General features: G+C 43.8%; 1 protein-coding gene across 1 annotated transcript; it reads left to right on the top strand.

Moving 5' to 3' along the window:
* The first annotated feature begins 10,619 nt into the window (after positions 1–10,619).
* LOC123406314 (glyceraldehyde-3-phosphate dehydrogenase 2, cytosolic) lies at positions 10,620–13,495 on the top strand. The gene is made up of 12 exons (XM_045099798.1): positions 10,620–10,760; positions 10,877–10,900; positions 10,997–11,097; positions 11,637–11,752; positions 11,834–11,933; positions 12,023–12,169; positions 12,243–12,303; positions 12,388–12,485; positions 12,593–12,735; positions 12,841–12,924; positions 13,043–13,132; positions 13,219–13,495. Exons 1-12 carry the CDS (start codon positions 10,757–10,759, stop codon positions 13,262–13,264), a joined length of 1,014 nt encoding a protein of 337 aa, XP_044955733.1. The 5' UTR covers positions 10,620–10,756; the 3' UTR covers positions 13,265–13,495.
* The last annotated feature ends 58,594 nt before the right edge of the window (positions 13,496–72,089 follow it).

Consider the following 72,089-nt stretch of genomic DNA (forward strand, 5'->3'; position numbering starts at 1 on the left):
ATGGTCCTGGTGCGGCTCCAATCCACATAGATCTGACTAGGTTACTCTTCTAGCCCGCGAATGCTCCGGTTCCTCGATGACGGACGGCGGATCCTTATGTGAACCTGACCATGTTAAAAGCCGTTGAGTACTTTTGAATGTACTCGCAAGCAAACCAAACTAACATATACACTAAGCAAAGCAATCTATGGCATTCAAGCATGCATTTGTTATTAGAGCAATATTAATTATCATGGCATAGCTTACCTATGTAGCAGGATCATGATATAATATGATTATCCAGCAAGATAACTACTAAAGTTAATACGTTAAGGTAAAGCATATTAACTAAATAAATTATACTCCGTATATACTCATGATCCAATCTGAATCTGATCCAAATCCAATCCAAATCATGTGGTCATCCTTCCACTCATCTCATAGCCGTCCCATGACTAACATATCACATTCCTTACATCATCAGATGTCTACAAAAGACGAGTTCTTCCATCATTATTATCGCTGATACGGTTGACCACCTACTGACGTCTCGACAGGCTATCCAATACCGTGGACGAGGCTATTCGAATAGATTTTACACTCTGCAGAGGTTGCGCACTTTACCCACATCATGGAGCACTGACCTCCTGATCCCATTCGGGTGGACCAGTGTTGCTCCAACAAAACCTGCCTAACCCGTGACTCTCCCATCATACCACCGGCATTCATCCTCCCCCGGAGTCCTGCCCTGGGTGGCCCTGTGTCCTCATCACACCTGCCACCATCGTGGCCAAACTAAACTGTCCCAAACGGGGACGCCGGCACAAAACAATCAACTAGCTCACAAGGTTATCGCCGCCTACCGGGCCAAGGTAGCGCGCATGCATAACCTTCCCTGTCTGGTGGTACCGGTGGAAGAGCACGCGAACAGACCAAGTCAAGGCCGTCCCATACCGGCAAATATGGTTGCACAAATAAGCCCGGACAGGTGACTCTGGATCAACACACTAGGTTTGGTTTTAACAACATATTTATCAAGCATGGTTGTTCATCAACAATAACTTATCATGATGATAACTATGTATAAGATAACAACGGTAGAAACACAACAACTTATCTCCATATCACCATGAGTCATTAATAAGATAGGATGTAAATGGCAACTTATTACTTTACAAGTTCTAGCTGTAAGTTACGACCCTCGGAACCCTTGTATAGAACTGGCAAATAAACCGGTAGCCACCAGAACGGTCTTTACAACACAGACCTGGGACATTATCGGAATAACTCAACCCCGGCTCAAGACGGCTGGAAAGCAGCACAGAGCATGAGACGGTGTTGATAAGAAGAATGTAGCAGTTCCCTAAGACGACCGAGGAACAGCTCAGAGCATAGGGTCACTGCTACGAAAAGAAATTCAACAGCTGCCCGCGACGGTCGAAAAGCAGCTCAGAACACGGGCCATCTGCTCACAAGAGAAATAGAAAGTCGGCATCCACCCTGGACGGCCGAAAGCAGCTCAGACTCAGGCGTGGTGCCGTCATTAAAGAAGATGCGAGCAAGGGTTCGTCAGCATCTCGTACAACACACTACTATGCACACGGGCATAAGCATTTTAATTTAAATATGCAAGAACAACATAGAGCAAAGCTTGAGGGCATATATCAGATGGTCGGCTTGCCTGGGGTCGAAGAATACTCCCAGAAAAAGGGCGACGAAGCCGCGGAATGATACGCCGGAACGATTCTCTCTCGGAGAGGGATGATTGAAGGGCAAGGGCAACATGGTCATTTTCACAATGTGAACACATCGTGGAAATGATCCCAGAAGAACGGGCTCGACGAGACGAAGATGTGGGTGTTGGTTTCACCGGAATCGGAGTCATGAGCAAAAAGATATAAGTGTTTTTCTGCCAGGGACCTTTTTGTAAAAGAAATATTGACAACCATGTCCCTGACAGCGCGACTGGTCGTGCTTTCGGGGAGAATACGCCTTCCAGAGACAAAAGCGTATTCTTTAATTTTACGCTTCCACTTGTCCACGCTGGTGGGTGCCTCTCTCACCGATAGGTGGGGTCGGGGCCCACGTGTCGGGTCCCCCCTCTCTCTCTCTCTCCTCTAGCCTCCTTCTTCCACCTCCTTCCTCCTCTTCGCAGAACAGAGGGCTGGGTAGGGGCTCGACGCCGGCGACGGCCGCTGGTGGCCCCGACCACCTTTCGTCGCGTCCGACCACCGGCGAGCTCGTGGGACCGAGCCGCATCCATCCCCGTAGGTGGCGGAGCCTGGGGAGGACTAGAGCATGGGCACCTCCGGCCATGGCGGATGGCGACTCGGGTGCCGAAGGGTGCGACAGCTACCGGCCACCGGAGGGCGAGGCGAGGGACTGCGAAGGCCTGCGGTGGAGAGGGAAGAGAGATGGCGAGGCCAGGTGGGAGAGAGGGGCTCGCACTAGGCGAATTTAACAGAGGGGGACGGCGACCATGGAGGCCATGGGAGGGAACCGGAGCTCCTTGAGCTTGATTAAGAGGCTGGGGAGGATTCATGGAATAAGTAAGAGTTGCCGGTGGTGGTGAGGTGCTCGGGGAGGGGCTCGGCCATGGCTTTTATAGCCGGCCGAGGCGAGGCGATAACCACGTCTGCCGTGGCGTCCTTAGCCGGATACTGGAGCTTGCAGTGAGCTGGTCGTGGACGTTAACGGCGCCAACCTGACGAAGGGCAGCTTGATGCGACACTACGGCGAAGAAGCAGCCAAGACACGGAGAACACGACGGAGGTCACGGGCGGAACAGTACCGCGGTGGCACCTGCCGTGGCGTGAGGAGAACGATGGAGGAAGGGAGAAGAGTCTGAAGAGGAGCGCGTGCAAGGGACCGTAGGACACGCTCAGACGCGCCAAAGTTGGCCGGAGCAGGGCTGCCGATGAGCATAGTACACAGACCACCGTTTTGGTCGGCTCTATTCGTGGTCACCACGTACATGGCGTGCTCCCGAAGGCTTCTGCCTATCTAAGCTTGTCTAACAGTTCCCTTGTTGCTCAGATAGATACAAGAGGTGTCTAGAAGCAGCTGGATGGCTCTAGGGTGAGGGATATTTGCAGAAAAATATTCTGAAAGCAAGGTGTTTGTAAGTTTATGGAAAATATTGGCTTGACGAAAGAGGTTGAATTTTGGCATACAGTGGCGATACACTCGGGTGAATGACCTAGAAAAGTTTTAGATCAAATGGATCAATATAGATGGCACATCCTTTGCAATTTGGTAAACTGGCCAGAAATGCAAAAGAGAGTGCTGGGGAAAATTGGCTAGATCAAAACAGCTGGAATTTGGTGGAGGGAAGTTATTTGAATATATGAAGCTACTGTAAAAGTTTCATACCATTTGGGGACACCAAAATGGTACTTCCTTCACACAACTTTCCAATGGACATAAACTTGGGAAAAATACTGAGGGAAAATGGATAAATGGATTGAGCTTCTTTTGGTATTCATGAGTGATTTATCAATGTCAACCACCATGAAAAGTTTAAGCTCAAATAGATAAATTAATAGAGCACTTCCTTTGCAATTTGCAAAATTGGACAGAATTTGCAATTTGATGCTGTGCTCAAAACTTGAACTATGGAACTTGGGTTCTTGATGGAAATGGGGAATATAGGGATATGAGAAGCTCCACAATTTTTTTGGGATTTTTCGTGGCTACCAAAATGGTAGTTCCTTTAGAAAGTGCCCAAAATGCAATATTGTCATTAAATAGGAAAAGGCAACTTTCCCCATTTAATAATGGCCAATATTTTATGGGAGCTCAATATGATCACAAGGAATATCTCCACAAGTTTTCATGAACTTTGGAGATGGATAGATATTTTCTTGGATTTAATTCCTTTAACTATTAGAAAAGGAATTAATTATAAATGAACAATACTGCAAATGACTTGGCAATATTTTTGCATATCCAGGGTTTATGGATGAAGGATGATCAGTGGGGAAAGTTTGGGAGTCAAAAGGTCAAAGGAAGTTGGGGTTCCTTTGAAACTGAAAGGATTAGGGTTTCCCTTCCGGCAATTCGGAAGGTAGGGTTTTGACGGCAAAACCCTGAGAAAAGATCTTGGGTGGCCAGGTTGGACTGAGGAGAATCTTTGGTTGGATGGGCAAGGCAATGATAGATGACCATCTTCATATACCTAGGAGTGAAAGAAATCCGATAACACCGAGAAAAAAGACGGGAGTCAAGTCCCACAAATGAAAAAAAACGGGGAGAGAAAACCAGGGTGTCACACTGATCTCATTCAATTCATCAATGATTTTATGGTAGGCATTCTTGGTTGTGGCATTAGCATTATCGACAAGTACCTCTGGAAGTGGATCCTCTAGAACATGTTCCTTTTTATCGTGCTTGAGAACAATTCTCATATTTCCATGTCAGGTGGTAAAGTTTGTTCCATTTTGTTTATCCTTTTCTAGAATTGATTTCAATGCAAACTTTTGAGGAGGTGGTGCCATTGATATACAACAGATAATATGGAATCACTAAGCAATGTGTTTATTTAGAGTAATTCAAGCCTTAAATATAACTACTCCCACTGAAGTCGGCATCCCTGCGCAAACTCTCAGTGATTCAGGATCCGTCTAGCGCGAGCGACTAGCGAGCTTTAGCATCACTGCTAGCCAACTTGCCTATTTAGTAAACAACACCTTGCTAATTGTATCTCTATACGACTCGTGTTGTTTGGGTAGGTATCTCATACCCCGTCTCCCAACCTTCTTTGCCACAAGGCCCAAAACCGTTTTGATAGCCTTGTCAAGTTAACCTGATGCAGTGCATGTCCCTGTCCGATACGAACCCTCTAGTTCAAGGACACCTGGTAGCACCTCAATTTTATGAGCCCACCACTAGACGTATTTGACGTGTGAAGGTGCAACATCCGGAATGGCAATGTGCTTGATATTAACGAGGGATATTTCTACACTATAACATGCATAAAAAAGAAGCAATATCAATCACATATAAACATAAACATGTGAAATAGTATGGCTCCTTCATGGACGTCCCTCGAGGCCGACTCCAACTCCCATGGCCAGGTCCGATACGAACCCTCTAGTTCAAGGACACCTGGTAGCACCTCAATTTTATGAGCCCACCACTAGACGTATTTGACGTGTGAAGGTGCAACATCCGGAATGGCAATGTGCTTGATATTAACGAGGGATATTTCTACACTACAACATGCATAAAAAAGAAGCAATATCAATCACATATAAACATAAACATGTGAAATAGTATGGCTCCTTCATGGACGTCCCTCGAGGCCGACTCCAACTCCCATGGCCAGGGTGGAAATCCATCCTCTTTGTCACGCCCTGACGCCAAAACCTCGAGCTTGATCTCTGTCCTCCAACTACTTCAACCAGTAATGAATTCACACATAATCACAAGTTGACACGCATGTCGTTATACAATATAATGATAGGACTTTGGCTCCTGGCGGCTCACAATCATGACATGCAGGTCATGTTAAATTACACATATGCATCACATACATATAAGCCATACTATTCACATCAAACCTGCAAAACAAACTTATGCATAGAATCACATTCTACCGGTTTGGGATAGTGTACGAAATATTCGGCGCTACACAGACGTTTTCGGAAATCACACATCAAATTTGGACTCCGATCACGCCGGATTTTTTGATCTGACGGATCTCATCAATCGTCGCGAACCCGATTTGGATTTATGTTTCACTATTAACCCCGATGGTGGAAACCGACCCGTAGGGGTAGGTTGTGTCACGACCTCATCGATTCTGATGAACAAAAAAACATAGCCACAACGATCCCGGTGTGCAGTTGATCTCATCAACCGTGCACTTAGCCGATCCCAAGAACGACGACGGATCTCATATGTCGCCTCCACACATCAAATATGCATCCGATCTGAATTCCAAATCCTATAACAGAGGTTGTGTTACCACTGTTGGGTTCTAACATAGGCGCATCACATGCAAATTAAAATTTTCCTACGTGAAGAACAACCAAGAACATGCTACGGAGATGGATCATAGATCGTTACCACTAGATGCGAAGTGTCGTGCAATGGAAGTAGATGTGGCAGCATGTCTGCATGGTCCGTGTCCTCCTCGTTCGATCTCCCTCGAATAGTCGGTCGTCAGATCCCTCTCCCACGAACAGTCGGTCGCAGGATCCCACATATTGGTTCGCTGGAGCAGCGCATGTGCACCACCTCTAACGGTATCCGCGCGTGCACGAGGAACACCGTGCGGTGGACTGCTAGGTCCGGATCACACAGTTGGCGGCGACAAGTGGAGGTGGCTAGGTGCAACATATGCACAACCCTAATGATAACGTTGAAGTGATCACCTGATTAAGTGTGTCGCACCTCCACTATGTATAGGCGTCCGGTGCAGGCTCAACTCTTGGGCCTCGCACGGACCTTAAAGCCCACGTGTTCCTTCCCTTAAATGCGCAACCCTTTAGGTTCTCGTTCACTTGTTCGCGAGTCCGACCACGTCTGATTCGGCTAGTCGGTAGCAGCCTCTAGCAAGACGTGCTGACTGCAAGTTTCCGATGAAGCTCTTTAGGCCAACCTATACTTCATACTTCTATTCCCTTTGCCACACTATATATGACATCGTGCTCAAGGCGACATGGTCATCCTTGTTGCCACACAACCTATTTCTTGTTCCGGTGAATCTGACCAACATTCAGATTATCTCATAATCCTCATCGCATGGCCATGCTTATCCACGTCAGATCACTCGAGGGGCCCACAATATCTCTCTCCTGATCGGAGGGGCAAATCCCATCTTGCTTGACCACGTCTCGCAACATGGGTCTGGACAAGCCCGAAACCTACCTTTGTAACTACCCAATCACGGAGTAGCGTTTGGTCGGCCCAAAGCAAGTCGATCACCATCCTGAGTACATGTGCCACCGCACGGCCTAGGAAATAGAACATATGTTGTACTAGAGACTCACAGATGACCTATCGTTGCATCTCATAATTTGGGCTATCCAACTCACACCTTATCTCGACTCGGATCCGACGTCTTTCTTAGTCCATTATCCGGCTAGCATCCAATGCTACATGGTCAGTGAGAGCGGACCATCCACCGTATCATATGCTAGTCTAGTTGGTTGCACGTCCACACAACTCTTTTGACTAGGGACCATTTAGGATAGCCATCGGATAATGTATAGTCTCACAAGCAAGTCACATACTTGTTAATACACATCACTGATAATGTCCAAGGACTATCTTTATTCATAAACACATAGGAAATATGATCATACATGATTGCCTCTAGGGCATATCTCCAACAATATGTCCACTGAGCTTCCCTAATTTTTCTCAAATATTTTTGAAGCAATAAACTAATTTTCCTTCATAAAAGACCATTAGTGGCCTCAGAAATAGGTATTTAATTAAAATGGGAAAATAACTTTTAAAATAATAATTTTATGGTTTTGGAAAGCCTTTTTGATAATAAGATCCAAATAAAATCTTTGGGGCAAACCATCTATCCTAATTGGAGGACTTGTAGTACAAACCTCTATTTAGGGGTTTTTAAAGCTTAAAATAAATAAATGCCCTTTGGATCAAAATGATATTTAGTAAGAATAACTTTAGGTCCCGTACACAAGGCATGGTCATTGTGCAAGGACTTGGAGCAAGAAGATAAGTTTTGAGAGAAGGGATTTTTTTGAGTAAAACCCAAATAAGCAAACAAGCATATAACAACCAATTCAATCATCACAAGCACGCAAAAAGTTTAAACGATTCCAAATTTTATAAAAGCATTCAGTGGAAAAGTGGTACAAACACAGGGTGTGACACCGCAACAATGCGTGTTCATCATCTAGTTTTTAAAAGGATGACACTCTAAACAATTCCTAAAATGTCTCTCTTCCTCTCATCATTCTTACAGTTCAGCCCAATCCCTCGATAGATACGGTGACCCAATCACAAATTAGCACGATTAACATTGATCAAGACAAGTGCATCATACTTTGAAAAATCCCTAGATAGTCCATCATACACTTACAAGCAGAACATGACAAGCATAACCGAAGATGAACTGGCAAGCATAACTGAAGATGGACTGAAGACAAGTAGAGCTCATCATACACCGAGACACGCTCCTTGTCTACTAGCAGCTCCAACTCCTTGTCGGCTGTCAGCTCCATCTCCTAGTTGCCCAACAGAGTTGCACCCGCATCTGTAAGAACTCCTTGTCATGTAGATCCGACGTGAAACACAAATGCTCCCTTGGAGGGTTTGATAATTAATGACAACATACATTATCTCTTGGATTAATGGTTCTACCTAGTGTTTCAGATTTAGTCCAAAAGATTGTTGTGGCTCGAAGTTGTGAGGAGGATCCCCAAGAAGGGAAGGATAGAATTGTCAAAGCTTCAAGCTTCAAGACTCTATATTTTATATTTATGTGAGAAATCACATTTGAGTCCATAGGAAAGCAAATACTATTAAAAGGGGATGAGGTATCTATGACGATTTGGTTGCTCAAGTGCTTAGAGATTAGCCACCAAAACCCTCAAGAATTCCCCCACAATATATTCTGTCAAAACCCTAATAGTCAAATTTGGTACCACCGATATTTCTAAATCGGCCATACGAAGTTTCCCTTAGACAGATTCTAGAGCCAAACCCTAGCATCTCGGTGCCACCGAGATCACATTCGACACAACCAAAAAGTAGGTGCCAACTTTGTGTTGCCAAAGTGTTAAATTTTGGAATTCCCGAGTTTTTCATTTCTGTCCCACCGAGAGTTGAATCTGCCCAAGGTTACCCGAATCAGTTTCACCGAGTTGTGTATATCGGTCTCGCCGAAAATCCGAAAGTTGCCACCTTTTGCACTAGTCGGTGTAACCGAGTTTCTACTTCAGTTCCACTTAGTTGGGCAATAATGTTGTAACCGTTGGATTTTTGGAGATGGCTATATATAGCCATCCACCTCCCTCTCATTCGTAGAGAGATCACCCAGAACAAACCGACACTTGCCCCATCTATTTTTAGAGATAAAACTACCTACTTATGTGTTGAGATCAAGATCTTCCACTCCAACCACATGAATCTTGATTTCAAGCCTCTCTAAGTTGTTTTCCATCCAATCAATGTCCTATACCAAGCCAAATCTGTGAGAGAGTGATTGAGTGTCGATGAGACTATCTTTTGAAGCAGTTCATCATCCATACCACATCTATTATCTTTTAGAGAGTGATGTCTCCTAGATTGGTTAGGTGTCGCTTAGGAGCCTTCAATTCATTGTGGAGTTGAACTGAGAAGTTTGTAAGGGCAAGGAGATCGTCTACTTCGTGAAGATATACCCCAAGTGAGGCTAGTCCTTCATGGACATAAGCCATGACGGAATAGACAAGGTTGCTTCTTCGTGGACCCCTTCTCGATGGAGCTCTCCTGGACTCACGCATCCGTTATCCTCCATGGGTTGAAGTCTCCATGAACATGGATGTACGATAGCACCACCTATCGGAACCACGTCAAAAATTTGTGTTTCATCTTTGCGTTTGATCTTCCTATCTCTACTCCTTACTTACATGTGCATGTCTTTACTTTCCGCTGCTATACTCGTTGACTTGCATGTGTAGGGTGCTCTAGACTTGATAGAATTGCTAAAACTTGCCAACCATTAAAATTAGGAAAACGTTAGGTTTTATTTTGCCAAGTAGTCTATTCACCCCCTCTAGATATCCCTTCTTGATTCCTCATGACAGTAGGAGGTGCATCTGTTGTACCGACTCTTCTCCTTATACGTTGAGGGATACGGGGAGCATCGTCGTTCATCGCCTCCGTCGTCGAGCAGGAGAAGGCTACCACCGTCCTCTAGCAGGCCAAGGTTGTCTGGCCCGTGCTCCTCCCACTCTTTCTCGACCACGATAACAAATCCAATTTTGGCTCGGACGAGAAGGTGGCGCAGGTTATGCCGACAAAAAGGAAGAGCGACACGGGTGAGTTAGGGATTTCACACCGAGTGAGGGGAATCACGAGAGAGTGAGGTGGTGGGGAGGGGGGGGGATTGGGAAATGACAACCTTTCGTAGCGTTACAAAATTTGAACTACACTTTTTAAACGCTATTATAAATGTTTACCGGGAAAGTGATTATTATTTTGAAGAAGAAGGCATTTATAATTATATATAGGGAATTTTTGAAATTCCGCCTATGTGGCATCCGGCTCATGGGCGCTGAAACCACACAAGCCTTACACGCCGCGGGTTGTTTGATCTTCTTGGACAAGAAGTTAGGCACTCGGGTTTTCAATCAAAGAAAAGAGAGAAAAAGGAAAAATAAAGAAGCACGGCGCCGGTCGTTTCACCTTCTTGGACGAGAAGTAAGCAGGCATGGCCCACCACCGCTCCCTCCTCTCGTGATTATCGTAGCCAAACCCAGCAGCGGTCCTGGGTTTCCATGGGCTCCAACGTTCGCCCCGTCCCACCCACCCACCCACCCACAGGAACCTTCTCGAAACCATCGCCCCGCTCCTCGCTCGACCCCACCCGTCAGCCAGCCAGCCAGCCAGCCACCCATTCCATTCCCGGTAGCGGAGAAACAGAAGGCGATCCGCGGCCCGCGCCGCTCTGCGGGCCCCTCCACCCAATGAACCCCCCGTTATATAAATCCTCCCCCCCGGTCTCGCTAATCGCATCGCAATCTCGAATAGCTGTCCCAATCCTCGATCTGTTCTCGACCCTCCTCCGTCCACCGCAGCTTCAGATTTCCCCATGGGTAACCCCGTCACCTCGAGCGCTTATTATCTCTTGTACTACTTTTCGATTCCTGGTGGTGCTTTGGCTGATTACTGTTCGTTCCTTTTGCTGGATGCATTTCCGTGCCCTGCGCAGCTCCCATCAAGATCGGCATCAACGGTGAGCTCGATCCCCCGATCTGATCTGGTTTGCTTGTCCGTTGGCTGTTTCCGTGTGTTCATTTTCTCATGAATGGATTTTTGCTTTCCCCTGCAGGTTTCGGCCGGATCGGCAGGCTTGTGGCCAGGGTTGCGCTCCAGTGCCCCGATGTCGAGCTCGTCGCCGTCAACGACCCGTTCATCACCACCGACTACATGGTATCGTTCTCGATTCCACTCGCTCATGAGATCTGTAGGTGTTTATGGTAGGTTCGTTGTGTATTCGTGCTTGTGACACCCGTTTACGGGCTGGCGACTGTCACCTTAGATCTGTTCTCGAATAGTTTGGATTTGTTATTTTCGTCACGCGCTCATGCTCAGCTCCACAACACCAAGCACGGTTAACTCGTTATGCATTGGAATCTAGGTTCTAGTGAATGTTGCTACATCTGAATATAAATCATCAGTTTTGTGATGGTACTGTTAGATCTGCTTTGCAAGTGCTTTTTTGTGTACGTTAATTATATTCCTCACATCCCGTGGAGAATATTTTTACAGTTCTGGATTCGAGGAATCTATTTGTTCCACGCAGTGACTATTGTTCTATTGTGGTACTATTTAAAATAGATGTAATCTCTGGTGGTTTATATACATGCAGTCTTCAGTGCCAGTTGCCAATAATTAACTAAAGTGTAACGCTAGTTCCACTTGTCTCTCGTTCATATTATGGTTCTGAATTACGTGCTTGCAACTTGCAGACCTACATGTTCAAGTATGACACTGTCCACGGACAGTGGAAGCACCATGAAGTTAAGGTGAAGGACTCCAAGACCCTTCTCTTCGGTGAGAAGGAGGTTGCTGTGTTTGGTTGCAGGTTTGTTACCATTTATTTTGGTTCCCATGCAGTTAATTTCCATGGTAAGCTGTACAGGCTGATCAACAAGCCCTTATGTAGAAACCCCGAGGAGATTCCATGGGCCGCTGCTGGTGCTGAGTACGTTGTGGAGTCCACCGGTGTTTTCACTGACAAGGACAAGGCTGCAGCTCACATTAAGGTAAATTCTTTCACAGTCTCCATTTCATGGTAACTGAACCTTTCTTGTGTATATTTGTGCTAAATAGTTTCCTGTGTTACCACTTACAGGGTGGTGCCAAGAAGGTCATCATTTCTGCTCCCAGCAAGGACGCTCCCATGTTTGTCTGTGGTGTCAACGAGAAGGAATACAAGTCAGACATCGACATTGTCTCCAATGCTAGCTGCACCACCAACTGCCTTGCTCCTCTTGCTAAGGTGTGGACCGTACCATTTTGTGCTGCTAAAACCAATTTGGGCAATGGTATGCTGATAGTTTCTTTTTTTTCAGGTTATCAATGACAGGTTTGGCATTGTTGAGGGTTTGATGACCACTGTCCATGCCATGACTGGTAATGCATTGCACTGGTTATGTTTCTTCCTGATAGCATTTGATATTTATCTTTTGACTAATGTGGCTGAAATTGGAATTTCAGCAACCCAGAAGACTGTTGATGGTCCTTCAAGCAAGGACTGGAGAGGTGGAAGGGCTGCTAGCTTCAACATCATTCCAAGCAGCACTGGTGCTGCAAAGGTACACTTCCGTTTCCCATCTATTATATCATAAGTTGTCTGAACGACCATTAGTCTTCATTTCTTATAATAATCTATTCAATGGATCACCATTTCGATTTCCTGCAGGCCGTTGGCAAGGTGCTCCCAGAACTTAACGGAAAGTTGACTGGAATGGCCTTCCGTGTTCCCACTGTTGATGTTTCTGTTGTTGATCTGACTGTTAGACTTGCCAAGCCAGCCACCTATGAGCAGATTAAGGCTGCTATCAAGTGAGTACTGCTAACCAGGAACAATGTACTTAGTTCCGTCCGTGTATGTGTATATTGTTTCTTATTTTAGTATTTGTATTGATGTGTACTTATTTGCTTTTACAGGGAGGAGTCTGAGGGAAACCTCAAGGGCATTTTGGGTTATGTCGATGAGGACCTTGTTTCCACTGACTTCCAGGGTGACAGCAGGTGTTTACCATTTCACTTTGACAACTATGTTACTTTATTTTGGTGCATTTTGATTGCCTATATCTTCATAGTGGCTACTCATCCGACTTGGCTAATGATTCCACTTTACTCATAACAGGTCCAGCATCTTTGATGCCAAGGCCGGGATTGCTCTGAACGACAACTTTGTCAAGCTTGTCTCATGGTACGACAACGAGTGGGGATACAGGTTAGTGGCACCTCTTATATCCCTCCTGCAGTCATCTCATCAATGCAGAAATCATCTTGCTGAATCGTGAATTTCTACCTTTGCAGCACCCGTGTGGTCGACCTCATCCGCCACATGCACAGCACCAAGTAAATGAGCCAAAGCATGAAGATACAGGGGAGTGTGGTTTGCCCCAGAGAAGAGAAGAGTGTACAACCTCTTCCGAGAATAAATTTTTGTATGGAATTATGGCAACTAAAAAAAACCTTTTATTGGATGTATCCTGATGGTTGGTTGAGCTTAGCGGCTCACATTTTGGTGGTATTATGTACTTGCTTGAACTAAATCATGAGTTATTTTCACTCATCGTCATGGGTTATCTCACCTGGCTTGTGTCTTTCGGTTGTCATTTCGTTCACTTCGCAAAGTGTCTTTATGGTTTTTTTTTGGTGCGGAGTGTTCTTACGGTTACGCTCTGTCTTCACGCTCGCTGCATGAATGAAATTGTCGTGGTCATGTATGCTCCATGTATGTTAGCGAAGCAGCAGGGCAATTCTGAATTAACTAAAGAAATAATCGGGGCCAGACCATTTCAGCTCCATATGGACGAGAGCAGTAAGAGTTTTATAGAAAGGTCGTGGGCAGTCGTGTGTAATCGTTATCCACCATCTTGCATAAAAGATCCGTGAACAATGGATTTCATCATCCTATCCTTTAAATCAAAAGGATCAAATGAGTACGAAGTATTGATCTGTGAATAGGGATGGCTACAAGCGGGAATACTGGGGGCAATGAAGCCCTTCTTCTCCTTCTATACTAAATAAACAATCTAATTCTAGGAAGAGTTTACTTAAACTTAAAAGGAAGGGCGGTTAGAACAAAGCAAGGGATGACCACTTTCAATGCGCGAAATCCGAGTTAGAGTGCGAAACTTCTTGTTGCAGCCGTTTTATTCGCTGCTTGTTACTTTCGAAAATGGAAGATATGCTTGTTACTTTCGAAAATGGAAGATAAGAATAAAGAAGTCTTGCACGAGGGCGGCCTCTTTCCATGCCTTCAAATCCTTTTGCCACACTTTCAGATCTCGAATATACAATGATGAATTCTGACAATCTACGATCATAGAACGCAATAATATGAATGTCTCTCACGAGCCCCAAAGAGTCAATCAAGTATGACTGCTTTGTTGGCACACGGAAAGGTAGAACCACCTTCCGCCATGTCAACCGCTCACTAGGCTTCTTGCTGCGGTGAAGTTGCTTCATCATCCGGCTCAACATCAGCCTCATCCCCTCCATTTTAAGCTTTGGTTATAGGTAAAACTCTATTAGGATAAGGGTATGGACAACATGTAGAGGTATGACATCATATTAACCCATACTCATACCCGTATAAAATCTTTGTAAACTTAATATTATCCATACAATCTACACTATATCAATAGTTTGTGAAGTGAAAATGTATGACTATATGTTGTTGTTTATGATTATATGATGTTGTTTATAAGTATGTTATTGTAATCTATTTTTATAAATTATGATTATATGTTGTTGTCTATGAAGTTGTTCCAACGGTTGATTTACAATGTCGGGTAACGGGTATACCAATTTGTAATGTATAAGATGCGGCTCGGTAAACATTGCAACACATACAAGAGGGATGGGTATAAGATTTGGCTGACACCCGCCACAAATTAAGTTACAAGATCCACACACCATTTTTTTAAATCATTCAGAAGGCACGGTCCGACTACGGACAAGATAAACGAAAAAAGCAATGTTCCCACCTCACCTAGTCATCGGGATACGTCACGTATAGCCGACCACTGTCCTCGTCAAACTCTCAAAAATTGTACCCGTTGAGAGGTATGGGTAAGGATGATGGCTAAGCTCACGGGTAAGGGTATGGGTTGGCTCCACCCATACCCTGCGGGTGCCATCCCTATCCATGAATAGTCGTGTCTCATTTGCATGGGCAACGATCAAATTTTACCTTTTCTATTTCCATGGTCGAATTCCACACATTTCACAAAAATTGCAGCAGTTCTGTTCCGCTAGATCTCCCCTTACATGCAATGATCATATCCATCGAGTCCCGACGCCATTATGGTGCCACGTCGCGCGACGCTGGGACACTTCACGTCATGTCGATGATGTCATCCTCCCATGTCAATTTGTCACGAGCCATTAGAATAACTCCAACCGGCCGATCCAAACAGATGATTGTTTTATATGTTTTTTGTCCGTTTGGGTCGGCTGCGAGCTCGACATTCGTTCAGTTTTCGTTTTGGGTCGGTCATGCGTTTAATGCATGAGACCCATTTTATGTTCGTGTGCAAATTTAAAAGTTAATCACACAACCTTCTTGATGCGTTTGCTAGCGGTCGGTACACATGCGTGTACTTAAAAAAGTTTTTAGTTCGATCACGCCGTCCTGCCCGGTGGTCATGCGAGCACGCTTGCTGGCATACAAAAAGATGGCATGTGCGGCCATTGATGAGTGCTCGTCGAACTTGAGCATGTTGGCCTGCATCTTCTCGAACCATGGCCTCTTCCTCCGTGATATGGTGTTGAGGTCCACCTTCATGATCACCACCCCCATCATCATGCTAGCGAGGGCAACTTCTTTTGCCTTGCTCTTGGCATTGGCGGCCTCGATATCGAGCATCCTCGTTTGCTTCTCCGCCTCTATCTCGAACATTTTCGCTTGCTTCTCCGCCTCCATATCGAGTCTCCTCCTTTGAATCTCCATGAAGGTGTTCACATGATCTTCCTTGTCTTTCCGGCGCTTCTCCTTCTTTGAGTCTTTCTTGGTCATCATGCCCTCCATGGTAGCAACGAAGGCGTTGCACGCCGTGTCCCGCCTGTCCTCCTTCTTGGAGTTGGTCTTCCCCTGCGGCCGTGTCTTCTCGCCATCCACAACCTCTTCCTCGTCTTTCTTCCCATCATTCGCCATTATGGTGGCATATTGCGCCTTGAACTTCTCTTCGTTGATGACCCTCCAACAATGCGAGAGGTTGGATGAGTTGACTTCATGTTGGACCCTGAAAGCCTCCAAAGCTTGGAAGGCCTACAAATGGATATCATGCAAGCATATGGGCAAATATGTATGAAAATGGACACGCAAAACAGAATGAAAACGAAGCGGTCCGCATGCATACCATGTCTTGTATGCCGGTGTCGCTCACGGGGCGAGCCTTGATGCTCTCAATACTGACACAAAACTTATTGCACTCTTGTTGCATTTGGTAGAGCGGAAACTTCTTGCGCTCATGGAACTCACGGTGGACACGAAGCCAAAAGGTCCATGCCTTTTGTTCAACGCCGACCTTGGGGTCTTGTCCAATGTCCTTCCAACAGTCACAAAGGAGCTTGTCCTCCGCCGCCGTGTATGCCTTCGTGCGCTTGCTCTTGTGCTTCGGCTTTGACCAGACGACTTGGTTGGCGAGCTCCTCCTCGAACAAAGGCTCCCCGTCAATGTCAAAATCGTCCTATTCCTTGAGGACGTAGTCCTCCGGGAACTCGTGATCGAGCGGGAAGCCGTCCACCTCCACGACAACCTCATCATGCATGAAGGCGTCATGTTCATAGGTGTCCGGCCCTCGGCCGTCCTGGCTTTGGGTCTCAACGGGATCGTAGCCAGCCGTGTTTGGCACAACCGCAACCGACGCACCACCCTCGAAGATGATGCTCTTCATGAAATGATTGACTGTCTCGTCGTCGGCGACCGCAATCATTGTGTCAAATAGGTTGCGGGCGCCGGGTAGCACGTCGGCTGGCATATCCCGCGTGCGTTTCCTTGTCCCTCCATACGATGAGGCACCGGCCACCGGCATGGCGTTGAGGTCGATGGGCGCAGGCGCAGGGGTGGAAGTAGGCACCACGCTCACCGCCGGCGAGCATTCCCTGTAGAGTTGGGAGGCTTGCGGGTAGACGTGGAAGTCGGGACCGGGTGCATTGCCGACCAGTGCGGCGACTCCGGAGCCGGTGCTGGCCGCATCCACGGTGGAGGCGACGAGCCCGTGATGGCCAGGGTTTAACCCTAGGTACAAAAGGGCCTCCCTCATTGTTGTATCGACGCGGGTGTTGGTGGCCTCCTGCTGCGCGGCAGCGATGGCGACCGTAGGTTCTTCCCTTGCGCCCGCCGCATGCCTCAGACCCTTCCTGCGGCGTCAGCTTCTTCTTGGGCGGCGCTGCACGGCTCGCTCCTATGGCGTCAACTTCTTCTTGGGCGGTGTTGTGGTCTTGCGATGGGAACGAGGCATGCCTTTGTCGGAGGGGGAGGAGGGGGCGAGGGAGCCGAGGCCGGAGACGACATCGACATTGTCGTCTATGGCGCGCACGGGCGGCACGTTTTTGGAAATTGGAGGGAAATGGTGCGTGCGGGGGGGCGAGGGGGACTTATTATCGCAGGCCGCTCGCGTCCACGCCGACGCAAATGGGCCCAAATTTGGGCCACAGATGGATCGGCAGGCGGACGAAAAGATGACTCGTGTCCGTTTGGGTTGGCGCGTTGGGCCAACTTTTCTATCCGTGCATGGACATAATGGGTCGGCGCATTCGAGTTGCTCTTACAAGCCCACTTTTGATAATGCACAAAAGACACCATGACCAACGTGCACTCCAGAATTAGCCAAAAACATTTACTTTCTCTTAAAAGACTTCCTGTCGTTATCTCATCAAACAATTGTTTCCTTACAAAATTATGAGTGAAAAAATGGGCTAAAACCTATTTTGGGAACGATCTGTTTTGACTCCAAAAGCAGCGATCGGCCGCCTCGTCCATCGACACGTGCCCCTACCACATAGCAACAATGACACATGTTTTTCCTTGTCCTTTCATCTCATCATCACATGTTTAACTCTACCCCAAATCAGCGCAATGAACCTCTCATTTTCTCTCCTCTCCCAAATTCTCTTTCCTCACCATCTCCTTCCTCCAACCATGGTATTATGCCTCTCTGCCGCAAGGTCCACCGTAGTCATCCTCGTTGTTGCAAGCGGGCGTGGGCTGTTGCATGATGCCCGTCTATGTTGTGACCGTCGATGGCGGATACTCCAAGCTGGTTAGGTAGTGCCGCCGTGAGCCAATAAATGCTACAAGGGCTACATTGGCGGATGTTGAAAAGCAAGAAGTGGTGGTTCTTGATGACCCGCAAGTATAAGGAATCAATCGTAGTCCTTTTGATAAGTAAGAGTGTCGATCCCAACGAAGAGCGGAAGGAAATGACAAGCGGTTTTCAGCAAGGTAATTTCTACAAGTGCTGAAATAGTAGCAACAATATGTTTGATAGCAAGATAATTGTAACAAGTGACCAGTAGCAATAGTAACAATAGGTGCAACAAGGTAGCCCAATCCTTTTGTGGCAAAGGACAGTACGAAATGGTTTCTCATAATAGGCAAAGCATTCTTTAGGGCACACGCGAATTTCATCTATTCACTTTCGTCATGTCGGGTTAATTCGCGTTTGGTACTTTGATAATTTGATATGTGGGTGGACCCGTGCTTGGGTGCTATTATTACTTGGACAAGCTTCCCACTTATGATAAACCCTCCTGCAAGCATATGCAACCACGAGAAAAGTATTAAGAATAAATTCTAACCATAACATTAAACACAGGGATCCAAATCAGCCCCTTACGGAGTAGCACAAAAACTGAGGTATAAGTTTGTGTCACTCTCGCAACCCACCATGTAATTACTACTCCACAATGCATCCCCTTAGGACCAAAGATGGTGAAGTGTTATGTAGTCGACGTTCACACAACACCACTAAGGGAATCACAACATTCACATCATCAAAATATCGAACGAATATCAACTTCACATGACTACTTGCGACATGACTTCTCCCATGGCCCCAAGAACAAAAGTAACTACTCACAATTGATAAACATGCTCATGATCAGATGGGATTAAATAGCATATTGGATCTGAACATAGGATCTTCCACCAAATAAACCATAAAGCATCAACTACAAGATGTAATCAACACTACTAGTCACACCCGAGGTACCAATCTGAGGTTGCGGTACAAGATTGAGCACAAGAGATGAACTAGTGTTTTGATAGTAGATGGTGCTGATGAACATGTTGATGAGGATTGGCCTCCCCAATATGAGAGGGTTGTTGGTGATGACGATGGCCTCGATTTCCCCCTCCGGGAGGGAAGTTCCTTCGGCGGAATCGCTCCGTCGGAGGGAAAAAGTGCTCTTGCCCAGTGTGACAGCCCGATGCCGACGTTCCAGAAGATTCCCCTTTTCTTTCCGTTTTCATCATGTGTCTATTTTCTTTTGTCGCATCATCATCGCATCATGCGCATCATCAGCATTACATCGGCGTTCCTTTGCCGCCAGTTTTCAAAACATGCATCCGTTGTAGTTGCCGGTTCTCGTCGTTGTCCCTTCTAAGCCCGACCGCATTCGCACGCGCGCGTGGCATCGTCAAAACCTGTTTTTAAAAGCGCATGTTAAAAAATTCTTTGATTGAGTTGAAACTAGGCGTGCGGTCTTACTTTTTATGTAGGAAGACCGCGTGTCAAATTTCATCGCAATCGGAGTTCATCTGGTACCCGAACGGTCGTCCGTAGCGGCATCGTATTCGGACTACCGTCGGAAGGTTGTCGGTGTTTTAAAAATCGTTGCCGGGCCGCCCGTTTTCCCTCTCATCCCCGCCTAGCCCCTCTGCACAGTGCACCGACCTGCCCGCAACCTAGATCGAAACTTAACCCGGACCCGAACCGGACGGTCGTGACGTTGGGTCCGAATCAACCCCGCTTTACCGCATTCGTCTTTTGTTTTTCAATAGGACCCCTAGTCTATTTTTTTACGCAACCGTTCGATTTAGATTAGAGTCCGATTAGACCATATTGGTAATAGTTTTTTTTAAATGCAATCCGGATCAAGCCACCCTTATCCTAGCCCAGCCGGCCCAAGGCCCACCTACCCCCTAGCCCTAAGCAGACAACCCTCCTTGTTTTCCTCCCCGCGCCGCCAACCGTGTCTCCAATTCCGTGCCCGACCAATTCCCCTCCACCTCTGGAACCCTCCCGATCCAAATCCATCCAACAGGAGCTCCCAAGGCCGACCACCGCAGCTCGACACGCCATCTTGCTCCGCCGCCTCCCTGCATCCGTCGGCCTGCTCCCACCTCCCGCTTGTCCCGTGTGCCCAGCCGCCGGCTCACGTTGACCAGGCGGTTACCCCACGCGTGGGCAGCGCAGAGCACCGAGGCGTCTACCTCGACCGGCCTCAGCGCGCCAAGCCCGCTGCAGCAGGTTTCCATTGCCCTCCTCCTCCTCCTCTCCCGTTCCCCTCTCCTTCCTGCCTCCCTTCCCTCTCCTTTCTCTGCTCCTCCTTCCTCTCTTCCTCTCACCATCTCTCTGTCTCTCGTTGTGTCACAGGAGATCAGCCATGGCTGTGTGAGGAGCAAGCTCCGCCGCTGCGTGCTCCATGTCCGGCCGGGAATCGGACGAGGCCGAGCTCCGCCGCCGGATCCCGTTGCCTGCTCCCCGTCCCGACCTTCCCAGCGCAGCCCCATCCCGCCGGCGATGACCCCACCTGCATCTGCACCTTCAGCCACGACAACATAGTTGTGTGTGTTCAGTTTCGTCAGAATTCGCGACTGGGTAAGTTCTTCAGCAGAAACGTCCATAGTTTTGCTCAGTTTACTCGTAGCCCAACTGGCCAGCCGTTCTAGCATACGAAGAGGTCTGGGGTTCGAATCCCACTCACCCCGATTTTCCCTTTTGATATATTTATGATTTAGGTTCGCCCAAGATTCAGTTTTAACTAGCCCAGTGCTCATATGTTGGACATAATCACAGCGCTAGCATACTCGCTTGAGCCTTCTACTCAGACCCACGGGTTATGGGTTCAAATCCCAGCTGCCCCATTTTATTTTATTTTTCCCTTGTATTTTATTTATATTTGTTGTCACAAGTTTGGGCCTGATCTGTCGCTAGGTTGCACTGTGTCTTCAAATTCGGCCCATAGCTATTTTTTTCGCTGTCTACGTTTTTGCTATTAACTAGCGAATTTGCTAGATTGCAGAAATAGCATGTTTTCAATCGTCCGTATCTTTTAACCGTCTAAAGGACCGGAACAAGTTATATATGTAGAACGTGTAGAATTTTACGTAGATTAAAACTTTCCAACTATCATCATAATTAGAACTGTTCAGTGTGCTGTTTGCATCGGTTTGTGTGTCGACGTGTCGGAAACGGGTTAGGTCGTAACTATTTGTCCGTAGTTCCGTTGGAGATGTGCCATATATGTAAATGGATCAGAACGACGAATAGAACCACGTGAACCACTTTGTTTTGCCGTTTAACAAACCTAAAATGTGATTAGGACAAATCTGGACAGAATTAAGTTTTAACACGTGGGGTCATTTCGGAGATGCTATATGTCGTTTCCGGTCTCATTTAAAATGCCTAGCTAGGTAGATTAATTTGTGCTTCACCCTCGGGCCATGTTTAACAACATTTAACATAGCCGTGTACCTGAACGGGAGTGAACTAAATAAATAAACGTGAAGTTTCGTCAATATGCAACTCGTTGCATATTGAACTTCACTTAACGTGTAGTGTTTGATTGTGTGAATTTTCATGCCGTGACTTGCATGTATTCAACTGCTCATGCATCATATGCGTTGTGCATCGTGTGGTGAATTACGTGTGTTGATTTGTGTTTCTGGTTTGCTTCGTCTCGATAGAGTTCCGCAAGCGTGTCGGATTGTGAGGACCCGTTCGACTACGTCGGTTCGCCTGCTTCACGGAGGCATTCTTGTGCCAAGCGGGATCTCAGGCAAGATGACCATTTCCCTAGATACCATTACTATCATTGCCATGCTAGCTATTTCGATGCTATCGATTATGTCTCGTTGCCTACCACATGTTAAATATCAGCCTCTCAACAATGCCATGATTACCTTCAACCTGTTCAACCTAGCAAACCACTGATTGGCTATGTTACTGCTTGCTTAACCCTGTGTTAGCGTTGCTAGTTGCAGGTGCAGTTGCTTCCATGTGAAAACATGGGTTCCTTGTTATATCACCATATTTAAATGCTATTTAATTTAATGCACCTATATACTTGGTAAAAGGTGGAAGGCTCGGCCTTTCTAGCCTGGTGTTTTGTTCCACCTTTGCCCCCTTAGTTTTCGGCTACCGGTGTTATGTTCCATAAATGAGCGCTCATAACACGATCGGGGTTGTTATGGGGACCCCCTTGATAATTCGTTTTAGATTAAGACTGGTCTGGCAAGGCCCAACTTTGGTACTACATTTTCCTAATCACCTAATAAAATTGCATAGGGACCCGCCGGCACCCGCGGACTAATTTAATCAACCCCCGGGCCAGTGCTTCTCATGAGTGTTGGTCCAAACTGGACAGACTGCGGGGCCACCACGGGGCAACTCGAGGTTTGACACCTGTAGGCTTTTCCATCCGCCATGTCCTGAGAACGAGATACGTGGCTCCTATCGGGTTCGTCGACACGTCGGGCGGCCTTGCAGTATTAGTTTTACCTTTGACGAAATATCTTGTGCATCAGGATTCCGGTGATGCTTTGGGTAATCTCAGAGTTGAGGTTTTCCACTAGGGAATCCGACGAGATCGCGAGCTTCGTGATTGAGGATTTCTATGCGGCTTGTGGTAATTTGTGATGGACTAGTTGGAGCACCCCTGCAGGGTTAAATCTTTCGGAAAGCCGTGCCCGCGGTTATGTGGCAATGTGGAAACTTTGTTTAACACTGGTTCTAGATAACTTGAAGTTAACTTAATTAAAACATGCCAACTGTGTGCGTAACCGTGACTGTCTCGTTCGTGAGTTCTTTCTCCGATCGAGGACACGGTGGGGTTATGCCTGACGTAGGTAGGTGTTCAGGATCATTCATTTGATCATCAGTAACTCACGTCCGTTATGCGTAGATCTTCCCCCTCTTATTTTCTTGTACTCATAAGTTTAGCCACCAAATATATGCTTAGCCGCTGCTGCAACCTCACCACTTAACCAAGCCTCACCCATTAAGCTTTGCTAGTCTTGATACCTTTGGAAATGAGATTGCTGAGTCCCCTGTGGCTCACAGATTACTACAACTCCAGTTGCAGGTACATGTAAAGGTTACTTGACGCGAGCGCGTTGATTGTTCATTTGGAGTTGCTTCTTCTTCTTCTTCATCATCGATCTAGGATGGGTTCCAGGCCGGCAGCGTGGGATAGCAAGGATGGACGTCGTTCTTATTTTTCTCGTTTGTTTTCGTCCGTAGTCGGACCCTGCTCTTACTCTTGATGTTTATGTAATGTACTGATGTGACTCTGATGTAGCTTGTGGCGAGTGTAAGCCAATTCTTTATATCTCTTCTTTTCAGTACATTTACTTGTAACGATATCCATTCTTGCGACACGACGAGATGCGCTTCTATCCCTAACGAGGCCCTCGTGCCAAATTGAGGATAGGGTCGCATCTTGGGCATGACAAGTTGGTATCAGAGCATTACCGACCTAGGAGCCCCCTTGATTGATCGAACTTGGCCGAGTCGAGTCTAGTGAAAAAAATACTTTGAGTCTAGTTATATATCGGAGAGTAGGATTCTTTTTTCTCCTCTTCTATGCTCTGGTGAGGAATCTTGACGTAATATTTTAATTCTACTCCTCTTCTCACTCAAATATTTTTTAGGATCACGCGGATATTTTTGGAATCTATATGATGCCGATGTGACGGAGTTCTGTCTTGGTGCCTCCTATCTGCTCTAAGTCTCAGGGGAGTTGAGCTCCAGGGGATTCTTGAGCACATCATTATCATTCAGATTTCTTAGTATCTCAGAGCGAAGGATGTTCGTAATTGCTTCAATACTAGTAGTGGCGAGATAACCCCGATGTCCCCAGTACTGGTGCAGATTGTTCGGGAGTACTACCATACTTTGTATCGTTGTGATCACGAGGGTCTGTTGTAGACGAAGGTCCGAAATTCTGGTTGTGTGTTGACAGATGTGATACAGGTGACGGGTTATTATAGGAGTTGTGTGATATTACTCCTTGTATCCGTGTACCAGATTGCATGACCAGATATTTCGGAAATTCATAGGTGGGAATTCAACTAGTTACTTATAGGATAATCTTCCAACAAATGCTTGATGTTAGGTTGGGGTTCGACATCTAGTGGATTCCTGTCCATGAAAATATGGGACGAAATCTCTCTCATGAGTTTGTTCTGGCTTGTTTCATAAGCCGCACCCTTTGTTTTGTTGAATATGGTAATTCGTGTTGCTTCGATGTCAAATGGTGATTTTAGATCTTTTCTAAGAGGTGTTCTCATATTTTTATGTGAGAGTGCTAATCCTTTTGCTCAATCAATTGTCTCATCAATTTTGTCAACCGGAGTCATCATGTCAATTCTTTTTCAACCGGTGTGCTTCTCTTCAAGTGTAGTCTATCCTCTCTAATTTTGCAAGATCGTTCTCTCATTTCATCCGGAGTTCGTCTCATCTGTCCCAAGTCGTCTTTGTTTTTCCCCGCCCTTTTTCTTCGGTGATTGGATTTCATCCAAGCGCATTCATTTCATTGTGCTTCCGCTATCTCTTCTTCCTTTCGTAGCCGGTGATTCATTGTGAAGATTCTCAAGAGATTCGTGTCATATTTGTTCATTCTTGTCATCTTTTCCGGTGAATTTAATTTAATTATCCGTGTTCATCGTATCCTATTCATCCTTGTAATTTTTCCCATGTGGGAAATTCTCATCAGTCTTCTTATTGTCATTTCTCTCTATTCCACCCGGAGTGCTGAAGTTTTCTCAGAGGTTCTTATTTCCAATCCTTTTAATTATTTTGAGGTGCTATCCTCATCTAGTTTTATTTATACCGGTGCAATCTCTCTTTCTAATCTATTGTTTTAACGCTGGTTTCTTTGAGTGGGCCCATAACCCACAGGTTTTCGCAGGATCTTTCCTGGCTCTTTTAATCTTTTTCCGGAGATCATTAATCTTTTCAACTATGACGTAAGTATGATTTTCATCAGTCATATCCCTTCTTCAAGATCTATTTCAATTAATTCATTCTTTGGCTCAACCTTTCATTCTTCATTGTTCCGGGGTGTCTCAGTATTCTTGGTGATGTTCTTCTCGTCATTCTCTCCATTGAAGATTCGAAGGAGTGTTTCTCTCAAATCTTGGTCCATTTTCTAGAAGATTCATCATTTCAGCCTTGTCCCGTCATTTTAATTGTTGTCAATCATGAGTATCCCTTTCTTGCTATCCGGTGCATTTCTGAATTGTTTTCATTCTCGATCCTCCGAAGGCCATCATTTCAGAAGATTCTTCGTTCTCAGCTTTCAGCTTTCATCCTCAATTCTTCTCCATTGTTGTCTCTTCGTTCGTCTCTCGTTTATCCGGTGTCTTGTTTAAGTTTTATCTCAGGTGGATCATGATCTCTTCATTCTCATGTATCTCCATTCATTCATGGTTGCCTCATTATTTCAATTCTCACCGGTATCTCCTTCAAGACTTCTTCTAGTTTGTGCTCATATCTCTCCTCAATCTTTTCAAGAACAATAAGTTGTATGCTAGATCCGTTGCTTGTCATCAATTAAACCTGATGAAGGACAAGCATAACATAATTCTTATTCTTGTTCATAGTAATCTAAATTCTTCTTCTGGAGCGGCTCATTATGTCAATTCCTTTTTCTCAAGTGTTCTTATCTTTTCTTTTCCGGAGTTCCAAGTTTTATCAAGTATCTCTTTGTGAAGCTTCATCTAAATCTTGGTAAGGTCATAATCTTATTCTTTCTACCTTCATGTCTTTGCATCATTCATTCGTATACAGAGGTCCTTCATGGCGGTTCATCATCATATCAATTCATTCTCAAGTGTTCTTCAAGATTCTTATTGGAGAACCTCAAATTTTCTTCACTTGCATTTCCAAGTGCATTTGTTATTCCTTTATCCTTTGAGGTGGTATTATAGCCTTCTTGTTAGTGTAGGAGCCTCGAAGAGTTTTCCTTTCAAGAATGAGATAATTAAATCCATCAATTCTGTGATCATGAGATATTTTCAACCCATGATTTCTTCATTGAGCTATCTTGGTTTGGATTTCACCTAAAGCTTTTCCTATGGATTACGCTATCATGGTGCTTGTTATTAATCCAAGTTCTCAATGTATCCTCTTGGTGTAAGAAATTGTTCATATCTTGTTTCTCCCAATCTATCCTTGTTTCTTTTAGCGGCTGGTTGTCACCTCATATTTGTTGAGATGATTTTCATAAGACCACTAGTATCTTGTTTTTGTTGTTGGGTTTCCAACCACTACGTCAATTCTTTGTCCGGAGGCTCTTCAATCCTATTGTGATGATACTTGTCATACTTTCTTCATTCTCTTCTTCCGTATGAGCTAGTTCATATTCTCTTGTTCCGGAGGCTTTGTGATGTTGCTCTTTTGGGTCTATTATGTTGTTCTACCAAGATCATGGTGTTCCCTTGCTCTACTTAGTTGTTTGTTGTGCATATTGTCTATTTCTTCTACCTTCTCGATTTTTTTGTCCCTTTTTCCTACCGAAGTGCTGCCGAAATTTTCCGTGAATTCTTGCTTCTTCTCATATCTTTCCTCATCGCTTTGCTACCTTCAAGGTTTGTTGGTGTCACTCGTTTGTCAAAGAAGCGACTAAGTTTTTACCACTTGTTTTTTCTCATCCTGTCCCCCTTTCATTCTTGGATCTCGGGGCGAGATCCTCTTGTAGTGTAGGAGAGTTGTGACAGCCTGATGCCGGCGTTCGAGAAGATTCCCTTTTTCTTTCCATTTTCGTCGTGTGTCTATTTTCTTTTATCGCATCATCATCGCATCATGCGCATCATCAGCATTGCATCGGCGTTTCGTTGCCGCCAGTTTTCAAAACATGCATCCGTTGTAGTTGCCGGTTCTCGTCGTTGTCCGTTCTGAGCCCGACCGCATTCGCACGCGCCCGTGGCATCGTCAAAACCTGTTTTCAAAAGTGCGTGTTAAAAAAAATTCTTTGATTGAGTTGAAACTAGGCGTGCGGTCTTATTTTTTATGTAGGAAGACCGCCTGTCAAATTTCATCGCAATCGGAGTTCGTCTGGTACCCGAACGGTCGACCGTAGCGGCACCGTATTCGGACTACCGTCGGAAGGTTGTCGGTGTTTTAAAAATCGTTGCCGGGCCGCCCGTTTTCCCTCTCATCCCCGCCTAGCCCCTCTGCACAGTGTACCAACCTGCCCTCAACCTAGATCGAAACTTTCCCCGGACCCGAACCGGACGGTCGTGACGTTGGGTCCGAATCAACCCCGCTTTACCGCATTCGTCTTTTGTTTTTCAATAGGACCCCCTAGTCTATTTTTTTACGCAACCGTTCGATTTAGATTAGAGTCCGATTAGACCATATTGGTAATAGGTTTTTTTTAAATGCAATCCGGATAAAGCCACCCATATCCTAGCCCAGCCGGCCCAAGGCCCGCCTACCCCCTAGCCCTAAGCAGACAACCCTCCTTGTTTTCCTCCCCGCGCCGCCAACCATGTCTCCAATTCCGTGCCCGACCAATTCCCCTCCACCTCTGGAACCCTCCCGATCCAAATCCATCCAACAGGAGCTCCCAAGGCCGACCACCGCAGCTCGGCACGGCATCTTGCTCCGCCGCCTCCCTGCATCCGTCGGCCTGCTCCCACCTCCCGCTCGTCCCGTGTGCCCAGCCGCCGGCTCGCGTTGACCAGGCGGTTACCCCGCGCGTGGGTAGCGCAGAGCACCGAGGCGTCTACCTCGACCGGCCTCAGCGCGCCAAGCCCGTTGCAGCAGGTTTCCATTGCCCTCCTCCTCCTCCTCTCCCGTTCCCCTCTCCTTCCTGCCTCCCTTCCCTCTCCTTTCTCTGCTCCTCCTTCCTCTCTTCCTCTCACCATCTCTCTGTCTCTCGTTGTGTCAAAAGAGATCAGCCATGGCTGTGTGAGGAGCAAGCTCTGCCGCTGCGTGCTCCATGTCCGGCCGGGAATCGGACGAGGCCGAGCTCCGCCGCCAGATCCCGTTGCCTTCTCCCCGTCCCGACCTTCCCAGCGCAGCCCCATCCCACCGGCGACGACCCCACGTGCATCTGCACCTTCAGCCACGACAACATAGTTGTCTGTGTTCAGTTTCGTCAGAATTCGCGACTGGGTAAGTTCTTCAGCAGAAACGTCCATAGTTTTGCACAGTTAACTCGTAGCCCAACTGGTCAGCCGTTCTAGCATACAAAGAGGTCTGGGGTTCGAATCCCACTCACCCCGATTTTCCCTTTTGATATATTTATGATTTAGGTTCGCCCACGATTCAGTTTTAACTAGTCTAGTGCTCATAGGTTGGACATAATCACAGCGCTAGCATACTGGCTTGAGCCTTCTACTCAGACCCAGGGGTCCTGGGTTCAAATCCCAGCTGCCCCATTTTATTTTATTTTTCCCTTGTATTTTTTATATTTGTTGTCACACGTTTGGGCCTGATCTGTCACTGGGTTGCACTGTGTCTTCAAATTCGGCCCATAGCTATTTTTTTTTCGCTGTCTACGTTTTTGCTATTAACTAGCGAATTTGCTAGATTGCAGAAATAGCATGTTTTCAACCGTCCGTATCTTTTAACCGTGTAAAGGACCGGAACGAGTTATATATGCAGAACATGTATAATTTTACGTAGATTAAAACTTTCCAACTATGATGCATAATTAGAACTGTTTAGTGTGCTGTTTGCATCGGTTTGTGTGTCGACGTGTTGGAAACGGGTTAGGTCGTAACTATTTGTCCGTAGCTCCGTTGGAGATGTTCCATATATGTAAATGGAGCAGAACGACGAGTAGAACTACGTGAACCACTTTGTTTTGCCGTTTAACAAACCTAAAATGTGATTAGGACAAATCTAGACAGAATTAAGTTTTAACACGTGGGGTCATTTAGGAGATGCTATATGTCATTTCCGGTCTCATTTAAAATGCCTAGCTAGGTAGATGAATTTGTGCTTCACCCTCGGGCCATGTTTAACAACATTTAACATAGCCGTGTACCTGAACGGGAGTGAACTAAATAAATAAACGTGGAGTTTCGTCAATATGCAACTCGTTGCATATTGAACTTTACTTAACGTGTAGTGTTTGATTGTGTGAATTGTCATGCCGTGACTTGCATGTATTCAACTGCTTATGCATCATATGCGTTGTGCATCGTGCGGTGAATTTCGTGTGTTGATTTGTGTTTCCGGTTTGCTTTGTCTCGATAGAGTTCCGCAAGCGTGTCGGATTGTGAGGACCCGTTCGACTACGTCGGTTCGTCTGCTTCACGGAGGCATTCTTCAGCCAAGCGGGATCTCAGGCAAGATGACCATTTCCCTAGATACCATTACTATCATTGCCATGCTAGCTATTTCGATGCTATCGATTATGTCTCGTTGCCTACCACATGTTAAATATCAGCCTCTCAACAATGCCATGATTACCTTCAACCTGTTCAACTTAGCAAACCACTGATTGGCTATGTTACTGCTTGCTTAACCCTGTGTTAGCGTTGCTAGTTGCAGGTGCATTTGCTTCCATGTGAAAACATGGGTTCCTTGTTATATCACCATATTTAAATGCTATTTAATTTAATGCACCTATATACTTGGTAAAAGGCGGAAGGCTCGACCTTTCTAGCCTGGTGTTTTGTTCCACCTTTGCCCCCTTAGTTTTCGGCTACCGGTGTTATGTTTCATAAATGAGCGCTCCTAACACGATCGGGGTTGTTATGGGGACCCCCTTGATAATTCGTTTTAGATTAAGACTGGTCTGGCAAGGCCCAACTTTGGTACTACATTTGCCTAATCACCTAAGAAAATTGCATAGGGACCCGCCGGCACCCGCGGACTAATTTAATCAACCCCCGGGCCAGTGCTTCTCATGAGCGTTGGTCCAAACTGGACAGACCACGGGGCCACCAGGGGGCAATTCGAGGTTTGGCACGTGTAGGCTTTTCCATCCGTCGTGTCCTGAGAACGTGATACGCGGCTCCTATCGGGTTCGTCGACACGTCGGGCGGCCTTGCTGTATTAGTTTTACCTTTGACGAAATATCTTGTGCATCGGGATTCCGGTGATGCTTTGGGTAATCTCAGAGTTGAGGTTTTCCACTAGGGAATCCGATGAGATCGCGAGCTTCGTGATTGAGGATTTCTATGCGGCTTGTGGTAATTTGTGATGGACTAGTTGGAGCACCCCTGCAGGGTTAAATCTTTCGGAAAGCCGTGCCCGCGGTTATGTAGCAACGTGGAAACTTTGTTTAACACTGGTTCTATAAAACTTGAAGTTAACTTAACTAAAACATGCCAACTGTGTGCGTAGCCGTGACTGTCTCTTTCATGAGTTCTTTCTCCGATCGAGGACACGGCGGGGTTATGCCTGACGTAGGTAGGTGTTCAGGATCATTCATTTGATCATCAGTAACTCACGTCCGTTATGCGTAGATCTTCCGCCTCTTATTTTCTTGTACTCGTAAGTTTAGCCACCAAATATATGCTTAGCCGCTGCTGCAACCTCACCACTTAACCAAGCCTCACCAATTAAGCTTTGCTAGTCTTGATACCTTTGGAAATGAGATTGCTGAGTCCCCTGTGGCTCACAGATTACTACAACACTAGTTGCAGGTACAGGTAAAGGTTACTTGACGCGAGCGCGTTGATTGTTCATTTGGAGTTGCTTCTTCTTATTCTTCATCATCGATCTAGGATGGGTTCCAGGCCGGCAGCCTGGGATAGCAAGGATGGACGTCGTTCTTATTTTTCTCGTTTGTTTTCGTCCGTAGTCGGACCCTGCTCTTACTCTTGATGTTTATGTAATGTACTGATGTGACTCTGATGTAGCTTGTGGCGAGTGTAAGCCAATTCTTTATATCTCTTCTTTTCAGTACATTTACTTGTAACGACATCCATTCTTGCGACACGACGAGATGCGCTTCTATCCCTGACGAGGCCCTCGTGCCAAATTGAGGATAGGGTCGCATCTTGGGCGTGACACCCAGGTTCCGCCCTGAGATGGCGGCGCTTCATCCCAAAAGTTCTCTCCTGATTCTTTTCACGTTAAAAGAGAATTTATACCACAAGATGGTCACTAGAGTTGGGCTAGGGGGCCCACTTATAAGTGCATCTAGTGCCCCTTAGTGATTTTGGTGGTTTTGAAGACTTTTAGGTTATGTATCTAATGTGTTCATGAGTGTACACAGGATCTATAAGTCGCTGAGGAGTTTGAAATATTCGATGAATATCGACCCCTAAAAATGTATATCTTCGGCTGAAGAAATTGGTCTGAAGCTGAAGAATTGAATCGCGAAGAAATTGCGATGAAATTGATATTACTCATGAAGAAATTGAAGATGAGGAATTCGGTGTGTCTTGAAGAAAATCAATCTGAAGATTTTGAAGCATGAAGATTTATTCTGTCTGTTTTATTTTCTTCACCTTTGAGTCATAGGAACACCGTACTGTTAAAGGGGGTCAAAGTAACACGTTGGAATGAATTTCCTCATGATGCTCAACCCAAGCCTAATCCTACCAAAAGCCTCAAGTGAGGAATATGAGAGATATGAGGACTCTCACAGTTGAGGGTCCCGACCGTTACCGATAGTCACGCCACATCCTTTGTCTTATCCACACCAAGCAAAGAATATCATCTGTGGCCATGTGAGCAAGGACCAGTATGGCAGAGTAAGTGCTTTGGGCTCAGCAAAACTTATCTGGGAAAGGCTGTCCAAAGTTAATGAAGGAGTATCAACCCAGCGTGATTCTCGTGTTGATGTTCTTCGCAATCTCTTCAATCGCTTCAAGAGGCTTGACAATAAAAGCTGTTGTAAGTGCATCTAGTGCCCCTTAGTGATTTTGGTGGTTTGAAGACTTATAGGTTAAGTATCTAATGTGTTTATAAGTGTACACAGGATCTATAAGTCATTGAGGAGTTTGAGATATTTGAAGAATATCGACCCCTAAAAATATATGTCTTCAGTTGAAGAAATTGGTCTGAAGCTGAAGAAATGAATCGCGAGGAATCTGTGATGAAATTGATATTCCTGATGAAGATACTGATATTGAGAAGATCGGTGGTTCCTGAAGAAAATCGTTCTGAAGAAATTGAAGCGTGAAGATTTACGTTTTCTGTTTTACTTTCTTCGCATTTGATGAATAGGAACACCGTACTGTTAAAGGGGGTCAAAGTAACACTATGGAATGAATTTCCTCATGATGCTCAACCCAAGCCAAATCCTACCAAAAGCCTCAAGTGAGGAATATGTGTGACATGAGGACTCTCACAGTTGAGGGTCCCGACCGTTTCGATAACCACGCCAAGTCACTGGTCTTATCCACTCCAACGGTCATATTATTTAAGGGCATTAGTGTCAAATCATGTCGGGATGCTCCCAGGCTATAAATAGCCGCCCCCACAACCACTAGCTGGTTGGCTGCTCCGTTAGAAACCGACACTTGTCATAAGAGCAACCCAAATTCCTCAGAGCCTTCGAGAGTAAATCATCAGTGAGGAAATACACCACCCACCGAAACCACAAACCAAACCTAGTGATTGAGCATCACTGAAGAAGTTGTTCCTGTGTGGGACTGAAGCCTTTTACCTTTGAGGACTGTGCATCCTCCAGACGGTTAGGCGTCCTGGTCTAGAGCAATCCAGCACTCAATTGTGGATCGCCGGGTGACCGAGTTTGTGAGGGTTTGGAAGTCTGCCCTGAAGACTTACCACGAGTGTTGGGCGAGGACTGTGTGTCCTTAGCTCAAGGAGAATACGGTAGGGACTGTGTGTCCCGGGACTGGGTGTCCTTTGGTTTCAATACCAAGCCGCTCCAAACCAGATGTACAACTGTCACATCAGTTGGAACTGGGTCATCAACAATAGTCTTCACCAAGAATCGGGTTCTAATTCCTCAACTCTTTACTTTCTCTGTATTATGTGTTGATGACTTTCACTGTGACTGTTTGAAGAATTTGCTGAAGACTTTCTCTGAATTTTCTCAACCCCAAATTCTTCACAATAGTTAATCATCATCTGTATTCTGCGTGCCTGCTTACTGTGCAATCTGTTTTCACAATCTTCACTCTGTAATACTGCTGGTGTGAACGTTTGCACGTCTGATCCTTAACTGTTTCCGCTGTAAGTTAGTCATCAGTGAGGAATTTCGTCAAAAGGAATTTCCTCAGTGATGAAATTCTAAAAATCTCCTATTCACCCCCCTCTAGTCGATATAACGCACTTTCAATTGGTATCAGAGCAAGGTACTCCCTTGTTCTGTGTGATTTTGGTTTAACCACCTGGAGTTTTAGTTATGTCGACTGCAGGCATGTTTAAAGTGACAACAACATGTCCTACCTATGAAGGAAAGAACTTTCCCTTCTGGAAGAACAAAATGCAAATGCATTTACAAGCTATTGATAATGATCTCTGGTATATTGTGGAAAATGGAGTCCCCATCATCTCTGCCAGTGTCACTGCAGCTGATGTGAATAAATTCAAGCAACTTGATTCTCAAGCGAAGAACATCATCTGTGGTCATCTGAGCCCTGGCCAGTTTGGAAGAGTAAGTGCCTTGGGCTCTGCAACACTGATTTGGGAGAGACTGTGCAAGGTAAATGAAGGAGTATCAACCCAACGTGACTCTCGTGTTGATATTCTTTGCAATCTCTTCAATCGCTTCAAGAGACATGACAATGAAAGCTGCCAAGACACCTTTGATCGCCTCACTGATATATCAAATGAAGTGCAAGCACTGGGAGCTCGAGACATCACTGATCACGAAGTTGTGAAGAAGCTGCTGAGATCCTTAGATTCTTCATTTGACACTCTATATCTGATGATTCAAGAAAGACCAGACTACAAGATGCTAGATCCAGCTGATATCCTTGAAAGGATAAATACTCATGAATTCCACCTAGAAGAAAAGAGAGATCTATATGGACAAAGCTATTCCAGACCACGTGCACTGAAGGCTAGAGCAATTTCCTCATCTGAAGAAGAAGACACAGATGACAGCAGTTGTGACCCTGAAGAATTTGGTCAGGAGCTTGCAATGCTTGTGAGGAAATTCCAGAGATTTACACAACGAGGCCAGTTCGGTAAATCATCAAGAAGAGACATGAGGAAATCAGAATCTGCATATGAGGACTACAAGAAACAGACCTGTCACAAGTGCAAGAAATCAGGTCATTACATTGCTGATTGTCCCCGCTGGGGAAAGGAATCAAAGAAGAAGAAATACAAGGATGACAGTTCTGATGACTCGAAGAAGAAGAAGAAATCTTCAAAATCCTCATCTTCAAAGTCCTCTTCACACAAGAAGACTAGCTTCAGAAAGGCTCGGGCACTTATTGGCAAGGAAATGGATTCCGAGGCAGAATCAGAGGAATGTGATGAAGAAGAAGGCTCTGGAGAAGACTCAGAATCTGGACAGGCTAGTCTTGCACTAGCTACCACTTTCGTCAGCAAGTCAATCTTCAATCTTGAAGAAAATGAGTACACCATCCATACTGATGACTATGCTGATGACATCGCTCCAACCTATTGCTTCATGGCAAAAGGTTCAAAGGTATCAAATAATGCCTCCACCTCTGATTCAAGTGACTGTGAACATAATGATTATAAGAAACCCAGTTACAGTAAACTTGCTATAATTGCCACTAAACAACAAACTGCTCTGGAAAAGCTTCAAAAACTACTAGACAAAAGTGATGATCTGTTGAATGATGAAATGAATCTTAATCAAATCCTTGCTGATGACATGAAAAATCTTCAGTCTAGATTTGATAATCTTCAGGATCGTCATGATACACTCCTCACTGATCATGAGAAGCTTTCCTACGAATTTCTTCAAAGGAAGCTTGATCTTGAGAAGCTGAGGATGTCTCATGATGATCTTCGTATGGAAAATAATTCATTACTAGCTCAACAGATTAGCGCTAGTCAAGTTGAATTTATTCCTCCATGTCTTAAATGCATTGAACGTGAAACTGCTAATTCCTCACCAGAATCATCAATTGCTACAAATTCTTCAACTGCACCTGTTGTGTCTATTTCCTCACTTGAGGAAAACACAAATGTTACTGATGAAAATGCAGGGTTGAAGGAATTGTATGTGACTGGCATGTACAAAAGCCTCAAAGGACATCAAACCCTTTGTGATGTGCTCAAAAAGCAGATTTTGAACAGGAACCCGAGGAAAGAAGGAATTGCCTTTGAGAGGAAATTAAATGCTGATGGATCTTATTGGAAACCCGAGCAGTATCCCAAAACATCATGGGTTGCTGCTACTGGGCGTCCTTTCGATTCATCTAATCTAACTGGCTTCTCATGTGAATTATCCTATTCCTGGGATGAGTCATTTGATTCCAACTATAAACTGTTCAAAAATCAATCTGGTGAAGTATTTGCTCGATATGTTGGAACTAACTGCAGGAATGGCCCTCCTCTAAGGAAAATATGGGTTCCCAAAAGTTGTCTTGAAAATCGTCAGGTGAATGTCCTCATGACACCACCACTGAAGAATCTGAACCCCAGATCAAATTCATCATGAGGACCAAAGTCTTCAAGAGGATCAAAATCCTCAACTCATAAGAGTACTTTAATCCCCCTACTGTTAAGAGAAGTGCATTAGCTTCAATGCCACCTTTCTCATATGGTGCTCGCAGGATGATGAACGCTTTACCACCCCTTCAGATGTGGGTGGTGAAGAAATCAAACTAATCATCTCTGCAGGCCAGGTCTCCAGATGAAAATCATCATCCGAAGAATTTGCTGGAGACCTGAGAAACGCTTGATAGGACGCAAGCTAATGATTGATGAAATAGAAATATTTCACACGTCCTTACATTTCTGTTATGATGAAATCACTGAACTGATGAAATTAGTACCATATTTTTCAAATCTGAAGCATATGAGATGGTAAGCTGTACTAATTCATCTGCAGGATGACCAACCCAAAAATACTGAGTGGGTTCTCGACAGTGGCTGCACACATCACATGACTGGTGATAAAAGCCTACTGATGAATATGCCACTAACTCCATCACCTCTGAAGCAAATCACATATGCAGACAAAGGTAAAAGCAAGGTATTGGGACTTGGCAAAGTAGCTATTTCCAAGGATAGGCATATGGACAAAGTGATGCTTGTTGAATCCCTTGGTTTTAACCTCATGTCAGTCTTGATGCTTTGTGATCTTGATATGATTGTTATCTTTGGTAGATATAGATGTGTAGTCATCATGGAATCTGACAGATCCAAAGTCTTCGAAGGTGTAAGAAGAGGGGATTTGTACATTGTTGATTTCTCTACAGGTCCTCAACCAGCCACTTGCTTACTAGCAAAAACCTTAGAAGGATGGCTGTGGCACCGAAGACTAGGTCATGCAGGCATGAGGAATTTGCACACGCTTGCAAAGAAGAAGCATGTCATTGGCATCGAATCAGTCAAATTCCTCAAGGATCATCTCTGCGGTGCTTGTGAATCTGGGAAAATGACCAGATCCAAGCATCCCTCCAAAACCATAATGACCACTACACGTCCATTTGAATTGCTTCATATGGATTTATTTGGACCTACTCACTATGCCACACTAACCAATGCAGCATCCCTATATGGCTTTGTCATAGTTGATGATTATTCCAGATACACTTGGGTGCATATTATAGTGTATAAAACTGAAGTGCAGGAAATCTTCAAACGATTTTCTTCAAGGGCCTCGACGAACTTCGACATCAAGATCAAACATATCAGGAGTGATAATGGAACCGAGTTCAAAAACTCTGGTCTTGATGATTATCTTGATGAACTTGGTATTACTCACGAATTGTCTGCTCCTTATACTCCTCAGCAGAATGGTGTCGTCGAAAGAAAGAACAGGACTCTGGTTGAAATGGCAAGAACTATGCTTGAAGAATATCAGACTCCTCGTTGCTTCTAGCCTGAAGCAATCAACACTGCATGCCATATCATCAACAGGGTATATCTTCACAAATTCCTCAAGAAAACCTCATATGAACTCCTCACTGACAAGAAACCCAATGTAAGTTATTTCAAAGTCTTCGGTGCAAAATGCTGGATTAGAGATCCTCACCATAGCTCAAAATTTGCACCTAAGGCTCATGAAGGTTTTATGCTCGGTTATGGAAAGGACTCGCACACCTACAGAGTCTTCAAGAACTATCACAACAAAGTTGTTGAAACTGTAGATGTGCGGTTCGATGAAACTAATGGCTCGCAAAGAGAGCAATTGCCTTCTCATCCAGATAAGCTGTCTCCTGAGGAAGCAATAAAGCTTAAGCCTAGTGAAGACATTGTCCCCACTGAGGAAATTGGTGAAGAAACGATCCCCATCGCTGATAAAAACCAAGAAGATGCTCCTGAGGAAATTGCAACAACACCACTTCCTCAGCCCAGACAAAATCCTCAACCAGCTCATCCGAGGATTGCAAACGAAGTTGAACTTGACAAAATCCTCAACGACATCAACACGCCAGGTCCTCTCACTCGCTCAAAAGCTTCACACTTAGTTAACTTTTGTGGGCATTTTTCCTTTGTGTCCATCACAGAACCCTCAAAAGTAGTTGAGGCTTTTCTGGAACCGGAGTGGATCCAAGCCATGCAAGACGAACTTCTTCAATTCAAGCTGAATGACGTATGGGAGCTCGTCAAGTGACCAGATCCTCGCAAGCATAACATTATCGGCACCAAGTGGATTTTCCGAAACAAGCAAGATGAGGACGGTCAGGTGGTGAGGAACAAGGCACGACTAGTAGCCCAAGGCTACACCCAGGTTGAAGGAATAGATTTCGATGAAACTTTTGCACCTGTTGCTAGACTTGAAGCTATTCGAATACTACTTGCTTATGCTAATCATCATAACATCACCTTATATCAAATGGATGTGAAAAGTGCATTCCTCAATGGTAAGCTTGAGGAAGAAGTATATGTTGCTCAACCCCCAGGTTTTGAGGATCCAAAGAATCCAGACAAAGTCTTCAGACTCAAAAAGGCTCTGTATGGCCTCAAGCAAGCCCCTCGGGCGTGGTATGACACATTGAAGGAATTCCTCATGAAGAAAGGCTTCAAACCTGGTTCACTCGATCCAACTCTTTTCACAAAATCTTATGATAATGAGCTATTTGTATGTCAAATATATGTTGATGATATCATATTTGGCTGTACTGACAAAAGATACACTGATGAATTTGCCTACATGATGAGTGAAGAATATCAGATGTCCATGATGGGGGAGCTGAAATTCTTCTTAGGTCTTCAAATTCGTCAACAAAGCAATGGAATCTTCATATCACAGGAGAAATACCTCAAGGATGTTCTGAGGAAATTCGACATGCACGAATGCAAAGGTGCCAAGACTCCGATGCCTACCAACGGCCACCTCGGCATTGATGAAAATGGTAAAGATTTCGATCAGCAGGTATACCGTTCTATGATTGGCTCTTTATTGTATCTATGTGCATCTAGGCCAGATATAATGCTTAGTGTTTGCATGTGTGCACGTTTTCAAGCAAAACCGAAGGAATCACACCATAAGGCTGTGAAACATATTCTTCGATACTTAGCTCACACACCAACACTAGGATTATGGTATCCCAAGGGCTCCAATCTTCATCTGGTAGGGTATTCTGATTCAGACTATGCTGGTGACCGTGTGGATCGCAAGTCAACATCTGGCACATGCCATTTCCTCGGAAGATCACTAGTTTGCTCGTCCTCAAAGAAGCAGAACTACGTATCACTCTCCACTGCCGAAGCTGAGTACATTGCTGCTGGTTCTTGCTGTGCTCAATTGCTATGGATGAAGCAAACCCTCAAGGACTACGGCATCAACATGAAGAATGTGCCGCTCTACTGTGACAATGAGAGTGCTATCAAGATTGCATACAAACCAGTATAGCACTCGAAGACCAAGCACATCCAGATTCGTCATCATTTTCTTCGGGACCATGTCCTCAAGGGAAATATCCTCATCGACCATGTGAAGACTGATGATCAACTGGCAGATATCTTCACTAAGCCCTTGGATGAGAAAAGGTTTTGCAAATTGCGGTGTGAGCTAAATATCTTAGAGTCTTCAAATGTTTTGTAAGAACATGCACACATCCTAACACTTATGCAAAGTTGATGACTTAGATGTGCAACACATGATGAAACGATTTTCTTCAACTGATGAAGAAAGTCACTCTGAATGTGAAGAAATTAACGAAGAAATTGATTCTCAGGGCCCTACGACAATTGTACGCGGCGTCTGTAATCAACATTCTCATATGGTGGGCAACGCCACCGCCCAATGTGAAATTCCTCAAGTTGATTTTCTTCAAATGATCAATTTCCTCACAATGCATTTTTCTTCAAAACAGCTGTTCTTCATTGTGATGATCTATTACGAAATCTTCAAAAACACTTGATGACTTTCATTTGCCTAGGTAGACTGTGATTTCTAGTCCTCAACAGCATTCACTTATTGCTATTTCTTCAAGTTGATGTTTCTGCTAAGTGAATGTGATCGGACCCTACTTTCCCTCTATGCTATACTTATCTAGTCTATTCAATTCTTCATATGCGTTCTATTTGAAACTTTGTTCAAAATCCTCACTGCATCCTTGTCAGTTGATGATTTTGTAACAAAAATCCTCAAATCTTCAAAAATTGTTTTCTTTAAAGGCACAGTAACCGAACCCCCACTTCCCACGATTGGATAACCACGATCTCCACTATCTCCACCGCATCGTACGGGAGCTACATGTGTCCTGCAGAGACGTAGAGGCAGGGGCTATTTGGTCCGAAACTTTCGCGCCAAACAGTAACTTTCGGGCTATAAATAGGTCCTTATCCCCCTCGGTATCCTCTTCTTCGCCTCATCACTCTCCTACCATCGCACTCTCCATCTAACCCTAGCGCCACCGCTGGTTGTCTTGTCGCCGGTAAGGAAGAGCTTCACTGCCTCGACCTTTTCGCCGCCAGGATCACGCCGGAGTCGGAACATCTATGTCCACCGCCGCCGTAGACGTCCACTGCCACCAAGTTAGGGTACATTGGACACTCGACCGAAGATCCTCTCCAACACTACTTTCTGTGTTCTTCGTTCGCACCTTCCAGGGTAAATATATCCCATTTTTACAGCAGATTAGATCTGAAATTTTACCCCTTCTATGAGAAATCTGTTTTTCCTCAAGATACGATGTGCACGTGATTCCTCAAACTCTATCTATCACCACAATCATTGATGAACTAGCTAAGCATCTAAGATTTTCACGAGATTCCTCAATTGTGCAAATTTTCGGATCTGTACAACTCTGGAACACAAGAATAGTATGCTTAGGCAAATTCCTCAACCACTGGTTATATTCCTCAAACTGTCAAACTTTTTCATTTTCTTCAAATCTGAGAACGCATATGACCTCTCCAAATTCCTCGCAACTATACTCTGTTCATAGGTACACACATGTCAGCTGATGAATCTCTCGGTTCTCATCACATTAACTCATTTGCAGCGTTTCTGGAAGAAACTCTTCAAGGCTCATCAGAATCCTCAAGAGTTCAAAATCATGAGCAAATTCCTCGTCTGAAGAAAATGGAGGAAGAAAGGAAACATAAGGGAGGAAAGAAACTGGAGCAGAACACAACTGCTGATATTCCTGAGGACATATACTTGGACTATTGTACACCTGATGAAGAACCTGAGACAATGGCCAAGAGAAAGATTAGGCTGCAGAAGATTGAACGCAGATGGGCGAAGGAATGGAAGGAGTACAGGTTTGTGACTCCAAAATATGCGAAGAAATTCGCTTTGAAGCCTCCTGGCAGAAGGGCCCCACTTGAGGATCATCAAGTAGCACATCCCTCAAGTCTTTTGACACTTGATGACTACCCAGATGAAAAAGAAAGGCATCTGGCCAAGCTCAAGAAGCAAGCTGAAGCTGCAGTGAAGAAATTTAATGAATCCTCAGCTGCTGCCTACGGTGCTGCTCATTCCTCAGCAGCAGAAACTTCAGGCTCAGAGGTTCCTCAAACTCAGTTTGTGCCATCAAAGCCAAAGGCTCCAAAGCCTCAAGAGAAGTCTGCACAGGCTTCTGTCACAAAACCCTCAGCTACAAAACCCTCTGTCACAAAACCCTTAGCACCAAAACCCTCACTACCAAAACCTTCAACACCAAAACCATCAGCGCCAAAACCCTCTGCACCAATCTCCTCAGCACAAAAAATCCTCAGCTCCTACTCCAAAGCCTCAAGAAAAACCAGTACAGAAGCATGTCGTGAAACCTACGACCGCCAGCTCCAGCTCCTCACTCCCAGCTACAACTAGCTCGGAGACTAAGTCTTCAACACCACTTGTGAAGACTTTGGCAACTACTGAACGTGCACCTCTGCCCAGCCCCAGCAAAATCATCACAGTTCCGTCTGCATCAGACGGAAGTGATGAATATGATGATGAAACCCTGCAAGCCATCATCAGAAACAAGCAAGAAAGGGTAGCACAAGCATCAGACAGTGCTATTCCTCTGGCCATGGACCCCAAGGTCCTTCTCGACTACATCAATGTATGGTATGAGGATCCAAACACACCCATTGATGATTTGAAACTTCCTCCTGGCATCAACCACATGGTGGCAACCTTCATAAACGAAGCCAAGTGGAAGGAACATAAGGCCAAGCAGGCAAAGATTGCAAAGGCCAAAAAGGAGAAATTCCTCAGGCAAAATCTCCTCAAGCTGACTCCTGATGCACTGGTGTCAACCCAGGCAGAGCTGCAAGTCTTGACTGACAAGTGTGACAAACTGTCAGACCGCAAAAGCATCAAGCGCAATTTCATCAAGCTAGCCACTAGTGCTGTTGATGACTACAACAAACGACACCCACCACCAGCACCAACTCCTCAGCCCGTGGTTGAGCAGCCAGCAGATACATCTCCTGATGAGGAGGAAACTCCTCAAGCTGAGGAACAACACCAAGAGCGCCGTGCTGATGAGCCGGCCATTGAAGAAATCATCACCGAGACCGCTACTGATGAAATTGCAACCCCTGATGCAACTGCTCCTGATCCAGTTGCTTCATCAAAGCAGGCTGATGACTCTGTTCCAGCTGGTTCCTCATTACCAGCTGAAGAATCTGCAGAAAGAACACCTTCACCAAAAGCCTCAAAGGTGAAGAAGATAATCCCGTCTGCATCAGACGCGAAGAACACAAGAGCTGCTGAGAAGGAAGCAAAGAAGAGAAAAGCTTCTTCAGCAGAAGAAAAGATAGAGGCAAAGCGCCTCAAGGAAACTGAAGAATCGGCCCCTCTGGACCCGGTGTCTCTAAATGTTGCACCTTCATATGAAATGGTCGTCATTGGTGACCAAACTACAAGGGCAGACGAGGAAATGAAGGATGTCGCCTCTGAGGAACATACTGATGAGGAAATCCAGATTGATGACAGTCCTCAAACTCATGTTCCTCAGACATAGACTACTCAAGCTTCAGCTGCAGCAGCTGATGAAAATGCCTCAGCCACAAAGCCAGCTGAAGAAAAACAAGCTGACGAAAATGTCCATCCTGAGCAGGCTGCTCACTCTGAACAGGCTGAGCAAACTCCTCAAGCTGAGAAGGAAGCAGAAATTCCTCAGCCTGAAGCTCAGCCAGAGCAAGAAGTTCCAGCTGATGAAATTCCTCAACCTGAGGAAAATGCTGAAGAAAATGTTCCCGCCCCTGACAATGACTACATTGTGCTCAACTCAGAGACTGCTATGGTTGTTTCCCCTCCCATTCCTCAGCACAATATCAAGCCAGTTCAGCGCCAGCCATTCTCGAAGCGGCCAAAGTTTCCGAAAGAAAATTTCTTTGAGGAACGCATGTATTTCATCGGAGAGAATCCTTATGACAAGCCTCAAATGAGGCATCTGAAGTTTTGGACAAGGAATCAGATGAACTACTATGCTTCTGTGCTCTGTGGACGCAACAAGATATTCCAGCACAGGCACATTCCTCATGTGGAGCTTGAAGCAATACCCTGCTTGGAAGCAGTCCTTAGTGTACTCCACGATGCAGGTTTGCTCCCTATGTGCTCAGACATATCAGATTGGAATAGTGAGCTTATTCTTCAGTTCTATGCAACTCTGCACATCTCTGGCAATGCTGATGACATCAACACTTGGGTATTTGATTGGATGACCCAAAACACTCACTACAAGGCTCCAGCTTCTGAACTCCTCAGAGAACTGCCCGTACCAATTCCTTCAGATGGGGCAGTGAAGCTTTATGGTGAGCGTGAGCTGCCAAATGGAATGATGGAAGTCCTCATGAAGCCTTTGGCTACAGGAAAACCCTCAAGAACCACATTCCTCGTCCATGAGCTCAAGTACACACCCCGGTCTGTCTACCGCATTCTCTGCAGTGTGCTCGCGCCAATCAAAGGCCATGACGATGAAGAAGATGTTGTCGGCCTCATGAAGAATATCCTCTTCAACATCATTCACGGTATTCCTATGAATATCCATGATTTCTTCTTGAGGACTTTGGCCGACAATGCCATGTGCCCCTTTGATCACAAAATTTATGCCCCATGGATCATGAGATTCATCAGGAAAAGGACAGGCATCAACTTCCACGCTGATTTCCAAAACCATGTTGGTTATATGCCTCCTATCCGGGTCAACAAGAAGACTTTCGAGCCCATTGAGGGAAAAGGAAAGTCTGTGATTGATGAAGGCAGCAGGCCCCTTGATGGTCAGTTCAAAGAGCCAAATGCATATTCTTCATGGGACGATACTGAGACTCGTCCACCAAGCCCTGTTCCTCCTCGAGTGTTAACCACCAGAGAGCTTCTCCTCAGTCTTCATCAGAAGGTGGATCACAATCACAAATGGGTCAAACGCCAGTTTGGTGCCATTTTGAAAACCCTCACTGAAACCCAGAACTCTGTGAAGATTAATCATCACTATCTGCATGAGGTTTTTGATCGCACCTGGGCTACCCTTGCACATCTGAAGACCCAGACTGAGCTTGAAGAAATGAACTTTGAGTAGGACTTTGACTGGTCGTGGCCTCCCAAGAAGAAGTTCAGGCCCATTCCAGTGCCAGATATTGAAGATAGCTCCTTCTCTTCATTCCGCACCGTCGAATCTGATGAGGAACAACTCGACACATCAACCGGCCCAAGGAATAAGACTACACCCAAGAAGCGTCAAGGATCTTCATCAACCACCAAGAAATGAAGTCTTCGCGGGCGTTAGTCCTCAGTTTGTCCCTCTTTGTCACTTGATGACAAAGGGGAGAAACTCGAGAGTTAGTCTTCAAGCGGGATATTTTTGGGGCCTATGAACTATATTTAAGTTACAAACTCTTGGCTCTTCTGAAGTTTTTATGTAATGAGTTGTAACTTAAGCCCGATGGTACTCTGACGCTTTTGAACGTTTTTCTTCGCATGCTTATTCCTCAAGTTTTAATGCACGCATGCTGGAATTCGTCAGATACCATTTGCCATCATGCATCTTCATTTTCTTCATATGATATGTTATATGTATGCATGATTTACAAGATTCAGGGGGAGATCTCCATGATATAAATCATCAATGTGCATCTGCTATAAAAGCAGAATCCTCAAGGTATGCACATCTTCAGGGGGAGTCTCTGTGAATCTTGTCTTCAAATTCCTCAAATGAGTATTTACACTTCATATTTTTTTGATCCCTGTTGAAGACTTAACCTAATTGTCATCAACCACCAAAAAGGGGGAGATTGTAAGTGCATCTAGTGCCCCTTAGTGATTTTGGTGGTTTGAAGACTTATAGGTTAAGTATCTAATGTGTTTATAAGTGTACACATGATCTATAAGTCATTGAGGAGTTTGAGATATTTGAAGAATATCGACCCCTAAAAATATATGTCTTCAGTTGAAGAAATTGGTCTGAAGCTGAAGAAATGAATCGCGAGGAATCTGCGATGAAATTGATATTCCTCATGAAGATATTGATATTGAGAAGATCGGTGGTTCCTGAAGAAAATCGTTCTGAAGAAATTGAAGCGTGAAGATTTACGTTTTCTGATTTACTTTCTTCGCATTTGATGAATAGGAACACCGTACTGTTAAAGGGGGTCAAAGTAACACTATGGAATGAATTTCCTCATGATGCTCAACCCAAGCCAAATCCTACCAAAAGCCTCAAGTGAGGAATATGAGTGACATGAGGACTCTCACAGTTGAGGGTCCCGACTGTTTCGATAACCACGCCAAGTCACTGGTCTTATCCACTCCAACGGTCATATTATTTAAGGGCATTAGTGTCAAATCATGTCGGGATGCTCCCATGCTATAAATAGCCGCCTCCCACAACCACTAGCTGGTTGGCTGCTCCGTTAGAAACTGACACTTGTCATAAGAGCAACCCAAATTCCTCAGAGCCTTCGAGAGTAAATCATCAGTGAGGAAATACACCACCTACCGAAACCACAAACCAAACCTAGTGATTGAGCATCACTGAAGAAGTTGTTCCTGTGTGGGACTGAAGCCTTTTACCTTTGAGGACTGTGCATCCTCCAGACGGTTAGGTGTCATGGTCTAGAGCAATCCAGCAGTCCATTGTGGATCGCCGGGTGACCGAGTTTGTGAGGGTTTGGAAGTCTGCCCTGAAGACTTACCACGAGTGTTGGGCAAGGACTGTGTATCCTTAGCTCAAGGAGAATACGGTAGGGACTGTGTGTCCTTTGGTTTCAATACCAAGCCGCTCCAAACCAGATGTACAACTGTCACAACAGTTGGAACAGGGTCATCAACAACAGTCTTCACCAAGAATCGGGTTCTAATTCCTCAACTCTTTACTTTCTCTGTATTATGTGTTGATGACTTTTACTGTGACTGTTTGAAGAATTTGCTGAAGACTTGCTCTGAATTTCCTCAACCCCAAATTCTTTACAATAGTTAATCATCATCTGTATTCTACGTGCCTGCTTACTGTGCAATCTATTTTCACAATCTTCACTCTGTAATACTGCTGGTGTGAACGTTTGCACGTCTGATCCTTAACTGTTTCCGCTGTAAGTTAGTCATCAGTGAGGAATTTCCTCAAAAGGAATTTCCTCAGTGATGAAATTCTAAAATTCTCATATTCACCCCCCCTCTAGTCGATATAACGCACTTTCAGCTGCCAAGATACCTTTGATCGCCTCACTAACATATCAAATGAACTGCAAGCACTGGGAGCTCGAGACATTACTGATCACGAAGTTGTGAAGAAACTGCTAAGATCTTTGGATTCTTCATTTGATACTTTAGTTCTGATGATTCAAGAAAGACCAGACTACAAGATGCTTGATCTAGCTGATATACTCGAAATACTCAATACTCACGAATTCCTACAAGAAGAAAAGAGAGATCTATATGGACCAAGCTATTCTAGACCACGCGCACTGAAGGCCAAAGCGATTTCCTCATCTGAAGAAGAAGACTCGGATGGTAGCATTGGTGATCCTGAAGAATTTGGACAGGATCTTGCAATGCTCGTGAGAAAATTCCAGAAGTTTACACGACGTGGCTAGTTTGGTAAATCTTCAAGAAGAGATATGAGGAAATCAGAATCTTTATGTGAGGACTACATGAAAAGAACCCGCCAAAAAATGCAAGAAATCAGGTCACTACATTGCTGATTATCCTCGTTGGAGAAAGGAATCAAAGAAGAAGAAATACAAGGGTGAAAGTTCTGATGACTCGAAGAAAAAGAAGAAATCTTCAAAATCCTCATCGCACAAGAAGACTAGTTTCAGAAAGGCTCGGGAACTTACTGGCAAGGAAATGGATTCCGAGGCAGAATCCGAGGAATGTGATGAAGAGGAGGGTTCTGATGAAGACTCAGAATCCGAACAGGCTAGTCTTGCACTTGCAACCACATTCGTCAGCAAGTCAATCTTCAACCTTGAGGAAAATGATAACACCATCCACACTGATGACTATGCTGATGACTTCGCTCCAACCGATTGCTTCATGGAAAAAGGTTCAAAGGTACCGAATGATGCTTCCTCCTCTGATTCAAGTGATGTGAACCTGATAATTATAAAAAACCCAGTTATAGTAAACTTGCTATCATTGCCACTAAACAACAAACTGCCCTGGAAAAGCTTGAGAAACTGCTAGATAGGAGTGATGAACTGTTGAATGATGAAATGAATCTTACTCAAATCCTCACTGAAGATATGAAAAGTCTTCAGTCCAGATTTGATAATCTTCAAGATCGTCATGTTACATTCCTTGCTGATCATGAGAAACTTTCTTATGAATTTCTTCAAAGGAAGCTTGATCTTGAGAAGCTGAGGATTTCTCATGATGATCTTCGTATGGAAAATGATTCATTACTAGCTCAACAGATCAGTGCTGCTCAAGCTGAATTCGTTCCTCCATGTCTTAAATGCATCGAACATGAAACTGCTAAGTCTTCACGAGAATCATCAAATGCTTCTATTGCTGCAAATTCTTCAACTGCACCTGTAGTGTCAAATTCCTCACTTGAGGAAAACACAAATGTCACTGATGAAAATGCAGGGCTGAAGGAATTGTATGTGACAGGCATATACAAAAGTCTCAAAGGACACCAAACCCTTTGTGATGTGCTCAAAAAGCAGATCTTGAACAGGAACCCGAGGAAAGAAGGAATTGCCTTTGAGAGGAAATTGAATGCTGATGGATCTTATTGGAAACCTGAGCAGTATCCCAAAACCTCATGGGTTGCTGCTACTGGGCCTCCATTTGATCCATCCAATCTAACAGACTTTTCATGTGAATTATCCTATTCCTCAGATGAGTCGTTTGACTCCAACTATAAACTGTTCAAAAATCAATCTCGTGAAGTATTTGCTCGATATGTTGGAATTAACTGCAGGAATGGGCCTCCCGTGAGGAAAATCTGGGTTCCAAAATGTTGCCTTGAAAATCTTGAGGTGAATGTCCTCATGACACCACCTATGAAGAATTTGGACCCCAGATAAAATTCCTCAGGAGGACCAAAGTCTTCAAGAGGATCAAAATCCTCAACTGGTCAAAACTATGCTCGTACCCGTGCTAATGCTTCTAACATGCAGGGAAATTACAAGGAATATGAATATGAGCGTTATTCTTCAAATCATTATGTTCACAAATCCTCAAACAAGCTCTCTGCATATTCATATGAGTAATTTAACCCCCCTACTGTTAAGAGAAGTGCATTAGCTTCAATGCCCCCTTCTCATATGGTGCTCGCAGGATGATGAATGCTTTACCACCCCTTCAGATGTGGGTGGTGAAGAAATTGAACTAATCACTTGTGCAGGCCAGGTCTCCAGATGAAAATCATCATCTGAAGAATTTGCTGGAGACCTGAGGAAACTGCTTGGTAGGATGCAAGCTAATATTGATGAAATAGAAATATTTCACACGTCCTTATAATTGTGTTTATGATGAAATTCCTATATGATGAAATTGATATCATATTCTTCAAGTCTGAAGCATATGATATGGTAAGCTGTACTAATTCATCTGCAGGATGACAAACCCAAGAGTACCGAGTGGGTTCTTGATAGTGGCTGCACACATCACATGACTGGTGACAAAAGCCTGTTGATGAATATGCCACTAATTCCATCACCCCTGAAGCAAATCACATATGCTGACAAAGGTAAAAGCAAGGTATTGGGACTTGGCAAAGTGGCTATTTCCAAGGATAGGCACATGGACAAAGTGATGCTTGTTGAATCCCTTGGATTTAACCTCTTGTCAGTCTCAATGCTTTGTGATCTTGATATGATTGTTATCTGCGGAACATATAGATGTGTTGTTATCATGGAATATGACAGATCCAAAGTCTTCGAAGGTGTTAGAAGAAGGGATTTGTACATTGTTGATTTATCTACAGGTCCTCAACCAGCCACTTGCTTACTAGCAAAAACCTCAGAAGGGTGGCTGTGGCATTGAAGACTCGGTCATGCAGGCATGAGGAATTTGCACACGCTCGCGAAGAAGAAGCATGTCATCGGCATCGAATCAATCAAATTCCTCAAGGATCACCTCTGCGGTGCTTGTGAATCTCGGAAAATGACCAGATCCAAGCACCCCTCGAAGACTATCATGACCACTACTCATCCATTTGAATTGCTTCACATGGATCTATTTGGACCTACTCATTATGCCACACTAAGAAATGCAACATCTTTATATGGATTTGTCATAGTTGATGATTATTCCAGATACACATGGGTGCATACCATTTTATATAAAACTGAAGTGCAGGAAGTCTTTAAACGATTTTCCTCAAGGGCCTCGACGAACTTTGGCATCAAGATCAAACACATCAGAGTGATTATGGAACAAAGTTCAAAAACACTGGTCTTGATAATTATCTTGATGAACTTGGTATTACTCACGAATTGTGTGCTCCTTATATTCCTCAACAGAATGGTGTCGTCGAAAGGAAGAACAGGACTCTGGTTGAGATGGCAAGAACCATGCTTGAAGAATATCAGACTCCTCGTTGGTTTTGGCAAGCAATCAACACTGCATGCCATATCATCAACATGGTATATCTTCACAAATTCCTCAAGAAAACCTCATATGAACTCGTCACAGACAAGAAACCCAATGTAAGTTATTTCAAAGTCTTCGGTGCAAAATGTTGGATTAGAGATCCTCACCATAGCTCAAAGTTTGCACCTAAGACACATGAGGGTTTTATGCTCGGTTATGGAAAGGACTCGCACACCTATAGAGTCTTCAACAACTATCACAACAAGGTTGTTGAGACTGTAGATGTGCGGTTCGATGAAACTAATGGATCGCAAAGAGAGCATTTGCCTCCTGATCCAGATAAGCTATCTACTGAAGAAGCAATAAATCTCAAAGCTACTGAAGACATTGTTCCCACTAAGGAAATTGATGAAGAAATCATTCCCAGCACTGATGAAAATCAAGAAGATGCTCGTGAGGAAATTGCTTCAGAACCAATTCCTCAGCCCAGACGAAATCCTCAACCAGCTCATCTGAGGATTGCAAATCCTCAATGACATCAACGCGCCAGGTCCTCTCACTCGCTCAAAAGCTTCACACTTAGTTAACTTTTGTGGTCATTTCTCCTTTGTGTCTATCACAGAACCTTCAAAAGTTGATGAGGCTTTCATGGAACCGGAGTGGATCCAAGCCATGCAAGACGAACTTCTTCAATTCAAGCTGAATGACGTATGGGAGCTCGTCAAACGACCAGATCCTCGCAAGCACAATATCATCGGCACCAAGTGGATTTTACGAAACAAGCAAGACGAGGATGGTCAAGTGGTGAGGAATAAGGCACGACTTGTAGCCCAAGGCTACACACAGGTTGAAGGAATAGATTTTGATGAAACTTTTGCACCTGTTGCTAGACTTGAAGCTATTCGAATACTACTTGCTTATGCTAATCATCATAACATCACCTTATATCAAATGGATGTGAAAAGTGCATTCCTCAATGGTAAGCTTGAGGAAGAAGTATATGTTGCTCAACCCCCAGGTTTTGAGGATCCAAAGAATCCAGACAAAGTCTTCAGACTCAAAAAGGCTCTGTATGGCCTCAAAAAGTCTTCAGATGTCTATGATGGGGGAGCTGAAATTCTTCTTAGGTCTTCAAATTCGTCAACAACGCAATGGAATCTTCATATCACAGGAGAAATACCTCAAGGATGTTCTGAGAAAATTCGACATGCATGAATGCAAAGGTGCCAAGACTCCAATGCCTACCAACGGCCACCTCTGCACTGACGAAAATGGTAAAGAATTTGATCAGCAGGTATATCGCTCTATTATTGGCTCTTTACTGTATTTTTGTGCATCTAGGTCAGATATAAATGCTTAGTGTTTGCATGTGTGCACGTTTTCAAGCAAAACCGAAGGAATCACATCATAAGGCTGTGAAGCATATTCTTCGATACTTAGCTCACACACCAACACTAGGATTATGGTACCCCAAGGGCTCAAATCTTCATCTTGTGTGATATTCTGATTCTGATTATGCTGGTGACCGTGTGGATTGCAAGTCAACCTCTGGCACATGTCATTTCCTCGGAAGATCACTAGTCTGCTGGTCCTCAAAGAAGCAAAACTGCGTCTCACTCTCCAGTGCCGAAGCTGAGTACAGTGCTGCTAGTTCATGCTGTGCTCAATCGCTATGGATGAAGCAAACCCTCAAGGACTACGGCATCAATATGAAGAATGTGCGTCTCTAGTGTGACAATGAGAGTGCAATCAGGATTGCATACGACCCAGTACAACACTCGAAGACCAAGCACACCCAGATTCGTCACCATTTTCTTCGGGACCATGTCCTCAAGGGCAATACCCTCATCGACCATGTGAAGACTGACGATCAACTGACAGATATCTTCACTAAGCCCTTGGATGGGAAAAGGTTTTGCAAGTTGCGGTGTGAGCTAAATATCTTAGAATCTTCAAATGTTTTGTAAAAATATGCACACATCCAAACACTTATGCAAAATTGATGACTTAGATGTGCAACACACGATGAATCGATTTTCTTCAACCAATGAAGAATATCACTCTTAGTGTGAGGAAATCAATGAAGAAATTGATTCTCATGGCCCTACGACAATTGTACGCGGCGTCTGAAATCAACATTCTTATATGGTGGGTCATGCCACCACCCAACTTGAAATTCCTCAAGTTGAATTTCTTCAAAGCTGAATTTCGTCAAAGTTGATTTTCATCAAAACAGTTGTTCTTCAAATTTGTTTTTCTTCAAAACTGAAATTCATCATCATAACGCTTTGTCACAAAATCCTCAAATTAATCAAAATCTTCAAAAACACTTGATGATTTTTGTTTTCCTTGATAGACTGTGATTTCAAAGTCCTTAAAGCATTCACTTATAGCTAATTCTTCAATTTGATATTTCATCTAAGTGAATTTGATCGCACCCTACTTTCCCTCTATGCTACTCTCACCCAGTCTATTCAATTCTTCATATGCGTTCTACTTGAAACTTTGTTCAAAATCCTCACTGCGTCCTTGTCAGCTCATGATTTTGTAACAAAATCCTCAAATCTTCAAAAATATTTTTTTTGTTACACATAACTGAACCCCACTTTCCCCGTTCGGATAACCATGATCTTCACTATCTCCACCGCTTCGGTTGTGGGCTACACGTGTCCTGTGGAGATGTAGAGACAGGGGCTATTTGGTCCGATACTTTTGCGCCAACAGTTACCACCTGGCTATAAATATGTCCCCATCTCCCTTCGGTAAAATCTTCTTCGTCCCATCGCCCTTGTGCTACAGCAAAGCTCAAAAGCCCTAGCGCCACCGCTAGAAGTCTCGTCGCCGGCGAGGAAAAGCTTGACTGCCTCGACCTCTGCATCGCCGAAACCACGCCGGAACCGGACCATCTTCGTCCACCGCCGCCGTAGCTGTCCTCTGTTGCCGAGTTAGGGCACATTGGACTCACACCGAGGAGCATCTACTCCTACTTCCTTCTCTGTTCTTCGTGCGCGCTATCTAGGGTAAATAAAAACCCTATTTTTATAGCTCTTTTGATCTACTATTTTACCTTAGAGATGTGAAATCTGTTTTTCCTCAAGTATCCATCAGCCTCAAACACTGCTTATTCCTCAACTATTGATGAACTTCACTAAGCATCTAAAATCTTCTCGAGATTCCTCAATTGTGAAAATTTTCGAATCTGTACAACTCTGGAACCCAAGAACAGTGTGCTTAGACGAATTCCTCATCCACTGGTCAAAATTTCCTCAACTTTAAAAAAAATTCATTTCATCAAATCTGAGAACGCATATGACCTCTCCAAATTCCTCGCAACTATACTCTGTTCACAGGTACAAACATGTTAGCTGATGAATCTCTAGGTTCTCATCAACTTAACTCATTTGCAGTGTTTCTTGAAGAAAATCTGCAAGTTTCATCAGAATCCTCAAGAGTTCAATTTCCTCAGCAAAAGCGTGAGCTGAAGAAAATGGAAGATGAAAGGAAGCAAAAGGGTGGCAAGAAGCTCGAGCAGAACACTGCCATAGATATCCCTGAGGATATATACTTGGAATGCTGCACTCCTGATGAGCAAGAGACTATGACCAAGAGGAAGATAAGGCTTCAAAATATAGAATGCCGATGGGCTAAGGAGTGGAAAGAATACATATTCGTCACTCCCAAATATGCGAAGAAATTCACTCTGAAGCCTCCTAGAAAACGGCCTCCTCTTGAGGATTATCAGGAAGCACACCCCTCAAGCCTCAAGACAATTGATGACTATCCTGAAGAAAAGTCAAAACATTTGTCAATGCTTCAGAAACAAGCAGAAGCCGCCGTGAGGAAATTCAATGAAGAATCTGCTGCTGCTGCTACTGCCGCCACCTCCTCTGCAGCTAAAACTTCTAGCACGGCCATTCCTCAAATGAAGTCTGTGCCACCAAAACCAAAGGCTTCAAAGCCTCAAGAGAAAATGCCTCAGAAAGCTTCACCAGCATCGGCACCAAAACCCTCAGCACCACCAAATGCTTCACAGCCTGAACAGAGGCAGTTTGTGAAGCAAATGCCAACTGTCTCCAGCTCCTCTGTTCCGTCTGCAACAAGCTCCGAAACAAAGTCTTCACCAACTCCACTGAAGATTAAGGTGACTGCTAGTAGAGGAACCAGACCAAGCCCAAGCAAAATCATCAAAGTTCCTTCTGCATCAGAAGGTAGTGATGAATTTGATGATGAGACTGTGCAAGCCATCATCAGAAACAAGCAGGAGAGGGTAGCACAAGCTTCACGAAGCTCCATTCCTCTGGCCATGGACCCAAAAGTCCTCCTGGATTACATCAACATGTGGTATGAGGACCCCAACACTCCAATCGATGATTTGAAGCTTCCTCCAGGCATCAGCCACATGGTGGCCACATTCATCAACGAAGCCAAGTGGAAAGAGCAGCAAGCCAAACAAGCTAAGGTTGCAAAGATCAAAAAGGAGAAATTCCTCACACAGAATCTCCTCAACCTAACGCCTGATGCACTTGTGTCAACACAGGCTGAATTAAAGACTTTGACTGATAAATACTCTAAGCTCTCTGATCGTCAAAGTCTCGAAAACAATTTCGTCAAATTTGCCACTAACGCAGTTGATAAGTACAACAAGAAGGCTGCCCCTCCAGCACCAACACCTCAGCCTCTAATCGAGGAACCAGTTGATGGAACTGCTCATGCTGAGGAAATCCCTCAAGAAAGCCGTGCCGATGAACCGGCTATTGAGGAAATTGCCATGGAAAACCCAGTGGATGACTCTGCTAGAGCTCGTGAAACTGCTATAGCTGCTTCTAAGCCAGGTGATGACTCTGCTCCAGCTGATGAAACTGCTTCAGCTGAGAAAACGCCTTCACCAAAAGCTTCAAAGGTGAAGAAAATGACTTTGTCTGCATCAGACGTGAAGAAGACTAGAGCTGCTGAAAAGGAAGCCAAGAAGAGAAAAGCTTCCTCAGCAGAAGAATCAACTGAGGCCAAGCGCCTCAAAGCTCTTGAAGAAAATGCACCTCTGGATCCTGTGCCTCTCAATGTTTGCTCCATCATATGAGATGACTCCCTTCGAAAGCGAAGACAAGGAGCACGTGGCTGATGAGGAAATGAAGGATGCAGAGTCTGAGGAACACAGTGATGAGGAAATCCGAATTGATGACAGTCCTCAGACCTTCATTCCTCCTGAAGAAACTGCTCAAGGATCAGCTGCACCAGCTGATGAATCTGGCTCCTCCACCAAGCAAGCTCCTCAAGCTGAGGAACAACAAAGTGAAAATCCTCGGCCTGATGAAATTCAAAATCCTGAGCAAAATCCTCAACCAGAGGCTCAGGCTGACCCAATTCCTCCTCCCGAGAAAAATCCTCAACCTGAGGCTCAGGATGAACCAATTCCTCCTCCAGAACAAAATCCTCAACCAGAAGCTCCCGTTGATGACATTCCTCAACCAGAGCAAGCTCCTCAGCCTGAAGCACAAGCAGATGAAATTCCTCATCCCGAGGAACATGCTGAGGAAAATGCACCATATCCAGAGAATGCTCTTCTCGTCCTTAATCCAGAAACTACGATGATTGTCTCTCCTCTAGGCAAGACGCAAAATCTTCAGCCGAGGTAGCGTCAGCCGTTCTCCAAGGGGCCAAAGTTTGAAAAGGAATCCTTCTTTGAAGAACGCATGTTCTTCATTCGAGAAAATCCCTATGACAAGCCTCGCATCAGGTATCTGAAGTTTTGGACCAGGACACAACTCAACTACTACGCATCTGTGTTGTGTGGAAGAAACAAGATTTTCCAGCACACGCACATTCCTCACGTTGAGCTTGAATAAATTCCTTGCTTCGCCCCAGTCCTCAACATTCTTTATGAAGCAGGACTGCTCCCTATCTGCTCAGATATCTGCAATTGGAATAGTAATATTCTTCAATTCTATGCAACTCTGCACATCTCTGGAGATCCAACAGACATCAACACTTGGGTGTTGAATTGGATGACGCAGAACACACACTTCAAGGCTCTTGCCAATGAGCTGCTGCGTGAACTACCAGTGTCAATTCCCTCAAAGCAGGCAGTAAAGTTGTATGATGAACGTGAGCTGGCAAACAAGTTGATGGAAGTCCTCATGAAGCCTTTGGTTAAGGGGCAACCACCAAGAACAACCTTCCTGGTCCATGAGCTGAAGTATGAACCCAAGACGGTTTACAGAATCCTCTGCAATGTTCTTGCGCCTATCAAGGGACATGATGATGAAGAAGACGTCGTAGGCATCATGAAGAATATCCTCTTCAACATCATCCATGGCATTCCCATCAACATCCATGATTTCTTCTTGAGGACTTTGGCGGAAAATGCTATGTCCCCTTTTGACCTGAAGATTTATGCTCCATGGATCATGAGATTCATCAGACGCAGGTCAGGCATCAACTATCACGCCGATTTCAACAATCATCAAGGTTATATGCCTCCTCTAAGGGTCAACAAGAAGACTTTCGAGCTCGTTGAAGGAAAAGGCAAGTCTGTTATTGATGAAGGCAGTCGGCCCCTTGATGGCCAGTTCAGAGAGCCAGATGCTTATTCCTCATGGGATGACACTGAAACCCATCCTCCAAGTCCCGTTCCTCCAAGGGTGATGAATACAAGAGATATTCTTCTAAGTCTTCACCAAAAGGTTGATCGGAATCCCAAGTGTGTCAAACGGAAGTTCGGCGCCATTGTGAAAACCCTCAATGCAACACAGAATGCTGTCAAGCTTAACCATCATTGTCTTCATGAGGTTTTTGAACACACCTGGGCCACACTGGCTCATTTGAAGACTCCAACAGAACTTCAAGAATTGGAGTTTATGCAGGATTTCGACTGGTCGTGGCCACCAAAGAAGAAATTCAGGCCAATCCCAGTTCCAGACCTTGAGGATAGTTCGTTTTCTTCATTCCGCACTGCTGAATCAGATAAAGATCAACAAGATACTACCACTAGTCCAAGGAGGAAGTCTGCTCCCAAGAATCCTCATGCGTCTTCCTCAACTGCCAAGAAGTGAAAGTCTTCACGAACGTTAGTCCTCAGTTTGTCCCTTTTTGTCACTTGATGACAAAGGGGGAGAAATCTGAAAGTTAGTCCTCACGCGGGATATTTTGGGGGCTGATAAACTTTATTTAAGTTACAAACTCTTGGCTCTTCTGAAGTGTTTTATGTAATGAGTTGTAACTTAAGCCCGATGGTACTCTGACGCTTTTGAACGTTTTTCTTCGCATGCTTATTCGTCAAAATTTTAATGCACGCACGATGGAATTCGTGAGATACCATTTGTCATCATGCATCCTCAATTTCTTCATACTATATGTCGTATGTATGCATGATTTACAAGACTCAGGGGGAGATCTCCATGATATAAATCATCAATGTGCATTTGCTGTGAAAAGAAAAATCCTCAAGATATGCACATCTTCACGGGGAGTCTCTCTGAATCTTGATTTCAAATTCCCCAAATGAGTATTTACACTTCATATTCTTATCCCCGTTGAAGACTTAACCTAATTGTCATCAACCACCAAAAAGGGGAGATTGTAAGTGCATCTAGTGCCCCTTAGTGATTTGGTGGTTTGAAGACTTATAGGTTAAGTATCTAATGTGTTCCTGAGTGTACGCAGGATCTATAAGTCGCTGAGGAGTTTGAAATATTCGATGAATATCGACCCCTAAAAATGTATATCTTCGGCTGAAGAAATTGGTGTGAAGCTGAAGAATTGAATCGCGAAGAAATTGCGATGAAATTGATATTCCTCATGAAGAAATTGAAGATGAGGAATTCAATGTGTCCTGAAGAAAATCAATCTGAAGATTTTGAAGTATGAAGATTTATTCGGTCTGTTTTATTTTCTTCACCTTTGAGTCATAGGAACACCATACTGTTAAAGGGGGGCAAAGTAACACGTTGGAATGAATTTCCTCATGATGCTCAACCCAAGCCTAATCCTACCAAAAGCCTCAAGTAAGGAATATGAGAGACATGAGGACTCTCACAGTTGAGGGTCCCGACCGTTACCGATTGTCGCGCCACATCATTGGTCTTATCCACACCAATGGTCATATTAATTAAGGGCATTAATGTCAAATCATGTTGGGATGCTCCCAGGTTATAAATAACCGCCCCCACAACCATTAGTTGGTTGGCTGCTCTGTTAGAAACTGACACTTGTCATAAGAGCAACCCAAATTCCTCAGAGTCTTCGAGAGTAATTCATAAGTGGGGAAATACCCCAAACACCAAACCACAAACCGAAAACCAAGTGATTGAGCATCACTGAAGAAGTTGTTCCTATGTGGGACTGAAGCCTTTTACCATTGAGGACTGTGCATCCTCCAGACGGTTAGGCGTCATGGTCTAGAGCAATCCAGCAGTCAATTGTGGATCGCCAGGTGACCAAGTTTGTGAGGGTTTGGAAGTCTGCCCTGAAGACTTACCATGAGTGTTGGGCGAGGACTGTGTGTTCTTAGCTCAAGGTGAATACGGTAGGGACTGTATGTCCTGGGACTGTGTGTCCTTTGGTTTCAATACCAAGCCGCTCCATTCCAGATGTACAACTGTCACAACAGTTGGAACTGGGTCATCAACCACCGTCTTCACTGTGAAACGGGTTCTATTTCCTCAACTCTTTATATTCCTCAGATTCTGTGTTGATGATTTTCACTTTTACTGTTTGAAGAATTTGCTGAAGTCTTTCTCTGAAATTCCTCAACCCCAAATTCTTCACGCGAGTTAATCCTCATCTGTTTTCTGTGTGCCTGCATACTGTGCAAACTGTTTCTCATATTCTTCATCCTGAAAAACTATTGTAGTGATACTTTGCACTCCTGATCCTTTGCTGTTTCCGCTGTAAGTAGTCATCAGTGAGGAATTTCCTCAAAAGGAATTTTCTCAGCGATAAAATTCTAAAAATCTCCTATTCACCCCCCTGTAGTCGATATAACGCACTTTCACCACTAACCTCCAGACCGCGCTAGGGGGGTTGACACGCCTTGGTGCCTAGTGGGCGCTTGGTAGCCCCCTATGGTACTTCTTTCCTCCAGTATTTTTCATTTATTCCAAAATAAATCTCTTAAAATTTTAGCCCATTTGGAGGTGTGCAGAATAGGTATCTTTGACGTAGCTTTTTCAGGTCCAGAATTCCATCTGCCGGTATTCTCCCTGTTGATGTAAACCTTGCATATTATGATAGAAAAGGCATTAGAATTACTCCACCAAGAGGTATAATGCATAAAAACACTATAAATAACAGTAACAAAACATGATGCAAAATGGACGTATCAACTCCCGCAAGCTTATACCTCGCTTGTCTTCAAGCGAAAGCCGATAACGAAAATCATGACCACATGATTTGAGAGGGAGGTGTCGATAAAATAAAATACTGACATAGTAGCATCATGCTCATTATTATAGCAGCAGATAAAAATTTATAAAATACTTCATCACAACACTTTCATCATATAACTTTCATCATAAAGGCTTCTTATAAACAAGTAACAATTCATCACAACATTGAAGTATGAAGCATAAACTCCATTGAAAACTGACAAACTATGTTTTCACTCACTTTGCAACACAATTCATCACATTTTCAGGAAGTGTCACATAATAAAACTTTTAAGCAAGTCTACATACTCAACAATCATTTAGTCTTCTATGATTGCTAGCACTCACCGCATACATATGAAGCATAAACTCCATTGAAAACTGACAAACTATGTTTTCACTCACTTTGCAACACAATTCATCACATTTTCAGGAAGTGTCACATATCAAAACTTTTAAGCAAGTCTACATACTCAACAATCATTTAGTCTTCTTGATTGCTAGCACTCACCGCATACATATGAGCTATGATTGCTAGCACTCACCGCTTAGAGTGTGGCCTCCCAACGTATTCACCTCAAGGGTGATGCCAACAATAATAACTCATGACTACCCACATTCAACTGGATATATATGTGTGGATATTCCCCCACCACATGATGCTTGACAAAGAGAAGATAAAGGGGAGTATTGAAGAATACTTTGACTCTTGCATAAAAGTAAATACATAAAAGTAAAAGATAGGCCCTTCGTAGAGGGAAGGAGAGGTTGTCATGCACTTTTTGGTTGTATGCCAAATCTCTTAGTGCAAAGGAACGTCATGCAATATTGCCCCTTGTGATGGCAACATTTATTATGAAGTTCGTCACTTCTATTATTGTTATCACAAGTTCGTACAACGTTTAATTTCCCTTACACTAAATGATCAAACATGTTTAGGAGAATTTTTTATTGCTTTGTGCACCGATGACAGCTTACTTGGAGGATCTTACCCAATCCATAGGTAGGTATGCTGGACTCTTGAAACATGGATTCGGGTTTAAGGTTTTGGATGCACAAGTAGTATTTCTACTTAGTGGGGAATTTTGGCTAGAAAATATATTGGGAAAGCACCACATGTGAGAGGATCCATAACAATATAACTTCTATGTGAATGTGAAAAAACATGAATTATTACGTTGTCTTCCTTGTCCAATGTCAACAATTTTGGCATACTATAACTAACGGGGGCTCACAATCATAAAATATGTCAAGGATAGTGTATTTGCATGTCTTCCCTTATTAATTCTTTCATGTGTTGCATCACCGACCAATGCTATGTTTGTCAACCTTAAAGAAATTTTACCACTTATACTTTTCCTTATGTGATGTCACTACTTACTATAATATTAGCATATGATATTTTTTAATCATTTTCCTTTATTTTGATTGCAGCAATAAAGTAAAGAACAAAAACTCAAAGTAAACTTTATATATAACTCTCACTCGATTACATAGATAGATCATGAAACTAGCACTCGAAAAGATGGATCGAACTAAACTTTTATTTGACTAAATCACGAAATAGCTCAAAACCAAACTAAGATGGATAAAGATAATAAGAGTGGTGATGATACGATACCGGGGCATCTCCCCCAAGCTTGGCACAAGCCAAGGGGAGTGCGCATACCTGAGTACTCAAATCTTCTTCTTTGGTGATGAAAATAGAGGTGGTGGTGGTGTGTTTTTCTTCTCCAACTTGCATCTTAGGCTGAAATTACCCTCGCTCAAACCCTCATTCTCCAACTTGAGCATTAATTTCTTTTCACGTAATGACGCTTTGCTCTCCTGCAGAAAATGGGAAGGGATAAATTGGACCTTAGGTTTGTACTCGTTGGGGAGGCTTGTCTTCTCGAATTCCACGTGCATATCTCCAAGTTGAGGTAGTGGATCTTCCTCTTCCTCGGAGCTATCCCCCTTTGATTCCTTCATATCCTCATTTTGCTCCTCCTCCATAGTGGAGACGTAGTGATCCACCTCTCTGTAGACCTTAGAGTTTGCGATGACATCAACGACGACAACATAATTTCAGATCTGTCAGAAAAATAGCACAAAACAAGAATAGAGGATTTCTCCGTGGTATTGTGGTCAAATCATTAGGATATATATAGAGAGAATTTTTATAAAAGGAAATACGTGTCCCACAAGAAATCGCAAACAAGAAGGTGCCCGAGGGGCCCACTAACCACTAGGCCGCGTTAGGGGGGTTGGCGCGCCCTAGTTCGTAGTGGGCACCTCGGTTGCCTTACCATGTGTTTATCAATTTCTTAATTTTTCTAAAATTCTAAAAGTGTAAGAAGATATTTGTTCTGATTTTTCTGAGTCCATTTACTTACCGTATCACATACTTCTTCCTTTTAAGGGTTGTGGAGTGTTCTGGAAGGTCTCCTTAATGTGCTCCTCCAGTGTCATGGTTTGGATAATATTTGTTTCAACATTAATTGTTGTACGTGAAATATAGTTTTTTATTCTTTGTACATTGACGACCTTTGGGTTAGTGTCTTCGGGATTATTGATCTTAATATCTCTAGACCGATAAACTTATTCTATGTTATATGGTCCTTCCCATTTGGAGAGAGGTTTTTGTGCAAAAAATCCAAGACAAGAATTGTACAATAGAATATATTCACCAACTTTGAATTCTCGCTTTTGGATTCTTTTTTCATGCCACCTTTTAAATTTTTCTTTGAATAGCTTGACATTTTCATAAGTTTGGGTTCTCCATTCATCTAATGAGCTAATATCAAATAACCTATTTTCACCAGCAAGTTTGAAATCATAGTTGAGTTCTTTAATTGCCCAGTAAGCTTTATGTTCTAACTCAAGAGGTAAATGGCATGCTTTCTCATAAACCATTTTATGAGGATACATACCCATAGGATTTTTATAAGCTGTTTTGCAGGCCCACAATGCATCATCTAATTTCTTAGACCAATTCTTTCGGGGCCTATTGACAGTCTTTTGCAATATTAATTTTATTTCCCTATTGGTTAGTTCTACTTGACCATGAGATTGAGGATGATGGGGATATGCAATTCTATGGTTAACATCATATCTACCAAGCAACTTACGAAAATCAGCATGAATAAAATGCGAACCATCATTAGCCATTAAGTATCTAGGGACTCCAAAACGTGAGAAAATAACTTCCTTAAGCATTTTCATAGAGGTTCTATTATCAACACTATTGGTTGGAATAGCTTCTACCCATTTAGTGACACAAGAAACAACAACCAAAATATGTGTATAACCATTAGAGGAAGGAAAAGGTCCCATATAATCAAATCCCCAAACATCAAATGGTTCAATAACAAGTGAATAATTCATATGCATTTCGTGACGTCTACTAATATTACCAATTCTTTGACATTAATCACAAGAGAGGACAAACTTACAAGAATCTTTGAAAAGAGTAGGCCAGTAAGATCGAGAGTGTAATACCTTGTGTGCAGTTCTATCCCCCGCATGGTATCCTTCGTAAGCCTCAAAGTGACACTTCTGAAGGATTTGTCCCTGTTCATGCTCTACCATCTACTACCAATTTATAAAGATGTGAGTCATCCCAAAATTAATGTCTCAAATCAAAGAAGAATTTTTCTTTTGCTGATAGGAGAAACTATGTGGTACGTATTTAGCAACAATGTAACTAGCATAATTAGCAAACCACAGTGTGTTATGAGAAACATTGACCATAGCTAGTTGTTCATCAGGTAAGCTATCATCAATAGGTAGTGGTTCATCAAGAACATTTTCTAACCTAGACAAGTTATCAGCTACGGGGTTCTCACCTCCCTTCCTATCAATTATATGCAAATCAAATTCTTGTAGCAAAAGAACCCACCTAATAAGTCTAGGCTTAGCATCTTTCTTTTCCATAAGACATTTAATAGCAACATGATCAGTGTGAACAATTACTTTAGAATCAACTATGTAAGATCTGAATTTATCACAAGAAAATACAACTGCTAAAAATCCTTTTTCAATGGTAGCATAATTTCTCTAGGCACTGTCTAGATTTTTACTACCATAATGGCTAACATTTAATTTCTTATCAACTCTTTGTACTAGAACAACACCAACAACATAATCACTAGAATCACACATAATTTCAAAAGGCAAGTTCCAATCAGGTGGTTGAATAATAGGTGTAGAAGTTAAGGCTTTCTTGAGTGTTTCAAAGGCTTCTACACAATCATCATAAAAAACGAAAGGAACATCCTTTTGTAATAAATTAGTAGGAGGCCTAGAAATTTTAGAGAAGTCTTTAATAAACCTCCTATAGAAGCCAGCATGACCAAGGAAACTACAAATACCTTTAATATCTTTAGTACATGACATCTTCTCAATTGCATCAACTTTAGCCTTATCCACCTCAATACCTCGTTCACAAATTTTATGACCCAAGACAATACCTTCATTTACCGTAAATTGGTACTTATCCCAATTCAAGACAAGGTTAGTTTGCTCACATCTCTGCAAAACTCGATCAAGGTTGCTTAAGCAATCATCAAAAGAAGTTCCATAAACGGAAAAATTATCCATGAAGACCTCAACAACCCTTTCACAAAAATCAGAGAATATAGCAGTCATACATCTTTGAAAGGTAGTAGGTGCATTGCATAATCCAAAAGGCATACATCTATAAGCATAGGTTCCAAAAGGACAAGTAAAGGTGGTTTTCTCTTGATTAGTTTGTGACACACGTATTTGAGAGAAACCAGAATAGCCATCTAGAAAGCAAAAATGTGTGTGCTTTGATAATATTTCTATCATTTGGTCTATGAAAGGTAAATGATAATGATCATTTTTAGTAGCTTTGTTTAACTTTGTAAAATCAATTACCATTCTATATCCAGTCACAATTCTTTGTGGAATGAGTTTATTTTTATCATTAGGAACAACAGTAATACCTCCTTTCTTAGGAACACAATGAACAAGATTTACCCATCTACTATCATCTATGGGATAAATTATACTTGCTTCTAGAAGCTTTAATATTTCATTTCTCACAACTTCTTGCATTTTGGGATTCAGTCTCCGTTGGTGATCAACAACAGGTTTAAGACCATCAAGAGTATACCCAATAGAAGCTCGGTGCTTCCTTCAAGTTTTTAACAATCTTTCTTCTTCATGCTCTATAAGGTTAGCACTGATAATAACAAGATATATCTTCTTTTCATCAAGATACGCATATTTCAAAGTGTGACGTAATTGCTTTAGTTCAAACACAAGATCATCCTTGGGTTGAGGAGGACCTCCTAGAGTTTCAACATGCAAGTTGTGTTTAAGGATAGGCTTTTGATCAAAGAACATATTATCTAGTTATTTCTTTCACGCATATGCATATCATTTTCATCGTTTAGCAAATATTATTCTAGTGGATCCGTAGGTGTAATGTCAATAGAAGGGGGACCAATTACTTCATCTTCACTAGGCAATTGTTTATCATGGCGTTGCTTACTAAACTTGGAGAAATAAAATCATGAGACATACCACCAAAATTAACACTGTGAGTTTCCTTTTTTGCAATCTATTTGAGCATTGATAGTGTTCAAGAAGGGTCTATCAAATATTATGGGACAAAAATCATCTTGTGGTGAGACAATTACTAGAAAATCAGTAGGGTATTTTACTTTTCGAGACAATACTTCAACATCTCTAACAAACCCAAGTGGTGTGATGGTGTCTCTATTAGAAAGTTTAATAGTAACATCAATGTCTTCTATTTCAACTCGTGCTATCCCATACATAATTTCTTGATATAAGGTAAAAGGAATAGCACTAACACTAGCACCCATATCACATAAACCATGATAGCAATGATCTCCTATTTTGACTGAAATGACAGGCATGCCAACAATGGGTCTATTTTTATCTTTGGTATCAGGTTTGGCCATTCTAGCAGCTTCATCACAGAAATAAATAACATGCCCATCAATATTGTCTACAAAGAGATCTTTAACCATAGCAGTACTAGGTTCTACCTTGATTTGTTCATAGGGTTTGGTTGTTCTAACATAACTTTTGTTAACCATGGTTGAAGCTTTAGCATGTTCCTTTATCCTAACACAGAAATATGGTTTCTCAATATAAGTAGTAGGCACAACTAGGTCAACATTGTAAATGATAGTTTCATCCTCCACTTTAATTGGTTCTTCAACTTTTTCTTTAATAGGTGGATGATATTTAAACCATTTCTCTTTATGAAGATCAACATGAGCAGTAAAAGTTTCACAGAATGAGGCTACTATCTCAGATCAGCCTGGGCATTCGGGTATTTTGGTTATTTCGGTTCGGGTAGTTTGGTTTATGGGTAATTTGGATATTCAAAAATGGGAACCAAAATTGTTTCTGTCAAAAAATTACCCGAACCCAAATTACACAAAGTTTTGGTTCGGGTAATTTGGGTACCCAAAATACCCAAAATATTCGGAGCATACATCAACTTTTGATATGAATAAATCGGATAGTATGGGTATTTTTGGTAATATGGGTATTTTAGTTAGTATGGGTAACAAGTTAGTGTAATAATAGCATGAAAATTTTGGACATTATGAATAATTTGGGTAGTATGGGTGTTTCCGGTTTTCCACACTAGAACCCGAACCCTAACCTGAAAACCGAATAGTCAAGAAATGAGAACCGAACCCTTACCCGATACCCGAATTACCTGACAATTTGGGTAATTCGGTTCGGTTCGGGTTCGGATAGCGGGTTCGGGTTCCCAAACGCCCAGGGTGAATCTCAGAGTCAAGTCCATATTTAGTGCTAAAGTCATTGAAAGCATCGATATTCATAAAAGATTTAACACAATCAAACTTAAGTTTTATACCTCACTCTTTACCTTCATCGAGTTCTCAATCTTGAGAGTTGCGTTTAATTCTTTTCAAAAGATCCCACCTGCATTAAATAGTCTTCTTCATAAAAGAACCACAACAATAAGTATCGAGTATGGTTTGATCATCACGAGAAAGCCGAGCATAAAAATTCTGAATAATAATTTCCCTCAGGCGCTCATGATTGGGGCATGAGTATAACATCGACTTCAGCCTCCCCCAAGCTAGAGCGATACTTTCTCCTTCATGAGGCCAAAAAATATAGATAAAATTCCGATCACGATGGACAAGATGCATAGGATATTTTTTTTGGTGAAACTCCAATTGCAATCGATTCCAGTTCAAAGATCCTCTATCATCACATAGCCTATACCATGTAAATGCTTTCCCCCCAAACATAAAAGGAAAACCTTCTTCTTGACTTCATCTCCGGATAAACCTGCAAGCTTAAATAATCCACAAACTTCATCCACATAGATTAGGTGCATATCGGGATGTTTTGTTCCATCTCATGCGAAGGATTAGCTAGCAGTTTCTCTATCATAGCTGAAGGAATTTCATAATGAACATTTTCAGTAGGTTCAGCAGGTTGAGGGACAACTCTTGGTGTTTCCGGTCGAGGTGAAGATACCCCGAACAAACCCCTCAAAGGATTACTTTCCATAGTGACAAGTAACAGTAAATTTTAGCATGTAATATAAATTTTCCCTTACCAAATTCCGCTTACCAAAGGCACTTCACTTCCCGGCAACGGCGCCACAAAGGAGTCTTGATGTCACAAAAGTATAGGGGAGCAATCATAGTCCTTTCGATAAGTAAGAGTGTCGAACCCAACGAGGAGCGGAAGGAAATGACAAGCGGTTTTCAGCAAGGTAATTTCTGCAAGCACTGAAATAGTAGTAACAAATTGTTTGATAGCAAGATATCCCAATCCTTTTGTGGCAAAGGACAATACAGAACAATTTCTTATAATAGGCAAAGCGTTCTTGAAAGGTCACGGGAATTTCATCTAGTCACTTTTTTCATGTCGGGTTAATTCGCATTTGGTACTTTGAAAATTTGATATGTGGGTGGACCGGTGCTTGGGTGATGTTCTTACTTGAACAAGCCTCCCACTTATGATTAACTCTCCCGCAAGCATCCGCAACTATGAGAAAAGTATTAAGAATAAATTCTAACCATAGCATTAAACATAGGGATCCAAATGAGCCCCTTACGGAGTAGCGCATAAACCGTGGTTTAAGTTTCGCTCACTCTCGCAACCCACCATCTAATTGCTACTCCACACTGCATTCCCTTAGAACCAAAGATGGTGAAGTGTTATGTAGTCGACATTCACATAACACCAGTAAGGGAATCACAACATTCACATCTTCAAAATATCAAACGAATATCAACTTCACATGACTACTTGCAACATGACTTCTCCCGTGGCCTCAAGAACAAAAGTAACTACTCACAAGTGATAGACATGCTCATGATCAGACATGTACTAAATAGCATATTGGATGTGAACATATGATCTTTCACCAAATAAACCATAAAGCATCAACTACAAGATGTAATCAACATTACTAGTCACACCCTAGGTATCAATATGAGGTTCTGGTACAAGATTGAGCACAAGAGATGAACTAGGGTTTTGATAGGAGATGTTGCTCATGAAGATGTTGATGAGGATTGGCCTCCCCAAGAGGAGAGGGTTGTTGGTGATGACGATGACCTCAATTTCCCCCTCCAGGAGGGAAGTTCCTTCGACGAAATCGCTCTGCCGGAGGGAAAAAGTGCTCCTGCCCAGGTTCCGCCTCGAGACGGCGGCGCTTCGTCCCGAAAGCCCTCTCCTGATTTTTTAGGTTAAAAGAGAATTTATACCAGAAGATGGTCGCCAAAGGTGGGCCAGGGGCCCATTAACCACCAGGCCGTGCGAGGGGGGTTGGCGCGCCGTGGTGCCGAGTGGGCGCCTGGTAGACCCCCTTTGGTATTTATTTCCTCAAGTATTTTTATTTTATTTCAAAATAAATCTCCTTAAAGTTTCAGCCCATTTGTAGATGTGCAGAATAGGTATCTTTGACATAGCTTTTTCATGTCCAGAATTCCATCTGCCAGCATTCTCCCTCTTGAAGTAAAGCTTGCATATTATGAGAGAAAAGGCATTAGAATTACTCCACCGAGAGATATAATACATAAAGCCACTATAAATAACAGTAACAAAACATGATGCAAAATGGACGTATGAGTGCTAGATGTTGAAGGTCAACTGAGAGCTGCTTCAAGGAAGGCAACGCTCAATGTGCCGTGGAAGACCTCAACGATCGCAAGGAGGCACCACCAATGCTGCAAATGAGAGTTGCATGTTGCAAGGCGAGATATGTGTGTTGCTACAAGGCTATATTCATATTGCTGCCTGCTAGAGGTGAACGGCACCACCAGCCTCCATGCTTCGGTGCATGCATATATGGTAGCAATGAGGTTGCGTTGCATCATGTGCTCACAACACCCAGCTTGGTGCTTCGAGGATGACAACGTTTGGTGCAAGGTGGCGAAGATGATGCCCACGATGTTAAAATCGGTCGAGCACGGAGGAGACGCCCCACAATGCGACAATGAGTGGAGGATTAAACAAGGGGGGGGAGGAGGGGGCGATACTGCAACAACGACGACCATTCCACTTGTCCCATTTTTGCGAGTGCAAGGGCAAAACGATAAGTCCGCTTCACAACATAAACATTTGCTGGAGGTGCTGCCTAGCATCGGGGTTGTGGGTGATGCTATGTGTTGTGAAGGAGACAACCGATGTGGGTTGATCAAATGATCATTGAAGAAGTTGATTTTGGGCGCACCCAGTGGCAGACCCAGGATTGGCTCATGCCCTAGGAGAGAAACTAAGGGCTAAAACTATTAAAAAACTAAGGATTAGTTGATATGAGCCTTCCATGACTACATCTTCAATAGCAGAAGAAGCTAAACCTTCAATCATCTAGTCAAAAAGTAAACCTTCAATCATTTAGTAAAAAAGTGAACCTTCAATCATAAATTTTGAAATGCAAATTAGTGCATAATATAGCTGGTAAAACTAGTTAATACCAGATGCAACATGTGAAAACTTACGTCCAAGACCATCCAAAGCTACCTTCAGTGAAGTTGCTCTCATGTCAGGAACATGGTCAACTGCCATGAATCTCTCAATCACGCTGCCTCGTTTGCTGAGATACCTACATAAGACAAAGGAGCATGATTAGTACATAAAAACTAAGGGTATTATTAGTTGTTTGAGTTGAAAGACCTATTTCCACGGTTTCGTGGTTCCAACTTAAAAAAAGAATTCATTGTCTTGTTTCTTTTACTCGTCTTTACTTCTTGTAATATTACATAGAAACGAAAATTACTAAATGCCTAGCAATGAAAATCATCCTCAAATAGTGGCATCAAGAAAACAACAATGACATTTAGCAAAAAACAGTGGCTCGTCTAGATTTTTGACTTCCTGTAATAAACATTGATATCTAGCACATCTAGCACACCATCAAACAGTTTACAGTGAAATCTTGAAATTAAAACAATGGCATCACCGGGGAGGCTCAGACATCAAGCAATACCTTTGCTTTGCTCTCTACCCGTGTTGCGGCTTGACTAGCTTTTGAGGATGAACACCCACATGGCCACCTCGTTGGACACCGAACAAGCTGTTGCCTTGCCGGGGTCACCGCCTCGTCGGACAGGGCAACAATCGCAATGACGCAACCTAACGCAGCAGAAGGGGTTGAATGTGAGCTGCCCATGGAGCAGGCCTGTTGGATGGGCACAACGGCAGCGACACTCAGGGAGACAGCGGGTGGCGGTGGTGGCGCCATGGCGGGTACTCGCCTAGGGTTCATCCAACTCGAGGGATGTGGCGGCCGGTTCGTCTGTGCTCGTTGTGTTGGGGAACATCGCATGTGAATTTTTTTCCTACGCCCACCAAGATCAGTCTATGGAGATCAACATCTACGAGAGGGGGAGTGCATCTACATACCCTTGTAGATCACTAAGCGAAAGCATTGAGAAACACGGTTGACGTTGTTGAACATTTTCACAATCCAATCACGATCCGTCCTGCGCTCCAATCACAAACGTCCTCATCAAGTGCCGAACGAACGACGCCTCCGTGTTCAGCACACGTGCAGCTCAATGAAATCTCCTTCTTCTTGATCCAACAATAGAGGAAGGAGAAGTAGATGGGATCTCGACCAACAGGACAACATGGTGGCGATGGTGGTGTCGCAGTGTCGGTAGGGCTTTGCCAAGCGCCTCCGCAATGACGTACGAGGAAGAAATAGGAGATACGGGAGTATGGCCGCGATCGTGGGAGCGTCTCCCGCCCCCTTGAGCCTACCCACATTTATATAGGTGTGGGAAGGGCTGGTGGCTTGCCCTCGAATCCCGTAGGGTCGTTGGTCAAGGTGGGAGGAAGGAAATCCCTCCTTTCCTTCCCCACCAATCATTATCCCTCTTTTTAGGGATCTTGATCTTATACTTTCGAGATATGATCCTATTCCTTTTAAGGGGAATATTGATGCACCTAGGACAGGGGTGTGGGGACTTTCCCCACTACCCATGTCCATTTGGGTCCCCATGCAGGTGGGCTCTGATACGTCTCCATCGTATCTACTTTTCCAAACTCTTTTGCCCTTGTTTTGGACTCTAATTTGCATGATTTGAATGGAACTAACCCGGACTGACGCTGTTTTCAGCAGAATTGCCATGGTGTTGTTTTTGTGCAGAAATGAAAGTTCTCGGAACGTCCTGAAAATTTACGGAAAATATTTCTGGAAAATATGAAAAATACGTGCGCAAAGATCCACTAGAGGGGACGGGCTAGTGGGCCACAAGCCCTGTAGCAGCCGCCCCCCTGTCGGTGGCTACCAAGATTGTGGGGCCCACGTGGCTCTGCCGCCCCCAATTCCAGCGCTATTTATTCCCTTTCGTCCCAGAAAAAATCAAGAGAGAAGATTTCATCACGTTTACGATACGGAGTCGCCGCCACATCCTGTTCTTCATCTGGAGGGCAGATCTGGAGTCCGTTTTGGGCTCCGGAGAGGGGAAATCGTCGCCATCGTCATCATCAACCTTCTTCCCTCTCCAATTCCATGAAGCTCTTCATCGTTCGTGAGTAATCTATTCGTAGGCTCGCTGGGCGGTGATGAGTAGGATGAGATCTATCATGTAATCGAGTTAGTTTTGATGGGGATTGATCCCTAGTATCCACTATGTTCTGAGATTGATGTTGCTACTACTTTGCCATGCTTAATGCTTGTCACTAGGGCCCGAGTGACATGATTTCAGATCTGAAATTATTATGTTGTCACCAATATATGTGTGTTTTAGATCCGATCTTGCAAGTTGTAGGTAGCTACTATGTGTTATGACCCGCCAACCCCGGAGTGGCAATAACCGGAACCACTCCCGGTGATGACCATAGTTTGAGGAGTTCATGTGTTCACCAAGTGCTAATGCGTTGGTCCGGTTCTTTATTAAAAGGAGAACCTTAATATCCCGTAGTATCCTTTTGGACCCCGCTGCCACGGGAGGGATGGACAATATATGTCATGCAAGTTCTTTTCCCTAAGCACATATGACGACACACGGAATGCATGCCTACATCACATTGAAGAACGGGAGCTAGCCACATATCTCTCCGTGTTATAACTGTTGCATGATGAATATCATCCGACAAATCATCGACCCATTGCCTATGAGTTTGTCCCACTTCTGCTGTTACTTGTTTTGCTCTGCTGCTGTTCCTTGCTGCTACTGTTACATGCTTTGTCATGTTGCTGCTGCCACTACTGTTACTTGCTACTGTTGCTACTTTCTACTGCTGTCACTACTGTTGTTCCTTGCCACTGCTATTACTTGTTACACTACTGCTACCTGCGACAATACTTTTTCTCGCACCATTGCCGGGAAAGAACATTTCCCGTCCACGGGCAACTTCTGGCGCCATTGATACGACAGTTAGGAATAGTCTGCCTTGTCAATAGATCGTTTCTGGCACCGTTGCTATCATACTACTTTGCTGCTGATACTTTGCTTGCGGACACTAATCTTTCAGGTGTGGTTGAATCTGACACATTCAACTGCTAATACTTGAGAATATTCCTTCACTTGTCGTCGAGCGAACCAACAAATTTGGGTTGAATACTCTACCCTCGAAAATTGCCGCGATCCCACACGCTGGTGGGCCATTGCAAGACAATTGCTAATTGTTGAGCAA

This window comes from Hordeum vulgare, chromosome 6H (genome assembly GCF_904849725.1).
Source record: "Hordeum vulgare subsp. vulgare chromosome 6H, MorexV3_pseudomolecules_assembly, whole genome shotgun sequence".
In the NCBI taxonomy this organism is placed as follows: domain Eukaryota; kingdom Viridiplantae; phylum Streptophyta; class Magnoliopsida; order Poales; family Poaceae; genus Hordeum; species Hordeum vulgare.

Bases quoted from the DNA above. Each gene is read 5' to 3' on its own strand.
- LOC123406314 (XM_045099798.1), top strand. The intron at 10,901-10,996 runs GTGAGCTCGATC...TTTCCCCTGCAG, and splicing joins CATCAAGATCGGCATCAACG to GTTTCGGCCGGATCGGCAGG. The intron at 12,170-12,242 runs GTGTGGACCGTA...CTTTTTTTTCAG, and splicing joins GCCTTGCTCCTCTTGCTAAG to GTTATCAATGACAGGTTTGG.